At 46.3% G+C, this 71,009-nt stretch overlaps 1 protein-coding gene across 6 annotated transcripts; it reads left to right on the top strand.

Moving 5' to 3' along the window:
- Window positions 1–25,810: 25,810 nt before the first annotated feature.
- On the top strand, window positions 25,811–69,807 carry DISP3 (dispatched RND transporter family member 3). 6 transcript variants are annotated; one of them, XM_085558981.1, is made up of 21 exons: window positions 25,811–25,864; window positions 45,583–46,519; window positions 48,225–48,444; window positions 50,562–50,698; window positions 51,181–51,315; window positions 51,602–51,762; window positions 52,781–52,920; window positions 54,086–54,231; window positions 55,672–55,833; window positions 56,224–56,385; window positions 56,848–56,970; window positions 57,522–57,658; window positions 58,160–58,341; window positions 58,757–58,887; window positions 59,592–59,767; window positions 60,478–60,604; window positions 61,418–61,563; window positions 61,910–62,069; window positions 62,451–62,564; window positions 63,561–63,727; window positions 64,360–69,807. In XM_085558981.1, exons 2-21 carry the CDS (start codon window positions 45,592–45,594, stop codon window positions 64,723–64,725), a joined length of 4,020 nt encoding a protein of 1,339 aa, XP_085415107.1. In that variant the 5' UTR covers window positions 25,811–25,864; window positions 45,583–45,591; the 3' UTR covers window positions 64,726–69,807. The 6 variants fall into 6 exon arrangements, with proteins under 6 accessions (XP_085415107.1, XP_085415109.1, XP_085415108.1 ...); XM_085558983.1 differs by lacking the exon at window positions 25,811–25,864 and adding an exon at window positions 26,341–26,498 and having other exon boundaries at window positions 59,595–59,767; window positions 64,363–69,807; XM_085558982.1 differs by lacking the exon at window positions 25,811–25,864 and adding an exon at window positions 26,341–26,498 and having other exon boundaries at window positions 59,595–59,767.
- The last annotated feature ends 1,202 nt before the right edge of the window (window positions 69,808–71,009 follow it).

The raw sequence follows: 71,009 nt of genomic DNA, 5'->3' as shown, positions 1-71,009 counted from the left end.
GATTTTATGGAGGTAGGGCTGCTTGGCTCCTCCCTCTGGGTGGAGCATCTCACCATGGGCTGATGGAACTTTACCAGCCATGCAGTGAGCCATTAATGGCCATCAACAGAAGATATCTCCCCGAGGGAGACATTGTTCTTGGGAGAGGTAAGAAAATGCCCAACCTCCAACAGATGGCAAATAGAATCCATTCTTATCTTACAAGCCAGGATAAAGCACTAATAATAAAGTTAACTTTTCTGCTGGTGTAACTCCAGAAGCATCAAGAAACTGAACTGTGAAGGGAGCTAAACACCAGTGTTTTATTCTCAGTCAAAACCCCTGATCTGTTCAGTTACCCTCCTCTCTGAGGCAACAGCTGCACCCTGGGAGAGAGAACAGCGAGCTGGAGCAGGGAGGAAAATCCTCTGTGTGTCCCTACATTGACAGGAATCCCTGGCAGATACCACCCAGCAGTGGATGCCAACTCTTGTGGAGGAGCCAGGCTGCTGTTGCCAGGCTCATCACAGGGATGTGAGCTCAACCAAGCTGTGCCCTGAAAGTCAGAGAGTTTCAGAGGATTTTCTCCATCAACCATCAGGATTTCTTATCCTTAGCAGGTTTCAGACGAAGGCCCAAATCAGAGCCAAGTCAGGTGCAGATTAGAGGCTGCAATAAATGGGGTTTTCTGTTGTATTAAAGTACTTGCTGTGGTTATACTGGTTCATTGTGGTAAGAATTTTCATAGCTGGAGTGTATCAGGATCAGGCCATGTGTAGAGAGGTGACTCTCCAGTTTTCCTCCAGCCACACTTTGCTGAGGATCACCCAGTTTTTGAATGGAAGCAGCTAATCAGCAAAAATCACCAATTCCACCTGGTTTGACAACAGCTGTTGCAAAATGTCTTTCTTTCAGTCTTTTGTGTGACATTGGAGTCCCTGGGTTGATAGACAGGGCTCTTCACCTATCCTGGGCTTCAGAGACCTTGCTGGTCAGGACTGGGCTGTGTGGAGATCAGAAATCAGCAGGTGAAACCAGGGACCTTTGAACTCCCTAGAAAAGAAAGCTCCCAACAATTAAACATGTTTAATTGTTTGTCACATGGAGCTTTGGTGGGTGTGTGTTGTCCCTGCCTCCAACTACCAACCCTATGGAACACATGGACTTAGCATGAGTTCTGAAACTAAACATGATTTATTTCTAACACTAACATTATTTAGTTCTGAAACTAAATAATGGACTTACAAAAGTCTGATGAGAACTGTACATTTTTCTTTTTAAAGTCTATTTTTCTTCTCACTATTTGCAAAGAGACATTGACCATGACATAGAATAAGCATGGTAGTTTTACAAGTAGCCTGACATGGCCTGTTTATCCTTTTATTTCAAAAGCACCCCACATAGATCTATCTCACCCTCCTGTAATTCCCTCCTTTTCTTGTTTTTTTCCCCCCCTCTTCTTGAAATTTGTAATATCAAAATTGAATGGGAGCTGAGATCTTTTTGGCCAAATTGTAGCCCAGCAGTAAGCTTTCTGTGCAAAGGCTTGAAAAAGAAAACCTCAGAGGGAACGAAATGGGAGTTAAGATGGAAGTTCTAATATGACCTTAACTCGAGTGTCATCCACAGCAATGCTTTAATTTATTCAATCAACTGCAGGGCCCTTAGGCTGGGAAAGGATAACTCTGGGATATTAAATCTGTCCCTCTCTCCAATCTGTCACTGGTGTGTCAGAATGCATTGATTCTTCTAGTCCTGCTCTTATTAACTCTCTCCTAACGTGGCCTCTCAGTCTGTCACACACTCACCTGCAATTGCTTGCTGAGTGCAAGACCCCTGGAAAACCTCTGGATTCTCTGCTGACTCATATTTTATCACTGTCAGTGCAGATGTAATGACCTGCTATTACTGAATTTATTCATCCCTGCATGCCTGGGGATTGCCATGGCAGACTCGACTGGAATCCCATTTTGTCTTCTTGCCCTCTCACAGCCTGTGTGCATCACAAAGGATGCTGGAAATCCTCTGGCATGGTAAAGGGTGGCCTGAGGGATCCAGATCCTCCTGGATCCCTGCTGGTGATTGCCATTCCTGCAGATGGCATTTCCATTTCCAACTCAAAGCTGCCTCAGGCCCTGGGACAATCTCTGTCAGGCAAGCAGGTTTCATAGTTGGTCGCTGTGCAAACAGCTTAGAGCTGAAGGGCTGGCATTTCTCAGTTGGACTGAAGTGTCAAAGCACCTAAAGGCTGGCTTGATTCTCTCTAAATTAACTCTGGGCTTAACAGTATGAAAAGGGCTAAACTCAACCCTCCTACTGGATTCAACTCCTTTTTAAAGGCTAAGGTTATTTGTAAGCATCCTGTGCATCCAAAGTGGTTGGTGTCACTAGTTTGTGGATGTCTACCTTGGTGGCCAAAGCTGGTGCACATTTATGGTTCTGCACAGCTTTGCTTCAGTGATTACTGACTCAGAATAGCACAGTGAAGCACACAGATAAGAACATTAAAGCTGGAAGAAACATTTTGATCACCAGCTCTGGGCTTCTGCCTTACCCAAGCTCAAGACTCTAAGCCAGGCCACCTGTCTCCTCAGTTTGGACTGACTTATTAATTTTGGTTTTACAAACTGGCAAAACTGGGAAATCTGTGTCTTTTGTAAAAGTTGAAATGAACCTGATTATCAGAGAAATAAATTGCCCAGGATCTCAGCAGTGTGGGAGCTCCACGTGTTGCACACCCCTGGTCATAGCACGAGTGAGAGGCTGAGAAAATCCTGCCTGCAATCCACGGCCACAATCTTTCCTCTGGCTCCCATACCCCTGTAAGATTTGGAGAGAGGTTGTTTAAGGTTCCCATCATTGCCTTCCCAGCTGCAGCACACAAATCCTCCTGCAGCTTTGAAAATGTCAGCCTTTTGGCTATACCCTGATTACGTTATCTGCAGTCCCAGAGTTCCTTAAAAACTTCCCCAGTACTTTAACCACTGCAAAGCTGGGCACTGGCAGTGGGTGGCTTTGAAAACCAATGAATTTTTACCTTTACTTTACCTTTACTTTTTGCCTCTGTTGTAAAGAGAGGTACATTTCCCCTCTGTAGTCTGAGTAATTGAGAGACCTCTCTTTCCTGATTTATTTCCCTTTAAATTCCAGGTGGTTTGGCACTGCTTCTTTCCCTTGCATCATGAGCAAATATTGAGCAGCAAGTCCTCACCTTAATTTCATTAATTATCTGCTAGGGCTGGGAGCCTCTGAAATAATGTCTGATTTTAATAGAGAAATAAAAAGCAAAATAAGCTTACAGTCCCTCCACTCCTTTCAAAGCTCTTTTTCTCCTTTTTCTTTGAATCTGATTTTAATTCACCTTCACCTTCCAAAGACTTCCAGGCTTCTTTGTTCTCATCTGAGATGGAGAAGAATAGGTAATTGTGTTTCATTACCATGGACAATACATTTGCAGTAAGTTTCTCACTCCCACAAATATATAATGAAATAAAGTCCCTAATTCATCCCAGTGATTTTTCTTTTTAGTGCCTGCATGCATAGTTACTCACTGCATCTCCCAGGTTAGAAAGGAAGAAACCATCTTGCTGTTCTGGAGATATCCCAGCAGGAATAATACAGAGTATGAAAAGGAAGTGGAGAAGAAACAGCTGATGAAAATTTTCTGAAATGATCCTGTTCAGGATGCAGACTGCTGGGACCCTAAAGCAGTTGAGAAATCAAGATTTCTTTTTTTCTAGAGAGGTCTCTACTGCCTGGGTTTCTTCTGAAGCTGAATCTCACTTTGATAATCTGGGCTAGCCCTGATGTGTTCTGCTACCCCTTACTTCCCTCCTGCTGCTGCAGCAGCATAGGGGCTGAGGAGAATTGTCAAAATAAAAAGACTCCCAGTTGTTTCATTAAAAATTAAGTATTTGTGGCCTGGAGGAAGGTGCTGAGTGTCTAGATCTCCTGTAGCTTATTGACAGAAACACCCACATACCCAACTAACAGGCACAGAGGTGAGCTGAGGTTTCTGCTGCTTTATTCCCCAGGCTGAGGAGCAGTGCTCTGCATTTGCAGATATATTTTGGGCAGGTACATGAGGCTGTTCAAGGCTCTGCAGGTTTCCAGATGTGGAAGTTGGTGGCTATCATAGCAAATCGATCTCTTGCACATAAAATTTCACTGTGAACAGGAAACACATTTCTCATCTAGTCACTTTTTCTTCTGGGACAAGCTGGCTGCTCAGAAGTTCCAGAAAATTAAATATGTCTTGCAGAGGATAGATCAGTGTGCAGGTTTGTGGGGGAGAGCAGAGTGTGCAGGTGTAAGGGGCTGACAGCTGCTATCAAATGTTCTCCAAATCCTATTAAAGGATCCTGAGAAATGCTGTGTGAGAAGAGGGATGATGGAAGCAGAGAAAGGGAGGAAAATAGGTTTCATTGAGCAAATTTTTTATTATCACTCCTCAGAGCAGTGTGTGATATATAAGAAGATGCCATAGATTGGTGTGTTAGTGAATTTTAAGTGGGAAGAACCACTTTTGTAGGAAATATTTTAAGATACGATTTCAGTCACTGTGAACATGAAGAGCACAACCATTTGCAGAGCACTTGTAGCCAGCTAAATATGCAGAGGAAGGAAAACTGGTCAGGATGGTAATCCCAGAACTGGAAGCACTCAATTTAACATGCCATGGAAAAATCACTTTGAAGACCCCCAGGACAATTAGGTGCTGTCTCTCATCTTCATTCCTAAATATATTGGTTGGCTTGACTTTTTAATGTGAATTTCATTTCCCATACGTTTAAAAGGGGGAATCCACCAAGTCCACAAACATCCTGACAGGAAGGGCTGACAGCACTGGGTGCACAAACAGGTAAGTAGGTAACATTAAATATATGGGTAGATAAATAGAGACAAGCAGCCAGGCAAACAAATGACTCTGTGCTGCCTGGTTTGCTTCTATAGCTTATCTGAGACTCACTGTGGCAAGTAATTTCTTGATTTTTGCTCTCTTTGGGAAATGAGCCTGTGGTTTGGGACCAAGACATCATCACACTGACATTTAAAGGCAGCAGTGAAATTGGGTATTTGCCTGTTTGTGCTTCCTTCCAAACTCGGCAACTCTTCTCAAGAGGAGTATTGCAGCAATTGTTGCAATCAACTAATAGTAACATAGATTTCTGCAGAAGTTCATTGCAGAGGGGAGCAGCACACCTCAGGTGGAAAAATAAAGGCTAACATCTTTTTTTAGGCCCCAGATTGAATTCCTAGTTAGGTCATCTTTGTGTCTCCTAATCATGTATGACATTAAACACTTATTCAATGAAACTCTATTCTTTGCACTAATTATTAAGCATGAAAAATTGATATTGAGCGAGGCCACTGAGCCAAGACAGCTCAATAACTAGCAAGGAGGAGAGATTATTTCGATAAAATAAGTTTGCTTGAGCCAGATGGAGTTCCCAGGATGCACTGAGACAATGTGACACATTAAATTGTCCTCTGACTTGTGTGACAGCTCTAACTGTGCTATTAAAAAGCCATCAATAAGCTGGAGTGAGGTGATGGACAAGAAAAGACACAACGAGGGGGACTTGAGGGTGTTTTATTCAAAATGTAGGTAAATGGTGAATATAAAAGGTAGCAAGGCATGGCTGGGAGTCTTGGAATACCTCTGTGATCCTCAGTGACAGATCAAAGCAAACTGCTGTATTCTTGCAGGATTCCCAGGCAGATGTTATGTGACCTGCCCCTGCCCAGTGGGACAGGCTTGTCCCCACAGTGAATTTCTAGCTAAAAGACCTGTGCAGCCCATCTCACAATTTAAGAAGAAAGTGCTTTGTGTTTGCTGGGAAAAAAAAAAAAATCCCCAAATTAATCAGTTTTCCCTTCTTCTCCTCCTCCTTTTCTCTCCTCTTAGATTTGCTTCTTTCCCTTTTTATTTATTCAACTCATTCTTGTTCTAAATGCTCTTTCACCCTCTCCATTACTAACCTGACCCTGAGAGGTCCAGTTTGGAATGAGAACTTCTTGGATCCAGCTCCTCTGTGTCCTTACTTTTCCCTCTATGCTCCATGGAACCCATGCTTGTGCTGCCTGTCCTGGGGTGCAGCTAACAGCATCGTTATGGAAGGAAATTCCATCCCATAACAGGTTGGGTGGTATTTGACATCCAATTATCCAAACAGAATATAATGTAATTTCACCCATGGGCAGTGCTGAAAGGAATGAATTTCCTCTGAATGTGATGTATGAGGCTGCCTCTGCTATCTCTGTTTGCTGAGCCTCTTGCTTCATTCCCAGCTCCCCAGCAAATCTCTAAAGCTCAGAAAACATTGGAGCACAGCACGTTTCACAGCTGAGGAACCAAGATAAACCAGAGACACAGAGGCTTGTTGTTTAAACCCCAGAACAAACAGAGGCAAATTAATGGGTCTATCTATATCCATCCCTTTCATTCTTCTGTTTGTCTTTTCCTTTATTGTTTTCTCTTCTCTTTCCCTTTTCCTTTGTTCTCTTCTTTCTTTGTTTCGTATTATGATAAACATGATTCATGGCACAAGGGCATTCAGCCTTTGAAGCTTTGATTTACATCAGGGGAATGGCTAAAGGCAAGGCACCTCAGCTCAGGGGATTTAGCAACTTGTGTTTGACCTGTTTTTCCCAGGGAAAAGAAGGAGAGCTGTGCCAAGATGGGTTAGTTAAATCCCAAAGGGAAGGGCCAGTAAAGAGTAAAGATGCTGGGCTTGTTCCAATCTTACATCTCACAGGTTATTAATATATTATTAACTTAATAACTACCCTCAAGTGAGAAAGTCTGTAGCATTCCTGACTATCTCTGCTTTGGAACAATTGTTCAAAGGTATGGAGGTATCTGTAGAAAGAGAAACACATCCAGCAAAAAGTTCAAAGCACCCAAGCAGTTTGGGTGTTTGACTGTGAATAGGAAAGGTCCCTGAGCTCTTTGGATGCTTTTGGGGTCTTCCTGCCTGAGTGCCTGCATCATCAGGGACCCACAGCCCCCAGTAATTCTGGCATTTATTTCAGTTTTGGCACTGAATGCAGGAGCCTGTTGTGCTGCCTGAGTGCTTGTACCACATATCTGCCTGCATTGAGCACTACATTATTGCTCCCAAGTTTAAAAAACAGGATGTACATTCCCCCAGGCAGCTTTGGGAGGGTAAACAGAGTTCCTGGATGTTATTAACAGTACCCTGGCACTTAAAACTTCCCTCTTAGCAGAGAATGGTCCAGACGTGATCAGCAGATCATGCCATGTCATCATAACGGGTCCCCAGGCAGGTAATAATTAGTATTGACTCTATCATTCACAGAAGGTTGATTCATCTATTTATTACATTATTATTATTAAGAAACCCATTGTTTTTATAGATGGTTTTGATATAGTTGGACTTGATTGGTCCTTTAATTAAAACCCATCACCATTGGTCAATTAAGAAACCACCCATTGGTAAACAAATCTCCATGACACATTCCACATGTTCACAACAACAGGTGCAGCAAGTGGAGATAAGAATTGCTTATCATTATTTTCTCTGATTTTCTCAAGACTTTTCCCAGAAAGGCCTGGGAAATTGTGTGTTTCTCTCTGTGGCCAGAGAGCTGCTACCACAATGCCATCATTAATAAATCACAGGTGTGAGAAAAAGAAAACAGGAGCAAAGGAGAGGAGTTGGTGTGAAGGAGCATATTGGGTATTTGGCTGATTCCTGACCTCAACTCTGCTTCCCCTGGACAGCTGGGTGCTCCCCAGGGATTTCTGGGGGACTCCCCAGGCCAAAACCTGGCTGAGCTCTGATACAGATTTGATTTCCCTTATGAAATGCATTTTTTTCAGAATGGAATTAATGGACTAAGGGTTCATTGTATTAGTTTTGAGGCCTTGTGCTCTAGGATAAGCTTTAGGACTTTGTGAGCTGAATGTCACATGTCATTATTGAATTAGAACCTCTCCAATCCAAGCAGAGCAGCTTTGAATGTGCACTGAATGTCTGAGGTGAGCTCTGGGAATACCAGGATGTCACAGGGGGATGGTTTGTCCAGGATGGCTCCACTGGATGAGGATATGTTCTTCAATGGGAAACACAAACTGTGCACACTACACAGCATTCATCACGTGAAGACATAGAAGTAGAATGCTGAGGATGAAACGTAAATTTTAAGGAATTAGGGATTTTAGAGGAGCTAGGATTTTAGTTAGAGATAAGCCTTACTAGAGTTTATTCAAATAAATGAGTAGTCCTTGATGAAGTTAAGAGTTAGGAGTTAACTAATAATTGATTGCTTGTCAGCACAATGTTTAGTTAGCTGGGTTTATAATGAAGAATACACAAACTGACAAATAGCTTTTAGGAACATAAGACAATTGTGGCCTCCTCTGTTCTGAAACCAATTGAAGACAAGGAATGGGAGTTCTACCAAGAGTTCATTTGTCATATTGGCACTGAAAAGGTAGAAAGGTCAGAATGAGGAAGATTTCATTGACTTCCTCATTTTGGGACCCCTCCCCATGAAAGGAACCCCCGATCCATTTCAAGGAACAAACTTAATGCTTAATAGCTTTTGAAATAATTAGCATACAAAGCGAGGAATGGGATGTACCATGAATGTGTGTTTGTATTTTGGGTATTCAATACTTGCATGGATAAAAAGATTCTGTAATCACCTGGAAGTTGCAGTGTGGATTTGGGAGATCCCACACACAATCAACACACACTTTCTAACTTTAAACTGTTAGAGAGTTTTTGTCCCTCACAGTTGGATATTGGTGCTAGATCAATATCCATATTTTTGAATAAATCAAGGACTGTTTGCAGAACACTCTCAGTGTGAAATTGCTTTGACTAATTCCTGTGTCTCCCCTCAAGCATTTCCTAGACTGGCATGTCTCTGTGCATGCCACTAACTGGCTGATAAAGAGGCACAGATACATCTCTGCCCTGCATCAGATTATTGGTAGGGTTATTTAATTTTAAGGTTTGGAAGGAGGTGGGAGTCTTCTCTTTGAAATACTGGTGAGAGATTTAAGAAAGACTGTGCAGGAGTGAAAGGAGTACCCAGCATTACCTTGCACAGGCAGGAAACATGAAAGGAAAAGTTGTGTTAGCCCTTCTGGGCTGGACTGTGATGAGCCTTTAATTGCAGGACTGCACAGAACTTCTTGCATCATGTAATACAACAAACAGCATGTCTTCAAATTCCAGCAGTATTCTCATTAGTTACTGCCTTCATATTTATTTAAAATAGCTGTCTGTGAAGTTTGTTTAAAAGTACATCCAGTAGAAAATGGCAGCAAACGTGCTGAAAACAATTGTGCAGATCCCAAAGGTCTAAAATTAGGAAACCCCTTTCCTATGGGAGCAGCATGGAGAGGATTCAGGAGAGGCAGGTTTGCTGCCAGCCCTTCAGCTGTTTCCCTTTCCCTCTCCTCTGCCTTTCTCCTTGCTGTTTAAGGTAAACACACACGGGTTGCTGGAGGCATCCTTGGCCCTCTGAAGTGATTTGATCTCCATTTGGAAGTGCATTGTAGGGGTTTGGCATGCCAATGTCTTTCCTGCTTCCTTGCTGGGTCTTTGTCAGGGGTATAATTTGAGACTAATTAGCTCTCAGCTCTCAGGCCTCACATCACCACCTGGTAGACTCTATTTGCTGAAGCCTTTATGAAATGGGAACATTTTACTCTTTCTTCTTATTGTACAAATAATTAGAATAACTTAGCCAAAGTCCCCTGGGATGCAGTTTGTGTTAAAAACACTTCCCTGCAGTGACTGGCAGCCAGTATAGAAGAGTGGAGGAGCTGAGACCTCTTGACTGGACACTTCCAGCCTTTCATCTGTATCCCTGTGGACTCCAATCCTTCCTAATCCAATCCCTCTAATTCTTTCCTGTGTTTCAGAACTGTGTCTCTCCCAGAGATCAGCTGAAAAGAGGAGTGACATACAGGCCTGGAAGAGGTGAAATGGATGGCATATTGAGTATATGAATGCAGTAGATCCTCTAATGATTCTTCCAGCTTGCTGGTCTGGTTCATGGTGCATGGGGAACTGGTCTGGGGGACATGTCAGACCTTTCTCTGTGTGCTCCTGGGTCAGCCCAACTGCTCTGCACAACAGAGAAGCTCACACACACATGCCCAGGGCACTCTCTTGAGCCTTGACATCTTTAAAATCAGTGGAGTCCAACAATAAAGGTAACACCACCTCAGTAAAGTGATTCTGCATATTGCAAGGTTGAATTCCATTTATATCCAGAGAGATCACCACCTTTGAGAGAGCTTCTTTTTTTGTGTGTGACATCCTGTCACAAACAGACATGAAATGTTTCACATCTATGGGATTTCAACCAGTAGCATAATTCCCTCACACATATTCTGTTGCTGTGTTGGGTGTTAATTTCCCTGCCTCTAATGTATATGCATATTAAGGTTGAGTTACAGCTGCTGTGGGAACTCTAACTTCAAGTTTTATCATTCAAAATGAGAAAAAGAGTGTATTTTTATACTTTATTTTGCTTATGGATCAGAATGGTAATATTAATATAATGGGAGAAGAAGCATAACATGAAATACTGCTCTGTTTATTTTCCCTTCTGTAATGTTCCCCTAAAGGGCAAAATCCTCACTATGAAGAAAAATATGTAGCCTATGAAGCAGGCAAAAGAGAAAAAAGAAAGCAACAGATAACTGAGATGTTAAATGAAGCTGTTCAGAGAGAAAATGTTTGTACTTACCAGATCCAGATTGCCACGTGCCAGGAACCTTCGTGTAAAACCTGCAATAACTTGAAATACTGAGATTGGCAAGTCTAGGACTTCGAGTGAGCAATTCCAGTCACAGTGCTGCTTTTCAGGGGAGTTGTGGTGATACAGAAAACCAAATCAGACACTGAAAAGCACATGGGGGAGACCTAAAATCTGTTTATGGTGTTTATGGTGTCTCTCCCACTGCCTGGGAGAGCTTACAGCTTTGTGAATTTAAAGCAGAAAGGTTCACTCTTCACAGGAACTCAAGAGAATCGGAAAATATTTGTGGGAAACTTGAGCAGAAGACTGCATTTCACTCTCTTTTTCACTGTCTCAGAATGAGGAATCTGGTTTTGGTCTCATAGTGGTATTAAGTCAGAAGGAACCTTCTTCAAGTTAATGGTGTTAGGTGGCATAAATCAGGAGTAATGGGGGAGAAGCAGGCTGTGTAGTACACTACACAGGGAAACACTTCCAGCAGTGGCCAACACTGCTTTCTAGCCATGAGTTAATATGATGTAGGATCTAAAGTACAATTTGTGTTTACCCAGTGCCTTTCAACCATGGCTACTTCTGATGAAGCCACGAAGTTATCTCTTTTCAATTTATCTCTAATTTAAAAAAATACAAACCCTTTTCCTTCTCACAGCATAGGGCCGCTCTTCACTGGTCACACCACATACTGTGATTTAATTTGTTATTGATTTTTACTGAGGTGGTGCTCATAACAGAAATGAAGCAACCCAAATCACAAATCACTAATGAAAATTGTGACCAGCCTCTTACCAGCCTGCAAAGATGATGATTAAAAATGACTCAAAAGGCAAAATTAATCAGGCCCCTTCAAAAAGTTTTTTGTGAAGGGGCCTGATTGATATACAAAAACAAAAAGCAAAGATTAGTAATATTAAAACTAGATTCTTTCAAAAGCTTCAGATGGTCTTCTGTGTGACAGAAATAGTTTTGTTTCCTGAACACAGAACAGGGATTTATTTCCTCTGCAGTGGTGGCTGAGGAGGAGCCACTCTAGTGTGTCAGATAAATAATGTGAATTTCTAACATTATTTTGCATTCCAAAGTTCACAAAAATCTTAATGGCCTTCAGAACAATAAATGTAGAGAGCAGGTTATGGATTTAACATTTTAGATCCCAGATGGCTGCTGTAGGATGGGGTCTGTTGACTGAGCAAGTTGCTGCGGAAGAAGTCCAGCAAGATTTCTGCATCTTTTCTTTTAAGGCATGAGTGAGCTTTGGGAAGGACTTTTCTGTTCTTCCCTGTCAAATGTGCTAGTTCTGCATTTCCATTACATCAATTATGTAAACTGCAAATATTTGATTTCAGGGAAATGTGAAAAGAAAGGAAACTACTTCTCCCTGTCTCAGAGTGGACTGGATGTGCATCAGAGTAAAGGAGATGGGCAGAGAGCTGGGAAAGTGTGGGAATGCAGAGCTTCCCTCTGGCTGCCCTGGGACCCTGGCAGGGCTCAGGAACCCCCTGGACAGAGCCCCCAGAGACACTGGCTGTGATCTCTGGCCATGGAAAAGAGTTTTCAATCTTACAGGATGAATTACAAGCTCTGAGTGTTTGATATAAGTGATAATTAAGTGTGGCACAGGTGCAAAAGTAAAATTTTAGGATTCTAGATGAGGGGTCCAAAGGGGACAAGCTGGAGGAAATTGGGTGTGCCTTGTCCTTTTTCTCCTTCTTCATGCCCTCCATGTTTCACTGTGGTGTTGGCATTTTTCTGTGGGTTCAGGCTGGGGACACACTGTCCAACGTAGGTGACAGATATTGGCACGTTCTTGTAAATCCAGCCCAGGGAGTTTCTGGTATTGAATGTTTGTCACATCCCACTGAGGGCAGAGCCCCACACGCTGCCCTGCAGGACAGAGCTGGGCAGGGCAGCAGAACATGTGAGAGATAAACAGAATAAACAACCTGGAAACCAGCACAGACCAATTATGGCTTCTGCTTTGGCTGCGGGGCAGAAAGACAGAGACTTTTACAATCTGGGAATCATCAATACCACAGATTCCAACAGGAAAGCAGCTTTTCTGGCTTGTGGGTGAAATGACATGAATATGTAGGAGACTGTAATTGGCTCCCACAGAGCAACCAAGCTGCCACAAGACCCAGGTGTCCCAGCTAATTGTTATAGACAATTAATAACTCAGATTCTACTAATTCCATATTGAGCTGGGCAGCTCATTACAGGGCCAGAGAGTGAGATTCTCTGCTAAAGCTGCTGGAAGATGGGGAGCATTGGGGAATCCAGGCTTAGGGGCAGAGAAGGTCCCAGCTGGGCTGGCACTGCTGTTGGCTTGTGAGAACCCCGGGCTTGGTCTGGGGTCTCGTGTGGTGGAAAAGTCTCTCCTCCCACCCGTGCTTCCAAAAAAAGGCTCAGCAGTCTCTGTTCAGTCTCAAGGCAGTTTATTGCAAGTTATCTAAAAGATTTTCTTCTCTGCTGCTGTGGTTTGCTCACAGCTCAGGCAGAGGCACACACACACCCTGACATCCTCTCTGACCCCGACTGCTTCTTCTCTCCCCACCCAGGGCTGCTGCTGTCTTTTATATGATATATTACATATTACATGTTTATAGTTTTCCCCAATGCCTATTACCTATATTAAATGGTGCTTTTCTACTCTAAACCAATCTGTGAGTGCCAACATCACCAAGAACATGGAGGCAAGGAAGAAGAAGGAGGAAGAACAGGATCAGCCCACTTTCCTCCATCTTAGAACTTCTGACCCCCACGTACAAAGTAAAAACCCCCCTGTAGAGGTGCTAAAACCCCCCTGTACAATACTAAAAAAAAAAATCCCCTCTGTTTTGTAACTACTTTTACTATATTATCTAATCTTTTGTGACTGCTTGTTCCACTTTCAAAGCTGGTAACTCATTCCATGGCTCAAACCCAAAATCACAGCTGTTTCCAGCTGCCTGCCAGGGTCTAAAATGCTTCTGACCAAGGCCTGGAACCTCTAAAAATGTCTGAGAGACATTTTGAGTTCCAGCATTGGCTCAAACAGCACAGCAGGACACAGGGACAGTCTGCCAGCCTTTGGCTGAGATCTGGAGTCACATCAGGGAGAGTCTCACCCACTTGCTCCTCCCTGGAAACAGGAGCTGGGTTATGAGTCTGTGGGTTTAGTAAAGCCTAACAAAACCACATCTTTGTCCTGTGACCCAGCTGACAGACAGACTTTTCTTTGTGGTAACATGAATCCCATAAGTCAAAAGCATAATTTGACCCATTGTGTCCCATCCACAAACTGGACAATAGTGGTGGTGAGATGAGACTTCCTGAAGCCCATTTGAGGCTTTCATGATAACCTACCACTAACCAAAAGTCTCCTCAGAGAGGAAACACTAGTGATTTTAAGGAGGGGATGTGGCAGCTGCCCAGTTCTCTGTGTTGCTGGGCCTTGAATAGATAGGGAGAGACTTTGTGGGAGCTTGTGCTGCCATCAGCCATGCTCTGCATGCTGAGGCAGTGCTGGCATCTGTCTCAAGCCAGCCTGTTTTGTAAATGTTCTGAGAAGTGATGGGCTCTGCTTTTCAGAGCCTAATACAGGTCATTTTGCTGGGTTTAATGCACTTGTCACAGCAGCATTCATCAGAAGTGAACAGCACCTGAGAGAGTACAGCTCCCTGGTACTTGAGCACCCAAAAAATGGATGGTGCTCCAAGCAGAGATTTTGAAGGCAGCACACATCACATTTCATCTAGAAGCAACTGATTTTTTAATAGAGTCCCAACAAGCTCCTCTATCAGCTACCTGTCCCTTCCCCTTCCTGACTCCCTCCAGCATTCAGGTACTTGTGCTTTCAGGGGTTGCAGTTGCACAACTTCAGGACTGTTTCCTGTTATTATTTTAACTTTCTCCTTTTTCTTTATATTAATACTTTTCCTGGTGTTTAACATTAAATATAAGGAAGTTCCTTCTCTGCAACTTTTCTATCCATCTTGCAGAAGTTCTGTAGCAGAGATTATAGGTACCAGTCCTATGCTGTGGAATGGTTTTCTAAAACTTCTGTCAAAAATAGGTTAGAAACAGTTGTAAAATAGTTAATAATGGTTAAGCATGTACTGTTGAAAGGTTTGATTATTATATTGTAAAAGGGGTTAAAAAGGTAGTTATAAGAAATAAAATACTCAACTTACTGTATTACACCTAAGTGAAGTGCATCCCCAAGCAAAACGAGCCAGCCTGGATGGAACTGTAAGATTCAATCAGTACTTTAATCTTCATGCAAATGAAGGATCCCAACAGAAACCAATCCAAAGGAACAAAAAACTGTATAAAAGGGGGCATCCAACTCAGTGAGAGCATGCTGCTCCACCTGGAACATTGGGTGTAGTAAAAAAAAAATGCTGTGAACCCTGACTCAGGGAAGCAATGATGATGTCTGGCTCCAGATCAGAAGGCTGAAGGATCTGCTTTATTAAAACTATACTTTATTAGTTTAATATACTATTTAAAGAGATACTATACTATTCTACAAACTTACTTCTTACTTCCCTGACTAATAAACTTGTGACTCTGCTGAGAGTTCAAGACACAGCTGGACCTGATTGGTCACTGAACCCAAACAACCTTCACCAGAATCCAACCCAGCCATCACTGCAGGTGAACAATCTCACACCACATTCCACATGGGGAAAACAAAGGAACAGAGATAAAGATTGTTTTCTCTTCTTCTCTCTGTGCTTCTCCTGAGGGACAGAATTCTGTCTCTGTCCAGAGAATGTGAATGTTACAATGGGGAGCATCCCTGCTCAGAGGGAAGAAGATCCAGCACTGGAGCTGCAGCATCCTCGCTCATCATTGACCAGGAATGCTCCTGCTCAACCCCCAGACCCCCTGTGCCTTGGGCCTTATAAGAAAAACTGAAATCACTTTAGTCCTATTTGATCTGCCATTTGAAAGTGCATTGTAGGGGTTTGGCGTGTGAATGTCTTTCCTGCTTCCTTGCTGTGTCTTTGTCAGGGGTATAATTTGGCACTAATTAGCTCTCAGGCCTCACAAAGGAGCATCAGCACCTGGTGGTGCTGACGAGCACACCTGGGAGTGTGTTCCCATTTATGCCACTTCTGTTGTACTGCTTTTAATTCCCTCACCTGTCTCCTTCACACTTTTTCTCTTCTGAGTATTCTCCTTCCTATACCCACAAATTGCCTTTCTTTCTCACTTTCCCACCTGTTCTTTTAGACAGCCTGATCATGGCAGAAGAGGTTCTGCAATACCAAAGTTCTGTCCCAGTGTCCCAGAGCCTGATGCCTGGGCTTGGATTACAAGATCTGGAAGGGATCTTGAATGCCCTACTTTGAGTCAGGGTCATGTGAGCTACATTGGATTCTTACAGATATCTAAATCATGGCAATTCTAAAATATAAGTGCAGGGAAAAATAGGAAATAATTATAAATAAATGAATGTAGCAGGCTGCTGATGGGCACTTTAATCTCAGGGCCTATTAGAGTAAACAAATCCATGCCACCCACCAGCTCTGGCCATTCTCGCTGCTTTGCCATCTGTTGCAGGACGGCTGGATGAACAAAATTTACATAATTTGCACTATGTCCTCATATGAAGCACAGTAGGTAGGCTGCTGGTAGTTTCTCATCTTTCTTTGAGGCTTTGAGGAGACAAAGCTGGACTTGCACTATAGGAAAGAGGCCAGACCACTTCCCATATAACTCTTTTTCTTTGGATTTTCAGATCTTGAAGAAGTTTTCCAGAATTTTGTGAAATGGTCCTCATTTTTTCCCAGGGAAAATGAATTTCCAAAACATCCCATGGACTGCAACTTCAGCAAAACAATTCTCTGCCAGCACCTGAGGCAGTCAGGGAAGAAAAACAAACAAGTAAAACCCAAGCCACACACTGCTTGAGCTTAATGCAAATAAATCACAGAAGTATTAAGTTCAGCTCTTAATCTCTCTCCATCTTCCTGTCTGTCAGACTGTTTCTTACCTAAGAATATTTTATCAATCTGCCAGTCTAGCTACTGTTTAGATTTTCCTGGCTGTGTATTGTCTGTCTGCTTCCCTGCTTATACTTCTCACTTTACCTTTATTCTGATAACACTGTGCTGGTAAATAAGGGCACACCACTAAAATCAACTGCAAAAGATATTTCTCCAGCCTCATCTCTCAGAGGACACTTTTACCCATCCTGGGGCACCTGGGGCTCTTTTACAGATGTTTTTAATTCCCAGCTACAGCCTGCCACTGTAGGATTGGGGGATGCACTTCACTTGGGTGTAATACAGCAAGTTGAGTATCTGTTTGTAAAAACTACCCTTTTAACCCCTTTTACAATATAATAAGCAAAGTCTCCACTTCCACACTGGAGGCAGCAGAGCTGGGACTGTCTCCACCCTGCCTGCAGCTTTGCACATGAACACAAAGCCACGGACTGGCATGAAGGGCTCTGGTGAAGCAGTGGAGCCACAGCAGGAAGAGCTGCCTATTGTAAATGCAGGTGAACAAATGGGGAGAAATGATGATGTCTGACTCGATTCAGAAGGCTGAATTATTCCCTTATTATAATTATGCTAAAATACCTTAATATACTATATAAAAGAAGGATACCAAAACTACATACTACTTTCTCTGACTCTCTCTCCCACAACTCGTGACCCTCTCTGAGAGTCCAGCCCCAGGTGGGTTGGATTGGATTGGATTGGATTGGATTGAATTGGATTGGATTGGGTTGGGTTGGGTTCGATTGGCCATCAGGCTCAAACAATCCTCACCAGAATCCAACCAAGCCCTCACCTCAGGGAAACAATTCTCCAAACACGTTCCACATGGGAAAACAAGGAGCAGAAATAGAAATTCTTTTTATTGCTCCCTCAGAGAGAATCACACCTTTTGATGGCTTCCTCACACACAGGTAAATCAGCCTTTCTCCCACATCAGCAGTTCAAGCAGACTGATGTTCAGATGAGAAAGGCTGCACAAGGCAAAATACAGAGCCTGGGAATAGATGGAGGGTTTCCATTGTGCTCCATTTGCTCAGGGTGTGAAAATAGCTTTTATTCCGTTTCACCATCCAAGGCAGAATGCATTTCTGGGTTCAGTGGAAGGAGCTGGAGATTAAAGGAATATTTAGCTGCTTAGCTTCCCAATAGCTGTTTGGAGGTAACTCTGGGTGTGGAGGGACAAAAGACTAATTTGTCAAGTTTGTACCATGTAGGACTCCCTGCCACAGTGTGTTTGAAGAGACAGGTAACGAGTCATATGCTCATTGTAGGAACAGGCCAACCCTTCTGAGGTCAAAATGGAACAGGATTGATTTGTAGCAGCTACAAAATTTGCTTTTAATTATGCCATTTGGTTTTTGCCTTATTTTTCCCTTATATTCTCTGTAGTCTCCATGCATTTATTTGTAGTTTAGTAGCCTATTGTATTAGTATCCAGTTTTCCCAATACTTTTCCATGGTCTTTCCCTAGGCAGAAAGACAAAATAAATTCCAGCTCCAAACCCTGGGGTACACAGCCTCTGTGCTTGGTTCTTCCTTGGAACCAAGGCCAAGAACAATTCTTCAAGATGCATTTAATGGACAAAGTACAACTAATGCTGAAGGGGAGACTCCAGAGAAGGGGCTTGACCTGGGGGGAACTGCATCACCACTTGTCCTCCTAATTGGTGCTTTTAATCAATTATGCTAATTTTCTAAAACCTGTAAAAATGTATTTACCCCTGGAGGGGGTGGGCTTTTGTGGACGTCTTTCTATAAAGGCCTTCAAATAAAGATCTGCTCTTGTATTACCTCCTTACTAAAATTATCCTGATTTTCATTTCTAGGTTGGGGAAAAGGCAAAAATAATTTCTCCCCACAGTTAATTTTTTTTTTCCCCACAGAAATATCATCAACAAGAAAAATATCTGATATGAATGTGTGGAATTTGAAAGACAACTTCTCTTGCATTCATTATTAGGTTGTAATGTGCTCTTTGTTTGCTATATGCACACTGGAATATTTCCCACAAATTGTTCGGGGCCATCTACACCAGTGGAGGAAGGTGTGATTTTGAGGAATCTTTTTGCATGGAAGCACTTTCTGGCTTAGAACTTCCCTAGGAATTTTGGTTTTTATAGAAATTGTTTACTTTCTGGTAATTTTCTGACTTTGAATCACTTCTGCAAGCTCTCCTGGTTTGGTTCTGCAACAGTTCAAGAGATTGGTACCATTTCCAAAGTGGCAGTGGGTATGCACTCACCCTTCAGTGTGTGAATAGTTTACTTTGAGTTCTTGTCCTCCTCCTTATTTTCCTTATTCTGTTCTGCCTTCCTGGAGCAGGCATTTCTCCACCCTGATTTTCAGTAGCACTTTTTTACTGCTGCTACCAATATGCAAAATCTTCTGATTGTCTGCACTGCGTATCTGGTGGAGAAGGAGTCAGAAATGATGCTTTGCTTAAGTACATTTTAATTGCTTCAAAAAGGAATATGTAATCTCTAAATATTTCAGTTTAAATTAATATAATTTTGTTCCACTCAGTGCTTCTTAAAAATTTGTGTTTCCAGCAAAGAGCTGAAATGTTTTGCTGGTAATGTAGAACATTTTCTAAGAAGTTCTTTATGTAAATAGGATTGTTTTCATATCTGGAAATAAATGACCAAGTTTTCAAGGCCTTGAGTACACAGAAATTATGTTACATGTAAGGGGAGCTTTTGATGCTTAGAGGTTTAAATATTGATTTTAAAACCTACCTTTTCATTTCTGGATTTGAAGTTTTTGGGTTTTTATTATTGGAATGCCCTGACTTTCTGCCCCGCTGCCAAAGCAGAAGCCATAATTGGTCTGTGCTGGTTTCCAGGTTGTTTATTCTGTTGATCTCTCACATGTTCTGCTGCCCTGCCCAGCTCTGTCCTGCAGGGCAGCGTGTGGGGCTCTGCCCTCAGTGGGATGTGACAAACATTAAATACCAGAAACTCCCTGGGCTGGATTTACAAGAACGTGCCAATATCTGTCACCTACGTTGGACAGTGTGTCCCCAGCCTGAACCAACAGAAAAATGCCAACACCACAGTGAGACATGGAGGGCATGAAGAAGGAGAAAAAGGACAAGGCACACCCAATTTCCTCCATCTTGTCCCCTTTGGACCCTTCATCTAGAAACTTAAAATTTTACTTTTGCTCCTGTGCCACACTTAATTATTACTTATATCAAACACTCAGAGCTTGTAATTGATGCTGTAAGATTGAAAACTCTTTTCCTTGGACAGAGATCACAGCCAGTGTCTCTGGGGGCTCTGTCCAGGGGGGTTCCTGACCCCTGCCAGGGCAGCCAGAGGGAAGCCCTGGATTCCCACAGAGAACCTCACCAGGAGGTACAGAAATGGCCTCGTCTCCTCCTTTCCCCGTGTCCTCTGATGACCACAGAGGAAGGGATGTCTTGTTCAAGGGGTCAGTGGCAGAAGCTAGCTGAGCACTGGGGCTTCCCAAGTCCTGCATCCACTGTGCATCACTGGCACAGAAACAGCTCTGAAAATCTCACATTCATTACAACACAATCAAGCTTTGCTGCATGGCTTTGGTTTTTTGGGGTTTTTTTACAACGTCTCTCAAAAACCCAAGACTGATTTGCATTTTAAAAACCACCAGTTACAGCTCACAAAAAAGCTATGCAGTAACTCTGGGAGCTCAGGAGTAAAGATTATCTCTCAGTTTTTCTCTTCCAGGTTTTTTTTTGCCTGAAATCTATTTTTGTTTTAATAGCACAATACTTATTGCTAATGTTTGTGTTGTGAATATTCATTACATCCTGGGGCTTCAAGACCCCAGTGGGAAAGCAAGCACAGGGGGCACCACTGCCCTGGTACTCCTGCACTCCACAGACACAGGGCAGAGGCAGCAGGGTGGGAAGGTTTTTTTGGCTAGGGTTGAGCTGTGGGTTATTAATGCAGGCTGGAAGCCTTTGGGGAATGCTGGTGAAACTCCAGTAAATAGCACACTGAAGGCTTTTTCAGCAAATAACTTCCATAAAACTATTAGCTTCTCTTAATTGCCAGGAAAAAGCTCCACACACAGCAGGGGTTTAGGACACACTGTCACTCTTTACTTGTATTTCTTTCTCTATGGCAATCTGCAGAAGGACCTTTATCCCAGCGAGCTTCAGGGCTGGGGATACTCTTCCCACCCTCAAAATTACAGTGTTTTACCTGTCAGCAGTGGTAATTTTGGTTTCCACATGTGAATTTATGCAAAAAATTCAGCTGCAGCTGCTTGCAAGGCTGGGACATGCTCCCCTTCTCCTGATGAGGCTCCTGAGCTCACTGCTGTTCAGATGGTGCCATCTGGCTCTCATGAAATATATGAGAAATGCTATCCAATAAAAGAAGGGGCTGGCTGGCTGTGTGCCTTCACCTCTGCTCTTTGGGGAAGGGATTGTTTCTGCATCTGGGAAATGTTTAAGAGAATCTTTGAGTACTAATGTTGCTTGAGTAAGAAATAATAGGCTGGTAGTTAGAATTCAGGGCTGAATCAATGGTAACTAGAAGATATTTTGCTTGGTCACATCAGGGCTGAAGTTCATAAAAATACACAACACAGAAATATATAGTAACACGGCTTTGTTAGTTTTATGAACATAGGAAATGTCCCTGTCCTTAATGTTCTGTGTAGTAGGATGTCTGGGTTAGGAAAGACAAGAAGAAAAGGTCTCAGTTCTATAAAAGGAAGCCATAGGAAAAAACAGCTGAGGGAAGTTTCTAAAAAGAGCATTTTCCCCACTCATAATTTTTTTCATATGAAAAAAATGCTTTATCTGCAGCTCAGCATCCTTCAGGGATTGCCCTGAAGAGCTGATAGGGCTGATGGGGCTGTTGGATGCACCTGCAGATCCTCCTGGGGCACTTTGCTGGAAGCTGATGAAAATGAACCCCTCTGGCTTAGGGGCCCTTCCTTCCTGGGCTTGTCCATTACTTTATCTCTGCATTGTTAAACTTACTGGTGTTCTCAGTCTTCCTTTGAGACCATTTTCCATGTACCTACAGTCCCACATGCACGTCACCCTGTCGTGGTTTGGCACTGGTGAAACACCAAGCACTCACAAAAGCCACTCACCCTCTCCTGCCACAGCTGGGCAGAGGAGAGAAAAATTTAACAAAGTGTTTAGGAGTTAAGGACCAGGAGAAAACACATTGATGCTTTAGTAATGAGCACCTGGACAGGAAAGATTGCTGAAGTAATTTTATTCTGCATTGATGAGCAGTCAGAATTTCACAGAGGGGCCATAAATATAAATAAGTGGAGTGGCCAATGGTGCCTGACCTTGGTGTGGAGGGTGGTTGTGCTGAGGCTGTGAGACATGAATAAAGGGGAAGGGTTTTTCCTTCAGTTTCCCAACTCCAAAAGACATCCTTTAGCCAGGAATGGCTTTAGGGACAGCAGCAATCTCTTTCCTGCCTGTCTGTGCTTCTGTGGACAAGTGTTTGTGGGCTTGCAGCTGCTACAGTGCTGATGTCCCCTGGTGTCATGTGGGTGTTTCTACCTGTGTGCCTGATGACAGCAGTGTGTGGCACCTGGGCATGTGTGCCATTAATAAGAGCCACAGATAAAGCTAATTCTTTGTAGATGCATTTGCATTGCTAGTGGAGTCTGCAATGAGGCACTGACACCTTTGTGTACAGTTATGTGCAAGAAATGCATGTACAGCTGGATACACTTTTGTTTATGTGTTGCTCACACAGTTTCAACTTGTGTCTGAGTAAAACATACTCATTATTGCTGGTTGAAACAAGCAATGAACTATGTCTTCATCTTAGCAGCACATCCATGTTTGATTGAACACTTCTATGAGGCCTGAGGGAGGAAAGTGATAGCAGTTAGAAGCTGCTGCTCTGTGAACACAGAGGGACATGGAAGGAAATGTTCAACCAGCTATGAAAATTTCTCCTGGGCATTCTATTAGCTCTTTCATCCCCAAATATTTTAAATGCTTTATTTCTTTCCAATGCAGAATGAGATTGAAATCATAGAAGTTGCCATAGTGCAGGATTATCAGCCCCTTCAATCCGGGTGAGTATTCCATTCTGGGGCTTTTTGAGTGCTGTGCATTGCTGTTCATGTAGTGATGCTTAACCTTGAACGTGGCAGTTGGAGTGACAGGACGGGAATGAAGAGACTCTGATCAGAAGCTGTTGAGAGTAAACTCTGATTTATTCAAAATACACTGATCTTTTATACAGAGCTCTGTGAGGACCAACTCCACTGGTCCCAAAGTGAAAACAACTCACACCATTGGTGCAAAGTGCTTGACGCACAGTGATAGAACTTCACTATAAACAATGTGAGCAACAAGAGAGATAAAGAATTATTTACATTATTCTCCAGTTCTTTCCCAGCCTTCTGCCTGATTAGAAACTCTCAGTTTCTTTCTTTGACTGAGTCTGAGACCCACAGGGTTTGTCTTGGCACAGGTGTGCCAGCAGCACTCTGTCATTGTTCGCTGCTGTGTGCCCGTGTCACAATCCACTAGGACAAGCGGGGTGTCGTGATGCTTCATTTTACCAACCCCAAAAGTGCAAAAGGCAAACAGCAGGGGACCATCAGTTTAATCACAACAAATGCACCTTTATTGAGTGCCAACAGCAAATGCGATAGAGGGGTCAGAAAGGAAATAAAGGAGAAAAAGAGAAAGAAGGAGGGGGACTATAGCTACCAAACAGAGCGACAAAATCCTCGATGGTCCAGCCACATGGATTTGCCATCATCTGTGGGGGTTCACCAAAGTCTTGGTTAACTTAGGGATCTTTTATAGTTTTTGGAGAGCTATCTCACTTGTGCCAGGTGCTGACAATACATACCCACTTCATAACTACCCCAGGCTGTGGAGTCTATTTGTTTATTCTGTGTATCACTTCACTGGGTGCTTATGCCCAGAGGCGAGCAGGGCCAGCTCACGGGGTGTGTGTCTGTCTGTACCTGGAAGGCTGTCAGTCAGAAGCACTGCTGAGGAGGGTCATTTTACTGTCTGAATGCTCAGAAGCAGTGCTGGCTAATAACTCCTGCAGTCTGCTGGGCTCTGCTGGGTGATTGATTGAGCACTGTCCCTCACATCAGCGTCGGCTGCGCTTGCAACACCAGCAAAGTTAGAAAAAGCAATTTTTCCCTTTATTGTACACTTGCAGTTTTCAACAAAATTGCTCACCCCACACTGTCACCTTCTCTACAGACATCTTTATCACTGGCAGAAGTATATAAAGCTGGTGGAATGAATTTTTACTTCAGAAGCCTCATTAAATTTGCATTCCTTGGAGCCCCACAAAGAAGATGATGGTCTGGCTTTGTCTGCTTCACTTCCTGTCCACTTCGGGTGATACATCAGAGCTTTTGACACAGCCTGCTTGGAGACAGACTCAGGTGATGGGCTTGTTTTTTTGTGCTGCTTTCAATTTCTTATTGACTTAACAAATCTGTCTGAAAATAGATATTTTTCCCTAAGAACCATCAAATTCAAATAAGTGGGAATATAGGGCAAAACAAGCTTAGGGTACATAACCTATGTAATGTAGCCTGATTAAGGGCCATTAATATTGGGTAGTTGTTCAGCAATTTACTAACATAATCCTGCTCTTGCAGGAGTCCACATTACAGTAACAGGTCACTCCAGTAAACAGGCAAAGGATGGGGGGACCATTGTTCTCTCTGCCTCCGAAGCCAGAAGAGCACAAATTAAATAAATGCAAAACCACTGTATCCAGCACAGCAGTTAGAGACTGATCATCAGCACTAAGCAAAGCCCCTGTACTCAGAGATGTCTTTATCACAGATGGGAGTCAATCTCCTGAAAGCCAAGGCAAGGGCAGAGCAAGCTAGATGCCCAGCTGTGCAGAATGCCTTGCTCCATGAGAGGCAAATATGAATATATGAAAGATTTTCTCTACCACCTTAATTATTAAGTCTTGCTGGCTCACATTTACTGACTTCTATTTAATTCAGAGATTGTTGCTGCACATTTCTGCCACTTAACGCACATAACTATCTCCTGTATAGAGCAGTTATCGAGCAGCGAGGGCACCAGCGAGTACTCATGATGAATTCTTCCCAAAGCCCTGGCTTTAAGGCGGGCGGGACCTGCGGAAAGTTTCTGGTAGTTTCCGTCCCAAGAGGGGCCAGGTCTCGAGGTGGTGGCAGAGCCCACCCGACAGAGGCGGGCTCCCATCCCCAGTCTGCCACCACGCGAGGCATCACCATCCCTCTCCGAGCGCGCCCGTAAACCACGGGCTCCCTCTGCGGGCGGCCAGGGCAGCCCGGAGGGTCGCGCACGCCGGAGGGGACACGGGAGCGCCTCAGCTCCATCCCCTGCGCCCCATCCCCTGCTCTCCATCCCCTGCGCCCCATCCCCTGCGCCCCATCCCCTGCGCCCCATCCCCTGCGCCCCATCCCCTGCGCTCCATCACCTGCGTTCCATCCCCTGCGCCCCATCCCCTGCTCTCCATCCCCTGCGCCCCATCCCCTGCGCTCCATCCCCTGCGCCCCATCCCCTGCGCTCCATCCCCTGCGCTCCATCACCTGCGCCCCATCCCCTGCGCCCCATCCCCTGCGCTCCATCCCCTGCGCTCCATCCCCTGCGCCCCATCCCCTGCGCCCCATCCCCTGCGCTCCATCACCTGCGTTCCATCCCCTGCGCCCCATCCCCTGCTCTCCATCCCCTGCGCCCCATCCCCTGCGCTCCATCCCCTGCGCCCCATCCCCTGCGCTCCATCCCCTGCGCTCCATCCCCTGCGCTCCATCCCCTGCGCCCCATCCCCTGCGCCCCATCCCCTGCGCCCCATCCCCTGCGCCCCATCACCTGCGCTCCATCCCCTGCGCCCCATCCCCTGCGCCCCATCCCCTGCGCTCCATCCCCTGCGCTCCATCCCCTGCGCCCCATCCCCTGCGCCCCATCACCTGCACTCCATCACCGGCGCCCCATCACCGGCCCTCTGCGCTGCGGGGCTCGGCCGGCACCGGGGCACGCTCCCGAGCGCCGTGTCCCGGCGGTACCGGGCCCTGCCGTGCGGCCGCCTTCCTCCTTCCCGGGACTGCCTGCCCGGTGCCACCGGGGCGGGGCGGGGGCGGCGCACGGGGCACGGCTCAGATAACGCCGTGTATATATCCGGTTTATATACGCGGTTTGTATACCCGATTTATATACCCGGTTTGTATACGCGGTGTGTATACCCGGTTCATATACGGGGTTTGTATAGCCGGTGTATATACCCGGTTTATATACGCGGTGTGTATACCCGGTTTGTATACCCGGTGTATATACCCGGTTTATATACGCGGTTTGTATACCCGGTGTATATACCCGGTTTATATACGCGGTTTGTATACCCGGTGTATATACCCGGTTCATATACGCGGTTTGTATACCCGGTTTATATACGCGGTGTATATATCCGGTTTACATACGCAGTTTGTATACCCGGTGTATATACCCAGTTTATATACGCGGTGTGTATACCCGGTGTATATACCCGGTTTATATACGCGGTTTGCAGCGCGGCCACAGCGCCGCCCGCAGCCCGGCGGGGCGGCGGCAGCCCCGGAACTCCGCACGGCTCCGCACGGCTCGGCTCGGCTCGGCACGGCTCGGCTCCGCTCCGCGGCACGGCACCGGGCGCTGCCCGCCCTTCCCTCCGCCCACGGCGGCCGCGGCGCTCGGCGGAGCGGCACCGAGAGGCGGCGGCGGGGCCGGGCCGGGGCTGCGGGACCGGCACCGCCGCTGCAGCGAGCATCGGGAGAGCGGAGCCGCCGCCGCAGGTGAGCGATGCGTTCCGCGGCCCCGGGGCTCCGGGGCTTTGGCGGTCTGTCAGCCGGCCGTCTGTCGGGATGCTCTCTCCGCCGGCGGCCCTCAGCGTTCGGCTCTGCCCGGGGGTGGCCTGGGGTGTCGGTGCGGCTCCTGGGTCCCGCAATGCTTAGAGACAGCACCGCTTGCAATCGTGCCTTTTTTTTTTCTTATTCTCCCTCCCCCTCCATCCCCTTCCCTTTCCCCTTTTTTCTTCCCCCTGGGAATCCAGCAGCTGAAACCCTCAGTTGTGTTTTTAGCCAACTCTCCCTGGAAGCTCTGGCTAGTTCATGAATATGCATAGGGAGATCGTTTCCCGGGAGGCTGCCTCGATAATGAGCTGATTGAGCAGCGCCTGCAGCAGGGCTGCTCTCCTGGGGGAAAAGTTGGGTGCCAGAACTGAGGAGCTTTGTGTCCCTGGCTTCACAGAGGCTTGGCCGGTCTCTGAGGAGCAGAGTCGGCGGGGTATTGGCCGTGTTCAGGGATGTTAGCAGGTCCAGCCAGGCAAGATCCTCATCTGCTGTGTGCCCAAAAGATATAAAGAGCATCATGTAAGTAGTACTTGTAAGATAACCTTCCTGTTTTATACCAGCTTGTGTAGAAATTGACTTTTCCTGTCTAAAAACACCGCAACACTTAATAAGGACATTTCATTGCTTAGCAACAGTCCCAACTTAGCTTGGTCCTTATGGCTCTTGCCATTCAGGCGGTCTCCAAAGATGTGCCAGTAAAACAGCCACTGTCCTGGAGCAAAGAATCGCTTCTGTTTCTTCCTTGGTGATGTGATGACCGAGCCAAAAGAGCAGGGCTGGTTGCTACTGCCCAAGTATTTACAGGCACTTGAGAGACTGGGAGCTGAGTGTAAGTGAAAAATTCCAGGCCAGGCAGAGCAAGCTGGAAGTGGCCAGTCCCTCGGGCATGTGTGGGACCTTGCAGCTGCCTTGCTGATGCATCCTGTGCCACTTGCACCTTTGTTTTGTGCACAGGCATAGCAGCATGCTGGTTAACAGCCTTCACTTATGCCATTATGAGAATAGTATTTTGACACCTGTGCAGTCTGCTAGTGTTTAATACACAAACAAGTAAGTTCCTTTAAAACAAGGCTGCTGCATGTCCTCCTCTGCTGCAGCAAGACAGACTAGTTAAGTGAGGTGAGGACTTGTGCTTTGGAAGAGCAATTCAAATGGCAAATAAACACAGACTTTTTGCTCACAAAGCCACATCCTGATACACATAAAATTTGCTACCTTAGAAACTCAGGCTTTTAAGAACACTTTCCCCATGAAAATTTGTGTAAGCTTTTGAAACTAGCTGTCTGCTCTCGTCAGAACAACTTTGCTTGGGGACAATATTTTTTCCTCTTTCTCACCAGTAACCTTGTGAAGTGTTGATAAAGGTAGAATTCACAGCACCAGCTTGCTTTAATTGTTCTTTTAGACTGTGTATCTAGATGGAAACCTAGCAACACAACAACTGTATTGAAGGAAGATGTTTCACTTTTATACCCTGGATGCATCTTTAGAGGTTAGACTCATCAAGCTAGTCCCTTTACCCCTTGGAGCCTTATAGCTTGAGTCCCTAAGCCTGGAATAAAACAGAACTGAGCTAGTAAAAAAACCAACAAAGATGGAATGGAAATGCTTAATATGATAAAAGATCCATTCTTCCTTTCTTCCTGCTGCCCCTGTGAATACCTGCAGTATTCCCATGGGGAAGATGCTCCTCTACAGAAAGAGAATGCTTCTCTCTAATAGGAAAATGATTCAAGGGGAAACTACCCATCAGCATTTGTGTCCCTTTCACTTAGAGGCACAAGGGGAAGGGGCCAGTGGCCCAGAGCAGTGTGGAGCAGTGTAATATGTGAGAGCTGGACTGGCATTTGGGAAGAAGCATCAGCATCATCCAATCTCCAATTGCCCACAATGGTGATGACTCTGATTCAGTTTCTGCAAGGCACAGGGCAAATTCATCCTCAGGGGTAGGAAAAAACCCCAAACACAAGCTGAAGTCACTTATACTCTGTCCAGATTTCCCTCACTGGCTATGGTGTAATGTTTTCAGCTATATTGACAAACACCCTTGTTGTGTATGTTGTTCCTTACCATAGAATAGGGCATTTACAGGGAATCAAGATGGTAATATATGACTTGCTCTTTGTAATTTGGGGGCACATAAAAGAGGGATTTCACACAGTTGAAATTGCTGTTAGTTTTTAGATGTTTGTGGGAAATGTGTTTGCTAGTTGCTAAAAATTCTTCCAATATCTAGTGTGTCCTTGGCCGTGCCTCCCAAGATCTTGTATATTTTCAGCATTAATGAATTAAACATCACAAATGCCTTTGTCATGCCAACAGGAGAAGCAGTTAAGTTACAGGAAAACTCTGTCCCCTTCTGTATCTGTCATTTCTGAACTGCAAATGAAGTGTTGTTGACAAGCTGTATTTTGCAGGAGTTTATGGGGTGGCTGTGATGTGTGTGTATGTAATCAAATCACAGGAGAGTGATAGGGTGGGTGCATTTCAGTTTGGCACAGGGAGAGGGTATGCACATGGTGCATATATTTTGCATCCAAAAAAGCCACAGCACATCTGTAATCCTCTCGTGGTGCCAATGCTCCAAGATAAGTGCTGCTTATACAAAGACTTGCCTGTTGGTATGAGTACTTAATAAATAAGCTTGAGTGAAACCGGAGCGGGATAGAAGTTCATACCCTGGTGCATATGGAAAATCTGGATAAGCTGTGATTTTTATTTCTGAAGTTTGAACATGTCCTTCTGTGAGTCATGGGGTTTCTGTGGTTTCTGTGCATGCCAACATGCAGAAAATCCTGGCAGAAGCTCTCTTCAGCACAAAATACTTAGCATACAATTGGTTTAATCCTCTAATCTTATCAAGCACTAACATAAATGAGAACTGAACAAATTCGTTCATTCTAAAAAAACCAAACCCCATTATATTTCTCAGTGTAGTGCAAAATATTTCTCCTTTCACTTTCCTCATTGGCTTATTTTTTTAATCCATTGTTTGTTTAGAGGTATCAAACTATAAATTTGGGCTTAGTGGTGAAACTACAGGTAATCGGCTCTCCCGTGGTGCGAGTTTATCTGCGATTTGAGCAGCTGGAGGGGATTTCAGGATCAGAGCAAGCAGTGTGGCCCAAGGGCCCGGGAGCTGCGAGCTTGGCAGAGGAAGGAGTTTCTGCTGAGTGAGAGCTTCTTACCTCTTTGGTGACAGCAGTCCTGTGCCCTTTTTATTGCTTTTGTGCCAGTCAAGAAGAGCAGCAGATGGTCCTTTGCCCCTTGCCACACACCTCGCTGTTGCTGTCGAGGCAGGATGGGAATGAATAGACTTGACTCAGAAGGCTGTGAGAGTAAGACTTTTATTTATTTAAAATACATTGCTCTTTTATACAGAGCTTCGTGAGGACTAACTCCATTGGTTCTGAAGTGAAAACAACCTACTGCATTGGTGTAAAGTGCTTGACACACAGTGATAGAACTTAACTGTAAACCATGTGAACAACAAGAGAGATAAAGAATTTTTTAGATTTTTTTCCAGCTCTTTCCTAGGCTTTTTGCCTGGCTAGAAACTCTCAGTTTCTTTCTTTGACTGAATCTGAGACCCACACCTCGCTGCTTCTCTCTCTTCAGAGAGGTAAGCAATCCTCACGAGGTGGCTGTGAAAACTCTGTGAATGTGTGGCCAGCGGCCTGGGAATGTGTTTTCAGACCTCGTGATGAATTTGAGCAATGAAATATTAGTTTCTAGAACTCAATCTCACCCTATAATGCTGCAGAACAGGCTATCTCTTTAAATGATTGATTTAACACAGATTTACCTGAGTTCATTAATCTTGCTGTACTTTTACCAGGGTGAATTTTCTCGCACTCCTGCCTCTCGGGGTCAGCCTGTCAGGACCCCAAGGGTGTAAAAGTCCTTGTTTCCCAGCCCATGCAGCCAAAGAAGTCTGGAATACATAGGGTCGAGTTCTCCAGGTTATTTTTCCTTATCTGTAACATTCTTTCTCTGACCTGCTGAGGTCCATCTAGAAAGGAAGCCATGGCAATCTGCTGTGCCCTCTCGGGCAATGTTTACCTTTTATATCAAAAGTTACATATAGTCTGTTTACAATAATGTGCCTGTGAAAAACGCCAATCACTTGGTTTTTAAAATTTTAAAAGTTTAATAATAATAAAATGGTTATAAAAATAATAATACAATTAGAGTAATAAAGTTTAGAGTTAGGACAATTACAAGACAATAAAAAGCAAAGAATTATGGACTTCTGGATGCTCTCGGACACTAAGTCACAAAAAGCATAACTTGTGAACAAAGGAATAACCCTTAAAACATACACTTGTTGCATATTCATACATCCTTCATGGTTATGCATATATTCTATTTAAAACAAGAAACTCTGTCTCTTGTATGTCAACTGTTTCCTTTAATCCCCATGGTATCTTCAAGTCTGAGCAAGGCCTGAAGAAATTAGTTTCTTGTGATAAGAAGCCATAAATTCCTCTCCTTTGGAAGATTTAGGTGTTCCTCGAAGCGAGTATCTCATTGCTAAAAAAACTTCCCCCACATACATAGTCTCTATTTCAACATCATGTTGGAACCTAAAACTACATTTAACACACTACTTAAGAGAATTAATGCAGCATAACTTTCTAACATTACACATATAATATTCATTGTAATATTTGTGAAAAGCCAATCATAAAATATGCATTTTTCACATGCCAATACCTATCATCTGTGTCAGACAGTGTGGCTCTAACCTAAACCAATAGAAAAGTGTCACCACACACTAAGACATGGAGGACATGAGGGAGAAGGCTAGGGCACATCCAAATTCCTCCATCTTGACCCCCTGAACTACATTCTAAAAACCTCAAAATTCTACTTTTCCACCCTATGTTAACTCAAATATCACGCTACTCAAACCCTTATGGCTTGTAATTCCTCATACAAAGCTGTCAGTTTAAAATCAAAGCCACAGGTGTTTCTGACTTCTTGCCAAGGTCTCCGAGCCCCCTGCCAGGGTGGATGTCCTGGACTTCAGCCTGTCCTTACTGATGCTTTGCTAAGGGCTGGGTCCTCCTCTCCTCTTTCAGAGCATCACCTCATTTCCTGAATAGCTCTGCTGCCTTCAGTGAGACTGTTAAAGAGAGGCTGCGGTGCTTGTGACTCAGACTAATGCAAATCAATTTAAAGGACAGATTAAGTGCAGTGTGAGTATGGATTGCAGTGTCTGGCCCGTAATGAATAATTCAGGAGTATGGAGGAGACAGAGAAAGTGCTTAATCCAGCTCTAGTGAAGTCAGCAAAAGACTTTCTATTGACCCCCCATCCAGGATACATTCCAGCAAAGCTTAACTACGTGTGAGTTTGTAAATTGTCCCATAGATAGCAGTGAGCTACAGCACTGTCTGCATTAGCACCCAGCTGAAAGTTATTTATGACTCTCTGGTCTGCTGTGCTGTCATTGACCGTCCTCTGCAGCACCTAAGGGAAGCTCTGTGAGCTCTGAGCACTGCTATTGAGTCATGCTTTTATAGCATTGAAAACCAGAAAATATTAATAACTGGAGTACTACACCATTAACAGGAGAAAATACAGACACGAAAAGGTTGGAAAAACAAGCTTCAAAGGTTTAATTTTGGTTGCTTAGAGGAAGGAATGGTGCCCCCCTTCTGCAAGAAGAAGGCAGTTGTGTGTGACAGGGATCCACTGCAAGTGGATGCTGCCTTTCACAGCTCAGGAGTTCCATGCTCCCAGCGCTGTATTTTTCCTTGTTCAGTTCTTTTGTTGTATTTTATTAAGGTTTAATAAACCTTTGAAATGTTAAAAGTGAGTGTCGTTTCTCACAACAGATACCTCACCTTTTTTTTTCCTGTTTTTGAGTTCTCTCTGCTTGCTGGGAGAGGAGGTTTAGGAGGACAAGGCTGGGGTGCTTTCCCTGCCATCTGCCTTAAAGGCAGCAGGCTTGCAAGCTGGCACAGATACTTCCTAATCTTTGCCAAGCTCTGTTAATGCAGAACAGCTTCTCCTGAACAGAAGGCAGTTCAAAACTTCATGTTTTTTAAAGAGTGGAGGAAGGGGAGTGGCCAGTGTGTTAAAAGGGGTTGAGAGACACACTGGCAGTCATCTGATTCTTGAACTGATGCTGGCCTCAACTCTCTGCTGCTTTATTGAGGGAGATTTAGGGGTGAGCATCATTTTTTCTGCCTGGATTTGAAGGTGTGAATGCTTGTTGCTTTTGGGGCCTGGTTCTGCATCTGCATCTCACTTGCAGTCATGTCAGTGAAGTCACTTTGGATTTGTTACTGGGAGTGTTACCTGGGATCTCCCTGCTGAGCTAACCACATGGATCATCTTATTTGGGCTTCAGGGCATCCTGCCTGAGGTGCCACAGACTTTCTTCCTGTCTTACTTTTTCATAGCAGAAATCTCTTTGACTTGAACAAAGAGGAGTGTTCTGGGAGATCTCTAGTTTTACTCTGAGCTCACTGGGCTGATGTTGGGCTAGCAAGTCACAGGGTCTCTGTGTCACTGTTACATGGAGTTGTAAGTACCACTGCTGCTCCTCATTTGGCAATAAAGTTGAATGAAGTCAGCTGGGACTTGCTTGGTCTGTATTTGGCTTCTGTAAAAGTCAGCAAAAGTAATAGATTAATTCCATCAGAGATGAAGCTCGACTGTGGAACCTTGCTTAATTCATTTGTGAACTTGCATATAATCCCATCTATTTCCCTAGAGGAATAAGGAATTGAATCTGAGAGGTGTTTGTAAAGGGTTTATGCAGTCTCTGATATATGATGCACAAATACTCTTTGCTCCTACAGGGATGTTGACTTGTTTCTTGGCTCTGTGTTGCACCTAGGAGCTGAGAATGAACTACTTTTGAGCTGTATTAAAGTCTTTGGAGGCAATTTGGGAAAAAAAATCAAAACCCAAAAAACCCACAAAACAACAGCTAACTCTTCTCCTGCTTTGGATACTGCTGCACATGTAGCACACTTAATTCCCTGAATTCAACAAGTTCTCTCTGTTCCTCCTTTTAACAAGGGAAATGAATTACTGAAGAAGAGGGGGCTGCAGACTCAGGTTTGAACTAGAGCCCAACAGGGCATTTTAAACATGTTTGAGAAATGCCCAAAGCAACCCTGATTATAAATCAAACCCAGCCAAATCCTCTGTCTTCTTATTTCCACTGCCACCACTTGCCCTCCACCTCCCCCCTTGCTCACCCTCCCATTTGCTCTCCAGCTAAAACTCAGGCACTAGGTTTAATCTCCAAACCAGGTTTTATAGCTGGGTTGAAATGGGAAGGTGGACAGGCCCACAAGTGCATGAAAATGACTCAGTAACACAATGGGCTCTAGTTCACCCGGGACTCTGGACAATACAGACATCAGCTTGTTTTTAAAGCTCCATTTATTTTGCCTGAAAGCTCAGACTAGTTCTTGGGCCATGCTGAAAGCTGCTCCTTCCAGGGCTTCCTGCCAACAGCTGCAGTTTCCAACCTCTGGGCATGGCAGGCTGGGCTTCTTGAGGACCCACAGAGCACCTCTCAGTGCCTTGGACTTGCATCCAGCCTAGACTGGACACCCTGAGTGTCCATCTCTGGATGGTTCTCAGTGGAGTGTCTCACAGTCTGATGTACGAGTTCCCTATGAGGAACGTTTGAGGGAGCTGGGGTTGTTCAGCCTGGAGAAGAGGAGGCTCAGAGGTGACCTCATTGCTCTCTACAGCTCCTGAAGGAGCTTGTAGACAGGTGGGGTCAGTCTCTTCCACCTGCAGCACTGGCAGAATAAGAGGACACAGCCTCAGCTACGTCAGGGAAGGTTCAGGTTGGATATTAAGAAAAAAAATTTCACTGAAAGAATAATAAAATACTGGAATTGTCTTCCTAGGGAGGTGGTGGAATCACCATCTCTGGATATGTTTAAAAAAAGACTGGACTTGGCACTTGGTGCTATAGTCTAGTTGTGGTGTTAGGGCATAGGTTGGACTTGATGATCTTAGAGGTCTTTTCCAACCTCATTATTCTGTGATTCTGTGATTCTGTATATGCTGCAAGCTATTTCTTTCCACATCCAAACTGAATTTTATTTCCAAGGTCATCCTTTTTTTTCTCTCCCCATCCTAACCCTTGTATCTCAGCTCTGCCCCTTCACAGGGCTCAGAGATGGGCAGCTGAGCTGTGGTCTGGGGTGGTCTTTGGTCCATTGCTTGTTTATCTCTGGTTTCAATGTGTTTGTACACAGAGCACAGCAGAAGAGCTGCAGCATCATAGGGAGTTATAAAACACCAGTCTACGACAACTGGAAACAAGATATATCAGCAGGTAAATGTTTTGTCCCCTGTGGCAGTGCTTATGCCAAAGAAGCAAAGCTTCATTCCTGTAAATCTGCTGTCTGGAACCAATTCCTTGATGCACGTTTCCTCACAGCAACTGCAGAGTTCCTAGCATGGGTTTGTGTATAAGTGGCACAGAAAAGCATCTGGCCTTGTTTAGGTTCCAATAACAGAGAGCTCTGCTGCAAGTAGCAGACAAATGAGTTTTTTTATATTTCCTTTCCAGACCTCTTGCAGTCCCTTGTATTTCTGATGTGTTGTAAGGGAGATAATTCCTTCTGGAACTAAATCTTGGCTTCTATGCAGCTAAATTAGTTCCTGCATGTACACCAACCTGCCTACATGCTCATTGATTTGGTTATGTTGCAGATCCTGGTAGTTTGCATTTCCATTTCTTTGGCTGATTCGGGAAGTGCCTTCAGATACTTTCCTCTTGTACTCAGCCAACAGCCTGGTTTCCAGAGGACTGCCAAGTGTGTCCCTTTGAAAATCAATTTACAAATGTCTTTTCAAAAGTAGTCTGTGTTTCCTTGTGAAGGGGAATCCCGGGAGTCTTTTGAACAGGGCATGTTGTGAAAGGATAGAAGTCTCAAACTCCAAAATATGAGAGCAATTCAGAGCAGATGATGTGCTTTGCCTCAGGAAAGCTGGAAAAACTAACAGTAGAGCCACAAATATATCTTTCATTTTTGTGTTTTAAGTGCGGGACTTAGCCCTTAGAGATAGTGCAAGTAGCATCTCAGCCTGTGAGCATCTGTCTGAAGGTGTGGGATGCAGTGAGAAACTGGGAACAAGTGGCTGAAATGCTTTGATCCTTCCAGGTGGCACTCCTTGTCCCTTTGTGTCTTGGTTTGAAAAGACAGGAGTCTGTGAAGGAAGGCAGGAGCCTCCTGTGAAATGGAAAAGGTAAACCCCCTCTCTCTGAATTACCACAATTTCAAAATTGAAAGGCTCCCAGGCAAAGATATGTGAATGGGAATAACAGTTCTTTACTAGGAGAAAAACTAAATAAAAAATAATAATAATGTAATTAGTACAAACAAAACTAGTGATGGAGTCAGAAACCTGACACCCTGAGGAGTCAGGGTGTTGGGAATAGTCCAGTTAAATGGTGGCTGCTCCTCCTGGAGTGGCAGATGAAATGCTGCTGGAGCAGGGATCTGGAGAAGGGTGGAGTTTTCTCTGAAGGTCTGGGGATGGAGGAGTTGGGCCTGGTCTTCCTCTGGGGATCCAGTAGAGAAGAAACTGCTCCTCTGGGAATCCAGCAAAGGGCTGCTCTGGTGTCCCAAAAATGCTGATTTTATGGAGGTAGGGCTGCTTGGCTCCTCCCTCTGGGTGGAGCATCTCACCATGGGCTGATGGAACTTTACCAGCCATGCAGTGAGTCATTAATGGCCATTAACAGAAGATATCTCCCCGAGGGAGACATTGTTCTTGGGAGAGGTAAGAAAATGCCCAACCTCCAACAGATGGCAAATAGAATCCATGCTTATCTTACAAGCCAGGACACACTGGGTTGCCACTCCCGAGCAGCTCCTGTGGCCGTGAATCTCTGCATCTCTGGTAGAAGAAGGGGAATAGGGACAGTGGTGATGTTTGTCTCTTCCTGAACTGCTTCAGATCACAGAGTTCCAGGTGTGTGCTGGGAGGGAGGTGAAGAGAGCAGAGAGAAAGGACATTCCTGCTGTCTCAGCTCAGTTCTGGTGGCCTAAATCTGTATCCTAGAGACGTGGCTTCACTGGCAGCTTCTGGGAGCTGTTGCAAGCAACATTTCCCTCCCTTGCACAGTGACTAAAAGGAACTGGCTCGTGGTGTCTCTTGTTTGTATTAGGAAGCATCCTGGACTTTCTCTGAGGTGAATGTGTCATTAAAACCTGTTTGCTTATTCTGAATTTCTGCCCCCTCCTCTGCTAATGGTCTGCAGGACTGTGCTTATTGAGCTGTAGTAATATTTAATGTGAGTTTCTGCATGGCTGGTGCAGCTGGCAGTAAGCTTTAACTCATTGTGCTGGCAGGGGATCTGCTGACCTGCTGCTCAGGCACTGAGGCAGCTTGTCTCGTCTCCACATCTTCCCCTTAAGAAGTTTTCCTTCTGTTCTGAAAAACCTTGTGCTTGCCCAGGTCCTGCTCTGGACCAGTGAGCTGTGTGGCACTAGAGGCTCTTCAGCCTCTGGATGTTGCACATCTGCTTCCAGATTTCTCACTGATCCTTGGAAGATGAAATAGCAGTGCAAATTCATGGAATTCCACAAGCTCTGGGTTTTAATGGGAGGAGAGCAGGTAGCTGCATCTGTCTGGGAGGGAGAAGTGTGGGAGGTAAGAAATACATACCTGCTCAGATCCCACTTTTCAGGCTGCTGAAAGCCAGCCAGCTACAAGCTGCTTCGTGAGTCCCTCCTGATCCAGTAGTAAATTTTCCATGGGTCACTGTAACACATGGTTTGCTGCATTTATTCTCACTCTGTTGTAGTGACTGTCAGGATAAATTCCCCCCAGAATCCACCCTCACAGTCTGAGAAATAGGAGGCTGTTTCTGTGCCACAGATGAGATCAGCTCAGTGCTTGGAGCTGGAATGGTGCACAAGTATTTCAGTGCTCCTGCTGCTCCCTCCTTTGGGAGCTGTAGATCCCCCAGTCCCATCGTGCTGGTGTGTGGAAAGCCCTGCAGGAAAAGTGAATGCAGCTAAAATACCATGGGAGCTGTGTCCTCACTACAGATTGCAGCCTTACAGCCTCCTTCTTCCAAATCTGGTATTTTCTGATGTCAGTAAATTGTAGCAGTGAAAAATAAGCCCTTTAGCTACATTAGATCAAAATGGGTGGCACCTGGAGTGAGACACCGTGACCTGCCTGACACGACACATGCAAGTGGGACTTTGTGCCTGTTCCTCCTCTTCCTGAAAGGTCAGAGCACAATCAGCAGAGCTGGCTAAGTACACCCTTCAGGTGGAGCAGTTGTAACATCTTCTTTTAACCTCGCTGTACTTTTTAAACTGGAGTGGCAAGAACTGGAGCTGAAATAGTTGCCTGTGCTGTGGCTGGCAAGAAGGTCTGGCAGGACAGGTTGGAATTCCTGCCTTGCCTCTTGTATTGCTGCCCACAGAACCACAACCAGCAAAGCCTCTTCTGCACAAGCTGCTGCTTGAGCTGCTGAGAGAAGCAGCTCAGATGGAGGGTGAGGAAGTTTTCCTGCTCCTCCTCAGTGATGAACTAGCAGCTTATGTGAATGATGTGGAAAGGAGCCTTTAGGAGAGGGTGTTTTGATCAGTCCCAGAATTAGTGTGAACATGTTGGGGCTTAGGTTTCTTTTTGTTCTTTTTTACTTATATAGGATTTTTTCCCTTAGGTTGCTAGGAAATATTAACAACTGGGTACTGTGAAAAATACATATTTCATTATTGGCTTTTCGCAAATATTACAATGAATGTTATATGTGTAATGTTAGAAAGTTATGCTGTATTAATTCTCTTACGTAGTGTGTTAAATACAGTTTTAGGTTCCAACATGATGTTGAAATAGAGACTATGTAATTGGGGGGAGGTTTTTTTTAGGAATGAGATACTCACTTTGAGGAACACCTAAATCTTCCAAAGGAGAGGAATTTATGGCTTCTAATTTCTTCAGGCCTTGCTCAGACTTGAAGATACCATGGGGATTAAAGGAAACAGTTGACATACAAGAGACAGAGTTTCTTGTTTTAAATAGAATATATGCATAACCATGAAGGATGTATGAATATGCAACAAGTGTATTGGTTTAAGGGTTCACAAGTTATGCTTTTTGTGACTTAGTGTCCGAGAGCATCCAGAAGTCCGTAATTCTTTGCTTTTTATTGTCTTGTAATTGTCCTAACTCTAAACTTTATTACTCTAATTGTATTATTATTTTTATAACCATTTTATTATTATTAAACTTTTAAAATTTTAAAAGCCAAGCGATTGGCATTTTTCACAGTACTTAAAACAAAAAGTGGCCAAGCCTCAGGAGAGGAGGGCATCTGACTGCACTTCTCTTATCTGGGGCAGCTGCTAGCTGAGTTGGATTTATTTTACGTTTTCCATTCCAAGGGAGGCTCCTGCCTTCCCTAGCAGACACCTGTCTTTCAAACCAAGCCAGCACAGCAGCAGGGTGCTGCTGGAGAGCTGCACATGGATGAGGCTGCAGCCCAAGCCTTGTCTGCATCCCTCCTCCCACTGCAAGGGCTGGGTGTGGGGAGAGGGGCCAGAGTCTGCATGGGAATCTGAGCACACAGTGGTACCAGTCCCTGTGGTTAGCATGAACTGGGGAGGCTGAGCACTGGCTAGAATAAAAAATGACAGCAGGATCTGGCTTTCCTTTTCAGGGTGACAGTGGTGTGTAAAGCTGGAGTGTATCTGTAAAACAGCACCACACGAGTTTTGGGGTTGGCAGTTTATTCCATTGGCTTGGGAACTGATGATTCCCTTCTGTGGTCTGACGTTCCTTCCTGGAGTGATGCTTGGTGGGATAGAAATGCAAGGCTCTGGTTTGTGGCAGCCATCTGTATTTAATGATCTCTCAAGGCTTTGCTCTGAGCACAGGTGCCATGGGGTGGGTGCTGGAGTGTGGGAATCCACTTACCTTTGTCAAGCTTGTTCCTTTGGGCCCTGGCAGGTGGGATCCAGGGTGCTTTTGATATCTGCCAAGGCACCCAAAGGCACCTAGCTGAGCCAGAAGTGATCTCTTTACTTAGCAGCAGCAGCTTGTTGGGGTTCAGCCAAAATCAAAGTAATTTTTGTAGTGTTTAGGCGAGTCATATCTGAAGCATATCAGAGCCTCAGCTTACTTGGTACCTGGTTCAGAAACCTGGAAGTGCCACATACCTGAGTGACAGCAGAGTTTATCACCAGCACAAGCAAGTAACTTAAATAGTAAACATGGCACAGGGCTGTGAGGCATGTTGTGTGAGATTATAACCAAGACACTGCTTCTGACACCTACAATCATTAGTTACAATAACCAGAAGCAAATTATTTTATCAGGAAATTAATTTACTTTGGCAGCGACAAGCATGTTAGCTGAAGTGCTCATGCAGGTATACCTCTGCAGCAATCCCAGGATGTCAGGGCACTAAACATGCATGATTTGATGAGCAAATCTTGGTCACCTTTGTCTTTGAAAAGTGCCAGTTCCAGTACTTTAAAGCATATGTTTTGGGGCAATTTATTGGGTTATTTTTGGTTGTGTATGTGGTGTGAACTTGGCTCTTATTGTGGAGGTCAGATATCCCTCACCAGCATAAAGGTTATGTTGCACAGTGATGGTTATCTTTGATGATACAGCTCAAATGATCCTTGCAGAACACAGCAGAGTTTGTGGTTTGTTGCACACAGCTCCTATTTTTGCCCTCAAAAAGATGTGTTATCTTGTGTGTCAAACTAGGCACCCAAAATAAATGTCTGCTTCTTCTTCCTTCGTCTCCTGAGCTCCAGCATCTGTCAGATGCAGACTACACCACCCCCTCCTTCTCTGAGATGCTGAAGAAGATTCAGCTCAGCCCCGTTTCTTCAGCCCTCAGACTCTGTCGTGACAGGCAGTGTTAAAAAGCTCACGAGGAAATTAATAATTCTGCCTGTGAGCCAGGCATGAGCGGCATGCAGGAAATGAGGCATGAGACCACACGCTGAATGATGAGGAGAGAACAGGGCAGTGAAAAACTGCTGGGTTTGGGGAGCATCATCCATCTCATGCACTGGTGGAAGCTGGAATCCTTGCCTCGGACACCGAGCTTGGAAGCAAAACTACACTGCAGGGCATTTACAAAAGAGGGACAAATTAAGGACAAAGTATTGGGCCTGAATTTGGCATTTCCTGACTGGTGAGTGCTTGACTTTGCAGCTAATCTTTGCACACTGTTTTTGGCATGCAATTATGAGTAGATCTAATCAGTGTATGAGTAATCTAATCAGTGCCTGGAATAGCAGGTGGGTGCATGCAGAAGATCCTCGACACAGTAGGCTGAGAGTGCTGTAAGCAGCCTTTGTCCAGTCTGAAAGCTGGTTGAGAGAGGGTAGAATCATTTAGGTTGGAAAAAATCGTTGAACCTCATCACTTTAGATCATTGATCCTTCTGTTTCCAGCTGCTCTTATCTTAGCCAGGGTGTAAAAGTTCCTGTAAGGTGGAAGAGGGGTGGAACTGTCAGCACTGGAAGGAAACACCTCAGTAAGAGATGAGGGTGCATGTGCCTGTGCTTGATTTCATAAAAGCTTGAGATCAGATAATCCTCTTTCCTATATATAGCTCTGCCTGTTGTCTTGCTTTTTGTGGGCAAATGGAATTATAGACTGTAGAGCTTTTATATATATGTGTATATTTAAAATAATTTTGTTGAACTTTCTTCTCGGCAAACACATATTCATATAATTACACTGTAAGTCCAACAGCTCTGTGCTGCTGGAGCATTCTGATATCATTCTGATCTGCAAAGTGCCTGGGGTTTGGCAGTGTTTTTCTGCATCTTACTAAAGGATTTAAAGCAAGTGGAAAGGGAAATACAAGGCACATAGAAAGAAAATAGATTAAAGCCCTGTTGTTGTGCTGTGCTTGCAGCTGGGAAAGTGAACCTGCTTAACTAATAATGGTGGAGGCAGCTCAGGCAGCAGATCAAACCAGTGCTTCTGAGCAGCATGGGCATCTCTGGGCTCAAATCCCACTGAAACAGATTCTCTCTGTGTTGTGTCCTCAGGCACAGCTTCTGCTCTGTGACTGAATTAAGTCAGTGTTTTGAGTATTATAGGAGATTCAGGGTGAGGTGTCCATGGCCTGGTTGACTTTTCCAGGAGTGAAAGACTTACAAAAGTCAGACCTCCAACTGGACAAAAATCATATCTAATTCTCCCTATTTTTTTTGTTTAACAATTCATTTTAGCAGCCTCCACTGGGAAAGGGACTCCATGCACTCGGTGATAGCTGTGTTGATAAGGGAGAACAGGGACCTGAGAGAGCCCTTCTTGGCTGCATTTTAAAATCAGACTTCTGGATTAGTCTCAGTGATTGAAGAGTGGAGCAGGACTGTGGTGCTGTGTCCCTGTGGAGTGCTGCTTTAGTGTGGTACATTAATGATGCCCCTCCAGTTGTTCCACATGGCCAGAGCTGTGTGCAGCTCTGTGTCACAGAGATGTGGCTTTCACCAGGACTTGGATGCTCTTAGGACAATTTGGAAGCACAAAGGCTATTTCTCTCCCTCTTACAGCAACTTCATGTAGCTATCAAAGTGGCCTAAATCTGCCTTTGGTAGAAACTCCAGGAGATTTCAGGAGCACAGAACTGCTAGCTCTGCTGTGAAAGCTCTGCACATGGGAGAAACCAGTGTGAAGTTTGATTATTTTGTCAATGAGAATCTCTTATAATTGTCTTTCTAGTCCTCCCTTCTAGTCTTGAGCTTACTTTTATCTTTCTAGCTTGGTGTTGCACAAGGCTTCCTTATTCCTGTAGGAAGGAACAACTGGGTAATTTAAATGGAACTCTAGTGAGGATTTTTTAATGTGAAAGTCAGCATTAATTAGTCAGGTCGGGTGTAATTAGCTTCCTCATCTGTCACTGCTTCTCTCCAACTTGCCAATGACTTTCTTCTAGATGTCCCTGGAAAAGAACTGTCTTGTGGGAGCTGCATGGGTGTTTTCCCTGGTTGAGGTGCAAGTGAATGACAATCCCTGTGGGGCTGTTGGGGCTTGAGCTGGATCTCACTTGCAAGAAGCCTGTTTGCTTTGGAAATAGCAGAGGGAAGCCCAAGAAATCTATATGCCTACCCAAACCAGCTGAATCAGTGCCTCTTCTCCAAAGAAACAGACCCAGGGCTCCAAGGAGTACTCTAATCCTCTGCCTCTTTCAACCTGGAGCAGGCTAAGCTTGTGCAGGAGCAAGGCAGAGCTTTAATGAAGGCTGCAGGATTAAGTTCTCTGTGTATATCCTGGAGCTGAAAAAGTAATTGGGCCATGATTCAGTGCTGAGAGTCTCTGGATAGCATGAGAAGTGATGAAGGGAAAACAGGCCAGCCCCCAAGTAAAATTCAAACAGAAAAAAAAATGCATTTCAATCCCCTTCTGGTTGATTTGAGGGTTTATCTCCCCTACCAATTCAGTTTGTCATGTTTTGGGTTGGATAGGCTTTCATCCTGACCCAGGCAGGATCTGAGGAAGGTGGCAAAGCCAGATGAGCCCCAAGGGCAATGCTAAGTGTGCCATGTCTGGCTTTGGAGCTGAATCAGCTCTCCTGAAGGGGTTCAGAGCTGTGGGTGCAGGCATACGTGTCCCTGTGTGCTGGGCACAGTGCAGGTGCCACCCACCCTGCCCTTGCCTCTGCCCCTTGATCTTTCCCTGACTCAGTTCTCATGTGAGTGTATGCAGGGGCTTCTCCAGAAATTTCTTTGCTGGAATTCCAACCAGTGCTAGAATTTAGTCTGCAGCTACACTGTTGGTCACCAGACATTATAGGTGCCCATGTGTTACAAATTGGGATTTGCAGTCCAGACCATGACAATTGATGGATAAGGCAGAGGGAGATGCCTTAGAACTGATCCCATCCTTGAGTTGAGCATTTAGCTCTTGGTTAAGAAAGAAGATTGTGTGATCCCTTTCCTGCTGCCTTATTATGATGTTGCTCTCTCTCATTTTCCTTTCTTGTCACATGCAGGCTCTTCTGTCTCAGGATAAGAATCTTTTCCCTCCTTCTCCTCAGTAACTCAATAAAATGGGAAATTATCGTGGCTCTTTACCTCTCTTTCTGAAGAGAGAATACACATACTTTTTCAGATCTCACAGTAACTCTAATCTGTTGAAGGAGAGCCCAGGCCAGTGGGAGAAAAATCAGGGGTGGAGGGGAGGTGACTGCAGGTACACACCAACCTGCCTAAGTGTGATGAGTGAGGTTTACTCCTGAGTTCCTGCAGCATCAATCTACACTAATGTGAGCTGGGGCTGTAGCTTGGCTGTCCCTTAGAGGCCGAAGGGTGACAGTCCCTGGCAGCTGAGTGATGGACAGGGGTCACAACCAGCCAAGGGGGTGCTGAGGATGCCTGGCAAAGGTGAGCAGTGTGGAGTGACATGAGCTGGGGCTGACAAGGTGCTGAGTTTGGGGGGGCTGGTATGCCAGCAGGATTTGGACACATATTTTGTCATCTTGGGATGGGATTATAAAAGCCAGGGACCTCATAAAACAGGAGAGCTGGACTGGACAGAGCGCACATACAACCAATATGATCAATGCAACGTTCTCCGTTTATTCCAGGGAAGATGGCATTTTTTATACACTTCTATATAATTTACACTTTATAAAGGCACTCTCATTAGCAAGCTAACATTGTTTGTCTTAAGGTGGCCTAAACCTCACACTATAAACCTGTACTACTTCACACCCAGCAGCCCAGTGCTCCCCATCACACCTTAATACAATTTCCAACTGTGCCACAAACTCTGAATTTCTAACTGTGCCACAAACTCTGAATTTCTAACTGTGCCACAAATTCTGAATTTCTAACTGTGCCACAAACTCTTAATTTCTAACTGTCCCATTGTTTTTCCTCTTGGTTCAAGTCCATGAAGCCCCTAGGCCTTCTGAGAACATAGAGTTAAGAGGTACAGGTCAATTTATCTTCTTGATGATATAAGGCCTGATAAAATAGAAGCACTGGTTAGGAGCAAAGCTCATAAGCTTTTTCTGGCCTGTGTGTAAATTGTTTTCTACTCCCAGGGTCAGATAACAAATGGAACCTCTTGGTTCATTCATTCAGTGACAGGAGCTACTGGCTTTGGTGCCTGGACCAGAAAAGGGAGTGACGCAGGGTCAGGGCTTTGCTCTGAGGGACCACCACTAGTGGATCCCTGGCTTGGGAGGCCACTATGAGACACCAGGGTAAGTCTGGGAACCTGGGAAGCTCCAGCTAAGGAGAACACCTACCAGGGATTATCCTTTTCTTTCCTGGCAAAGCCTGGGCCGATCAGGAAGGGTTTTCTCCTTCATTTCATAAAAGCAGGAACTGCTTCTTCTTCATGATTGTTCTGTAGGAATGGGGAAAATGCACTCCACTAGCAATATTCTGCAGGAGTGGAAGGAAGGCAGGTTGTTCATCCCTTTCCCTTCCCATCCTGTCAGTGGACATCCCATCAGGAGCTAGAGCACGGTCACAGTGAGTTCCCAGAGGGGTTGATGTGTGCAGGGTGTGGGTGTGTGAGCTTCTGGCTCTGTGTGCACACACATGCACACTCCCTGAGAAAGATGAATACTGCTATAAATAGCTGGGGAAATCTATTGTCAGTTCGAAGGAGAGGAAGATAATGCTCCCCTGCATTTTGTATCTGGTAGCATGAGCCATGCCTGGATGTGAGAGCCAGGTTAGCTAATTTAGTGCTCATGCTGCTGCAGTGTGAGCAGCATGCTGTGAATCCCTGCAGCCTCCTTGCCTGGTGCTCCTGGGGCCATGCAGAGCTTCCTCTGCCACAGCACTGGGCTCTGGGACTGCCACTTGCACTTCTCCCTCTCTGGTTCCTCTGCCAGGCAGTGTGGGTATGATAAGGCTGTTGTTTCAGTGGCTGTAGCAGATCTGTGGGGTTAGGAAGGAGTGATGCTTTCCTCCTGAGGGAACTGCAGTGTGCCTCTGTTGCTGCGAGTCTGTGGATTCACGGCTGTGCCTGTGACACCACTGCTGGGTCTTGCTGACTGCTCTTCTCTACGCGTGTGCAGGTGCTGGACATGGACACAGAGGATGACCCATTGTTACAGGATGCCTGGCTGGAGGAGGAAGATGAAGAAGTAGCCTTCAGCTCCTGGAAGAGGCGAGAGGGTGCTCTGTTGTGTGGGAAAAGCCCGTGCAGAGTCAGGCCCCTGTGTGTCACACTGCCCATGTCTGGCTTCTGGAACATTGTTGGCTGGGTGTTTACCAACCCGTACTGTGCTGGCTTCATACTTTTCCTGGGCTGTGCCATCCCCGCCGTGCTTGCTGTTGTCATGTTCCTCCACTACCCTGCCCTGGATATCGACATCTCCTACAACGCCTTCGAGATCCGCAACCACGAGTCCTCGCAGCGCTTCGACGCCCTCGCCTTGGCCCTCAAATCCCAGTTTGGGTCGTGGGGGAGGAACCGCCGGGACCTGGCTGACTTCACCTCGGAGGCCCTGCAGAGGCTCATCTTCAAGCAGCTGCAGCAGCTTCACCTCAACGCCTCCCACCTGGGGGTCGGTGCACGGGTGAAGCGCAGCCCCGCGGAGGGCAGGGTGAGCTCCCCGCAGCCCCGGGCCCGCCTGGGTGCAGCAAACCAGACATCCCGAGTCGGGAGGGGAGCCCCACGCTGGGACTACTCCAGCGCTTTCGTCAGTGCTAACACACAGACTCACGCGCACTGGCGCATTGAGCTCGTTTTTCTGGCTCGGGGGGACTCTGAGAACAACATCTTCACCACCGAGCGCCTGGTCACCATCCACGAGGTTGAGCGCAAGATCATGGACCACCCTCGCTTCAGGGAGTTCTGCTGGAAGCCCCATGAGGTCTTGAAGGACCTGCCCCTGGGTTCTTACTCCTACTGCTCCCCTCCCAGCTCCCTCATGACCTACTTCTTCCCCACTGAGAGAGGAGGGAAGATTTACTATGATGGCATGGGACAAGACCTTGCTGACATCCAAGGTGAGCTGAGGGCCGTGGGCAAGGGCTGGCATGCTCCAGGAATGCCTCTCCTCAGGTTCAGGCAGTCAGGGGGGTGCAGCTAAAAGGAGTGACTGCCTTGTATGGAGAGGAAGATGCTGCTGGGCTGTGCCTTGAGGAATTGTCTTTTCTGCCCCAGGGCCCCTTTTCTAACCCTGCAACTCAGGGTCACACAGACCCCCACAGACAAGTGAGAGGGGGTGTCCTGCATGGCACAGATGTTTTCTGCTGACCCTTGTCCCCTGGAGGGTGGTTCACTAGAGCAATGCCAGGGGCTTGAAAAGACAAATAGGGATGAGCTTCCCTGCACTACAGAGCAGATTAAAGAGGTCCGTGGGCTGCTCTGGCAGCGTGTGAGTCACCAGCTGGAAAGATTGCTATAAGGAGAGGAGGAAAAAGGCCCTGCCTCCTCCTCCCAGCTCTGTACCCTGTACTGTGCACCTCTAGTAGAACAGAGGCTCTGGGTGGTGACAAAGAGGTGACTCATGAGGAATGTGTGGGTGTGATGTGGCTGTGGGAGGTACCCCCCATCTGTCTCCCAAGCCAGGCTGCAGAGGGTACCTGTCCAGGAGCCATGCAGGGAATAAACAAAGGATTAAGTCCATCTGCTCCAATAACAGTTCTGCTACCAAAACAGGAAAGAGTATAGTTTCTGGTCTTTCTGGTACGAACTCTAGGGAACTGGATTTTGGAATAGATAGGCAGCGTCTCTTAGTCAGAACTAGCTGAGTGCCTCCATCTCTGCATCCCTCACACAATCAGGTGGCAGAAGTACCAGGTCACAGCAGAGCCAGGATTCCTCTTCCATGGGCATGGTTTAGTTCTTGTGCTTCCAAGTGTAATGGAGAAAATATTGTTCCAGAGTAAGAGAAGGAAGAGCGTCCAGCAGTGGGAGCATTGCTCAGGATGTTGCTGGCTGGGTGTCCTGGTTTGAAAAGCAAAACCAGAGGCTCTAAGTCAGAAATACAATTTATTAGGAAAAAGGGAACAAAGAACGAAATACATACAAATAGCACAAAAGAAGAACCACTGACAGAGTTAGAGATATAACCTGACACTTGCTGGCTGGGGCGGTGGTGGCAGTTATGGGTCTGTCCAAGCAGTGGTCCTGTAGACTGATGTAGTTTCCCTCTGGAGGTCCAGTGTAGAAAAGGTCTCAGCTGTTCCTCTTGGAAACGGGGATTTAATTGCTGTTTGTACAACCCTGCTTATATTCTTGATGGCATCGTTTGGCTCCTCCCTCTGGGTGGAGCATCTCACAACAGAGTGCTGTGATCTTATCAGCCATGTGGCTAAAAGAGCAGGTCCTCCTGGAAGGACTTATCTCTGAATCATGAGATAAGGAAAGAAAGGGATTGCAGCTCGAGGTGGTAATGGAATACAGCCCAATATTATAACCTAGGACACTGGGGATGCTGTGGTTCAGGTCAGTCAGGTGGAAGATGTGTCCCTGATGAGGAAATGCATGGGGGCAGCAACACAAGCAGTCACAGAAGAGAAGTGGGATGTGAGTCTTTGCAATCCAGGTTTCCCTGGCCCTCCTTGCTCTCTGGAAGGCAGCAGCAGTCAGCATTGCTCTGATGAAGGCCAGGATGATTCCCAGTTTCCCCATGGCTGACTAGATCCTGTGCCCTTGCCAAGACAATCAAGCAGGACCTAACGAGAGTGGCACTGCTTTCTCCTGCAGGGTCCCTGGAGCTGGCCATGACCCACCCCGAGTTCTACTGGTACGTAGATGAGGGTTTGTCTGCTGAGAACATGAAGAGCTCCCTGCTGCGGAGTGAGATCCTCTTCGGGGCACCCCTGCCCAACTACTACTCGGTGGAGGATCGCTGGGAGGAGCAGCGCCACAAGTTCCAGAACTTCGTCATCACCTACGTGGCCATGCTGGCCAAGCAGTCCACAAGGTGAGGGTGTGTGCAGGGAGTGCATAAGAGCAGGGAAGGGTGACAGAGCTCAGCCCTGGTTCGGGTCTCCGTGTGGTGGAAAAGTCTCTCCTCCCACCCGTGCTTCCAAAGAAAGGCTCAGCAGTCTCTGTTGTTTGGTCTCAAGGCAGTTTATTGCAAGTTATCTAAAAGATTTTCTTCTCTGGCTGCTGTGGTTTGCTCACAGCTCAGGCAGAGGCACACACACACCCTGACATCCTCTCTGACCCCGACTGCTTCTTCTCTCCCCGCCAGGGCTGCTGCTGTCTTTTATATGGGACATTACAAGTTACATGGTTACAGTTTTTCCCCAATGCCTATTACCTATATTAAATGGTGTCTTTCTACTCTAAACCAATCCATGAGTGCCAACATCACCAAGAACATGGAGGTAAGGAAGAAGAAAGAGGGAGGATAGGACTGGCCAAAATCCCTCCATCTTAAAACCTCTGACCCCCATTACAAAACTAAAACCCCCTGTACAGGACTTAAAACCCCCCTGTACAGCACTCAAAAATTCTTCCCTTTACTTTGTGACTACTTCTACTATAATATCTAAAGTTTTGTGACTTCTTGTTCTTCCTGCAAGGTTGGTAAATCATTCCATGGCTCAAACCCAAAATCACAGCTGTTTCCAGCTGCCTGCCAGGGTCTCAAATGCTTCTGACCAGGGCCTGGAACCTCCAAAAATGTCTGAGGGACATTTTAAGTTCTGACAGAAGGGCTCAGGGCTTTCAGGGCAAAAGCTCTGCCTTAAAGTTCACACCAGGGCAGAAGTACCTGTTCTACTCTGACAGCCACGTTCCATTTGGTTTCACTGGGAAGGCAGCAGGCACAGAAGGCTTGACATGCTAGCTTGGGCTGCTGGTCAGGCTTGAGCAGTGGCCAGGGCATAATGTTCCAGATGAAAAAGCATCTTCACTGAAACTGGGCTCAGCTGTGAATGATGGTGGGGAGTATATAGCAGAAAACTACTCACATTCTCCCCTTTACTGCCACTTCCACATGCCAGAGACACCAACAGAGACAATGAAAAGTGGACAAAGTTTGAATCTTCTGCCTGTCTTTCCACTGAGCTCTTGTCTGGCATAGGATCTTTTTGCTTCTGTCTTTCAAATCCAGTTCCACTAGCTCAAACAGAACTGCCTTCCTGCTCTGAATTTGGCCACTACTGGTCTGATGCAGGGGAATGAGTCTTTACTCAAGGCTGCTTAACCTGTGGATCCAATTCTGCTTTTTGTACAGAGAGGTGGGGAAGGGAGTTTCAGGGCAGGATAAGTTTCAGGAAGTGCAGGCTTTTTTCACTAACAGGTCTGTGTGACTTGTTTGAACAGAGCTTTGCTCAGTGCTTGTGTGAGAGAGAGATGATAAAATAGATCTAAGAGAGCATCCCAGTACTCAGGCAGACAGAAGGCTGTGCTTCCCAGTCCCTGTACCTTCTTAGACTCTAGCTTTCTACTGCCCTGAGTCTTAGTACTCCCCAGAAGGAAGGATGCTGACCTTCAAAAGCAGGTTGGAATGCAGGCAGCCACGGAGAATTCTCAGCAATGGGCTGGGAAAGCAGATTGTGATTCTGACAAGCCAAAAGGGAATTAAGGCCAAGGCTCAGTTCCAAAGCTCAGATCCCTGATAGCCTCCTATGGTGCAGCATTATTGTAGTTCTGGTTAAATTATGTTGGATTATTTTTTGCTCTGAGCCTGCTTCCAGAGGCAGAACCTGGTAAATCATATAGTTTCTGATTAAGCTCTCCCTCTGCCTGCATCCACAGTGCTAATATAATAAGCAATGATTAGTATTCCAGATGGAATTGGCTTTGAAGGCTCCAGGAACTGTCTATTAGTGCCTAAGACCCACCATGCAGTGAAGGAATTTAAAAAATATTAGACATGCTCTTTATTTTTCTCCTTCCCTGTGTGAATCTCACCTCCAGCAACAGCTTTGTTCAACCTGCTCTCACCACTCTGTTTCCTCAGAGAACTGCCAGGTTATTAGAGCATTGACCTCCTTTGGCTGTGGAGGAGATATTGTGCTTTAAACCACCTGGTTCTGCTCCTTTTGTGCTCAACTATTCCTCTTCTTTCATATCTCCCCACCCTAGCAAAGTCCAGGTGCTGTATGGAGGGACAGATTTGTTTGACTATGAAGTGAGGAGGACTTTCAACAATGACATGTTGCTGGCCTTCATCAGCAGTAGCTGCATAGCTGTCTTGGTCTACATCCTCACCTCCTGCTCAGGTATGCTGGAGTCACAGCTACCCTGTTGTGACACCAATCCAGATGTGCCCTGTTCTAACACAAATCCAGATGTGCCCTGTTCTAACACAAATCCAAATGAGCCCTGTCTCTCTGTGTCAAGGCTAAGGAGAGACTCTGATGCCCTGGCACCAGTGGGGCTGTGTGGCACAGCAGCATGCAGAAGGGCAAGCCAGTCTGATTCTCCAGAGCAAAGATTTATGGGCAGGGTGAGGGAAAGACTCACAGGAGGTCAGGAATAAGATGCAAATGCCCATCTTGGTAACACTGGCATAAATTTGATGTAATTTTTTTTCATGAGCCTCATGGGAAGGAGTCTGCAAGCAGTATTCCTGCAGCCCTGAACTGTTCTCTGTCACCAACACACTCATGGGATCCACTATCCCAACAGAGCAGGTGGGAGGTGTCTGTTCTGCTGGGGGTGGCCAGAAATACTATTTTTACATGTTTCTTTTCTGCTGCAGTGTTTCTGTCATTCTTTGGCATTGCCAGCATTGGACTAAGCTGCCTGGTGGCTCTGTTCCTGTACCATGTCGTGTTTGGGATCCAGTACCTGGGTATACTCAATGGTGTGGCTGCCTTTGTCATCGTGGGGATTGGTAAGCTCATCTTTACTCCAAGCCTGTGCTTTACCTGTGCTGCCTTGCCCTGCCTTCTGTCTGCAGGAGGTGGCAAATGCAGATTGAATTCTCAGGCCCTTTTCCATTACCTAGCAGTTTAATATTTGCAGGTCAAATGTCAAGGGGGCAATCAGATTTTTAGCAGGTGTCACTTCTGTGAGCAGAGTATCAATCTCACTGCTTTTCTTTTTATTTTTATTTATATTTTCTTTTTCTTTTTATTTATATTTTCTTTTTATCAATATCTCTGCTTGTCTTTGTCCAGGAGTTGATGATGTCTTTGTTTTCATCAACACCTACCGCCAAGCCACCCACCTCAAGGACCTGCGACTGCGCATGATCCACACGATCCAGACAGCAGGGAAAGCCACCTTCTTCACCTCCCTGACCACAGCTGCAGCCTATGCTGCCAACATCTTCTCTCAGGTACCCTGGACCTTTGCAATTTGGGGTTTCCATTTCTGCCAACGGGCCTAATAGATCAGGAACCTGCCAACACCATCTGTCCTCTCAGTGGGCTGCCAGATCTGCTCCTTACAGGGCTGTCTCTTTCTTCTGTAAGGTGGTGGGTTATCCAAGGGAATACTTCTGTGCTGTCACAGTACAGCTGGGCTGTAGCTGGGCAAGGTAAATCTGGCCATAACAGAAATCCAGTTCTGTTAGCCTGGTTCATTCTAGAAAATAAGTAAAACAAGTCCCTGAGAGAGCAATCATTGGTTAGATTTGAACTCAATCATGTTCCTTCTAGACTGCAGACATACCACTGGTCAAGGAGCTGGGGTGGTGTTAAGACCCAAACCAATCAGTTGTCTAACCCCAGATGTTTTAAACCCCCTATGTAAGGAGGCTTCCATTATCAACCATTGCTGTTGTCACATGGATCTCTGAGGGTTTGTGTTGCCTCCGTCTCCAACCAACAACCCCACTGTGCCACTGATCAAACAGACTCTGTTTCAGTGCTTTACCGAAAAGATTTGCTGATTTTCGTGACTGAAGTCAGCATGTACTATTCTCAGGTTCCTCCAGACATCTCTTCCTTGCCTGCTATCTCTTCAGCAATCCTGCCTCAGTCAATTCCTGTTGCTGGTGGTGGAGACAGGAATGTGACATACACACACACCAGAGTTCGTGTGGCGACAGTCAACCTCTGTTGAAGCACATTCTCTTTTATAGGGGCCTTGAATTTCCTGTGCTTTGAGGGAGGGTTGGACAAAGGTCTTAACTCTGCCCAGCTAACTGGCCAATGATACAGGGATTGGATGGGGTCCACTTGTTTGAACTTAAATTTAGCCTGTCAGTATTGTATCCAGAGGCTCGTTTGCTTCAATTCTCTAACAAGCTAAGCTGGTCAAGTAAGTGTCTGTCATGGCCAAATTATTTGTGCAGCTATAGACCAGCTATAGCCTTCACAGATCCCAATCCCATGTTGTCTCTCTTCATGTAGATCCCAGCTGTGCATGACTTTGGACTCTTCATGTCGCTGATTGTGTCCTGCTGCTGGGTAGCTGTGCTCTTCACCATGCCAGCTGCTCTTGGAATATGGACCCTTTATGTGTCCCCATTAGAGAGCTCCTGCCAAGCCAGGTGAGCCCTGCAGCCTGTGGGTGGGAAGTTGTGGAATTTGCAGTCAAGGAGGTTTGCAAATTCCTTCCCTTTTGTCTCAGTTTATCCTCATTCCCCTTAAGGAGTTTGACTTTGGCTCTGAGAGAAGGGAAATTTTAAGTTCTGCCATTCCAGATTCAAGCAAAACGGAAGGGTCAAGTCCCAGTCTCATTCTCTCTCAGTCAATCCTCTTGGTTGAATCCCATGGAGTATTGGACAATTTGTTTCCTCAGAGCACTTAATGCACAGCTAAACCTTCAAGCAGTGGAGATGCAAGCCCTGCAAGGCAGACAGATCCCCACTGCTCCTGCCTGTGAGCACAAGCAGGACGTGGAGATTTGTGTTTGAAAGTCAGCACGTTTCCTTTTCCCCTGCTCCTTAGCACTGCAGGTGACCTGGAATGATTTTATTCATTAGCAGGGAGATGAACTGCTGAAACTCCTATCACTCAGCACCCAGTGTCCACAGCTCAGCCCTGCTCTATGTGTCCAGCCCAGCCCTTGCCCTCTCAGCACTTAGCAATGGAATTTGCTGCTGGTGATGGTAAAAGGGTTTTTAAATCATGAGGATTTATGGTTAAAAGGAAAATTAAACATAGTAGGCCCTGAAAAAATAAATACCCTAGGTACATGAAGGCCTTGTACCTTGCTAGAACTGCACCTTGTGTAGCTAGTACATGATAAATGATGTAATTGTTAGATGTGATGATTGTTTAGTAATTAAATATAATTACTGTTTAATCATAAGAATAATCTTGAGAAACTGTGGTCAGGGGCCTAAGAAAGATCACGAGAAACTCATGGTTGAATAAAGTCAATGTATACAATAGAACAAAATAAGTTTAATAATTAATATGTAAGTTATATAAGGATAGAATATAAAATACGTTCAGCTCAAAAGCCATATCGGAGTCAGGTTTGGGTCTGTACCCCTGATTCCCAGAGCTCTCAATAAAAGCACCTGCAGATAATCATATCCTGTTTATGTGTGTTCCTGAATGCTGACACTGGCAGTTCCTGTTGTCTTTCCAAGCAATTGCAGCAGGTTGTTCCTGTGCTCCTTGCCACTGAAGGAGCCCACTGGTGACTCTTCACGGGGTATGTGGCTTAAAACTCTTGCCTTTGTCTCCTTTCCTGCTTCAACCCAGCTGCAGTCAGAAGTGCACCAAAAAGAGTGCCTTGCACCTGGCTGAAGATCTCTTCATTGCCTCAGCAGCCACCTCCAGAGCAGGCAGAGAGACCCTTCCCTACCTTGATGATGATATCCCACTGCTCAGCGTGGAGGAGGAGCCTGGTATGTGTCTGCTGTTTGGTGCCTTTAGGGATATCACACTGCCCACTTCATCCTCCCTACCCCTGACACTGGTCCTTGCCTCTGTTCCCTGAATTGGAAGCTGGAGATGGTGTCATCATGGGAAGTTATAGGAGTCAGGACTCAATATTCTTTGTAAGTTTGCTTTGAGATCTTCAGTGGGTGTGAATGCATGCTTTCTTAACTAGTTTGTTAATTCTCTTGGGTGCACTGTGGTCTGCTTTCTGTCTGGACTCAGTGATTGTGACATGGAAGTAGCCATGAAACATCTAATCCATACCACCAGGACAGCTCACCATGGAGTAAAGTTTTCCCCTCTTCCCTGCCATGTGGAGCACTGTATTTGGGAAGCAGGAGAAAGAACACTGTTGTTGTCCAGCATCAGCCCCCTAGAGCAGTTCCTACTTCATGGTATGAAGAGAGCAGTGACTTGCCTGAGCTCACATAAGCAATCTAGAAAAAAAAAAACCCAGAAATTCCCTATCTGTTGTTAGCAGGAGATAATCCTTCCAGTCCTGATTCCAAGAAAACGATGCTTACAGGGTCGTGCTCTCTTGTACTTTGCTTTTAAAACTTGCTGGAATCTCTTTTAAACCACCCAACAGCAATGGTCAGGGCAGTGAGTAACTTTCAGGCCCACAGACAAGCTGGAACTGGAGAAAATCAATTCCGTGGCATGTGCAGAGCCCTTGCTGCAGAGTAGGCTCTGAGATGCCTTTGACAGGCAGGCAGAGAAGCTCTGGCTCTGTGCTGCGAGAATTCTCCTTAGCATGCCAGAGCCACATGCAATGGTGATGTATGGAAATAATCCCTCTCTTCCCTGCAAACAGCAGAATGTTTTCCTCAGGGCCCCTGGGCATGAGGGAGCTGTGAGGAAGCAAAGCAGCTTGTTCCAGTGGCTGCCCAAGCGTGGTTTGTAGGTTGGCTGCACAGTGTGCCAGGCATGCTTCATCCCTCTGCAGCAAGTGCCCACTTCTCACACATAGAGAAGGGGGCATTTCCCTTGGCATCCCTGATAAGAGAATCAAGGAGGAGTCAGGAAGAGGTCAGCTGTGTATAATTAGCAGTAAGACATATTTCGTGGGGACAAATTCTGCTTGGCCCAAAAGCATGCAGTGTCCCTGTGACCTTATGGACAGTGTTTGTGGGGTTTGCTGGAGCAAGGAATAGCCTGAAGCATAGATTTGGACTGAGCTATGGATTTACATGTATAGCTGTTGCATGGCAGTGACTTGACAAAGATGCTTCTTAAAACATGCTGGAGTTAAAACTTAAACTTAAAACTGCCTCTGCTGGGGTCTTACTCCATCTCCTTATCTTGAGTGAGTTGTACAGCACCTTGTAGAACATTTGATAAAGGAGAGCAGAGAGCTCTGAGACACTCATGACACTGAGGCTACTTTTGATTTTTCTCTATTCTAGTCTCCCTGGAAATGGGGGATGTCCCCTTGGTGTCTGTGATGCCAGAAAATCTGCAGCTCTCTGCAGAGAAGAGCAGCCAGGGTCACTTGATAACTCATCTGCAAGAGCTGCTGGAACACTGGGTGCTGTGGTCTGCAGTGAAGAGCAGATGGGTGATTGTGGGTAAGCAAGGAGGAGGGTTACATCTACATGGATTTTAGAGGGTTTGACATTTCAGACAGTCTCCAAGCCTTGATTAGTAGTTACAAGAGCTGGGAAAAGGGACATGGTAAATGTCTTCTAACACAGTGGGAGAATGCTCCCTGAACAGTCAGTCCCTAAGGGACTTTTCCATCCCTTTCTTCTCACTCAGATCTAAAGTGGCAATTCCTGATGGAGTTTTTTTTCCAGGCATGGGGCTTATTACAAGAAAGCCCAGCTGCCAGTGTGCTTTAGTGGCTGTTCTTTTTCCAGCTGAAAATACCATCTTTCTACCACATGCCTGCTCTCTGAGCGTGTCTGAAGTGTGAAGTGCACGTAGGGTCCCAGGCTTACCCAGGTTTCTCCTTGCAGGGCTCTTTCTCCTCGTTTTGCTCCTGTCCATATTCTTTGCTAGCCGCCTCCATCCAGCTAGCCGTGCTCCAGTCTTGTTCCGGCCAGACACCAACATCCAGGTGCTGCTGGATCTGAAATACAACCTGAGTGCTGAAGGCATCTCCTGCATCACCTGCTCAGGTGAGAACACTGGTTCCCAAACCATGGTGGGTGCAATCCATCCTGGCCTAAGCCCTGGACTGGAGGAGCTGAAATGTGAGCAGACACCTACAATGTTCAAATATCTCGTTGGGCATTGGATGGACCCTGTGGAAAGGAGGCACACGTTGGGAATAGGATGGTTGAGTTGCCTGTAGGAGTGGAGTATTTAGAAAAGTATTTCCTGCTTTAGCCATGAACTGCCTGAGTATTTCTTCAGGAGCAATCCCTTCACAGACCATGAAAACTGACTATTTTTACTCATAAGTGCTGGTCTCATGTCAGTGCCCAGCAGAGAGACTGTGGCACTGTGTTGCCTGCTCAGGGTTTGGTAATTCAGCAGCAGAGGTGTCTGTGTCTGTCTGTGAGCAGCCTGTACACATGCCTGGTATGTCTTTTCTCATCCTGTTCACTCTTTCCTCCCTGACTAACCTTGTGGGACAGGTTTGTTTCAGGAAAAGCCCCACAGTTTGCAGAACAACATCCGAACTTCCTTGGAAAAAAAGAAGAGGGGCTCAGGTTCACCTTGGGGAAGCAAAGGCAGCGTGAGTGATGCAGGGCAGCAAGGTGAGCGAGGCATGATGACTCTGGCCACATTTGCAGCCAGGGCCCAAGGATCCACTGGGGTGCAAACAAAACCACATGCTCTCTGAATAACTGATGGGGAACAAGTCTCTTCAGAGCCTGCCCCACTGAGCCCTAGGTTGGTGCTGGATATATGGGCATCTTTAGAATGCCCCTTTCCCTGAATACCTACTGCTCTCTAGGACATGGTCCTGTGACCCTGGTGGCAGTATCATCTCGTGTCATATCCCTCTGATCTGAGAACAAGGTTAGGAACTCCAAGCTTTCACATCCCAGTAAATTCAGTTTGCAGGGGATTTTGAGGATAAAAGAGTCATGAAGACATGAATCAATAGGCCATCAGGAATTACTGCAGCTCAGGGTGTATTTGTGATGGCCTTTGAAAGATGTGCTGTGCTGCCAGAAGGCAGAGGCTGTGCCTGGTGTCTCTGAGCAGACAGCAGACTACAAGAATCCTCCTTTGCTCTGGCTCTGTCTGTAGGATTTGATGATTGAGAAGTACCACCAAACCTCATGCCCTTTGTTTTCCTCAGAGCTCCAGGGGACTGTGTACATCTCCAAGTCCAGGAGCAAGGGAAGACCAGCCATCTACAGATTCTCACTCAATGCCAGTGTCCCTGCGCCCTGGCAGATGGTGTCACCAGGAGATGGGGAGGTGCCTTCATTCCAGGTAAGTCAGTCCAGGATGCTGGACCCCTCTAGCAAGAGGGCAACACTCAGCAGGTGAGCACAAGAGCCTCCTCCTGTCTCTCCATGGGGTCCTGGGTAGCTTTGGGTGACATTTTCAGAGCACTGCAGTAGGGTGGTTAACACAGAAGGCATTGTGCTTGGCAGCATCCAAGATGATACTTTGGAGTGCCACAAGACTTCACCTGTTGCTGTTGTGAGGTGACTGTCAGTGATGGGAGCAAAACTGGGTGTCAGTAGAGGAGATGTCCCTCACCCTGGGCAGAGCAGCCACCATTCAGCCTCAGCCACGGGGAATGAGGGTATTAAGGGGCCTGTCACACACTGGTCAGCACTGGGAAGGGGCAGGCTGGGGGCTGACTGTGCCTGGCAGTGCTCATTCTGTGTGAATGTGCTCAGGGAGGAAGGGAGAGTGTGATGCTAACGTGCAACAGGCTGCAACCCTGTGGAGTTAAGTGTCTGTTTTCATTAATCCATTGCTTAGGTGTATAGAGTGCCTTTCGGTAACTTCACCAGGAAGCTGACAGCTTGTGTGTCCACAGTAGGGCTGCTTAAGCAGATGAGCCCCAGGAAGTGGATGATGACCACCTTGTCCTGTGACACCAAGAAGGGCTGGAAGTTCGATTTCAGTTTCTACGTGGCCTCCAAGGAGCAGCAGCGAACACGGTAACCTTCCAAAACCCCCCTTGGGACAAGGCAACAGAAACAGCACAGCTGGGAGGCTGATATGAGATGCCTAATGGCCAGTGCTAGTCCTGCCCTTAATCTGTGACACCCATGGTTCTAGAATTTGCTTTGCTACATATATGCCCCATCTCTGCAGTCACTTTGCAGGCCCCATAGCATCATCAACAGGCAAAAGGCTTGAGAGACTGTGACTGGGGGGCTTCTTTGAGTGGCAAAAAGATGTTGGTGATTTGGTTCTTGCCCTTACTCACCTGAACTCTTGGGCTGAATAGTCTGCAGATGTTCACCTTTCCCATCACTTCTGTCCATGAGAATGTCTATTTCCATGTAATATTTTGGACGCTTCATCTTCTCTACCTCTGTTCCCCCATAACAAACTTTCTTTGCTGCACAGGAAGCTGTATTTTGCTCAGTCACACAAGCCCCCTTACCATGGCCGAGTGTGTGTGGCACCTCCGGGCTGTCTGCTCAGCTCCAGCCCAGATGGACCCACCAAAGGCATCCTGTACGTTCCCAGCGAGAAAGGTAAGCTGATACCTGCCTGTGGGAATCCAGGGCATCCCTCTGGCTGCCCTGGCAGGTCTGGGATCCTGGCAGGGGTCAGGAACCCCCTGGACAGAGCCCCCAGAGACACTGGCTGTGATCTCTGGCCATGGAAAAGAGTTTTCAGTCTTACAGCATCAATTACAAGCTCTGAGTGTCTGATATCAGTAATAATTAAGTGTGGCATGGATGCAAAAGTAAAATTTTAGGATTCTAGATAAGGGGTTCAAAGGGGACAAGATGGAGGAAATTGGGTGTGTTTTGTCCTTTTTCTCCTTCTTCACGCCCTCCATGTTTCACTGTGGTGTTGGCATTTTTCTGTTGGTTCAGGCTGGGGACACACTGTCCAACGTAGGTGACAGATATTGGCACGTTATTGTAAATCCAGCCCAGGGAGTTTCTGGTATTTAATGTTTGTCACATCCCACTGAGGGCAGAGCCCCACACGCTGCCCTGCAGGACAGAGCTGGGCAGGGCAGCAGAACAGTTAGAGATAAACAGAATAAACAACCTGGAAACCAGCACAGACCAATTATGGCTTCTGCTTTGGCAGCAGGGCAGAAAGACAGAGACCTTTTACAATCTGGGAATCATCAATAGCTCAGATTTCAACACATGCCAAGATCCAGAGAATCAGACCTTTTTTTGCCATCTAATATAACCGACTTTCATTGTGTATTTGACAGCAGCACCCAAAGCAAAGCTGTCAGCCACGTCTGGATTTAACCCCTGCATGAACACGGGCTGCGGGAAGCCGGCGGTGCGGCCGCTGGTGGACACGGGAGCGATGGTGTTTGTGGTTTTTGGGATCCGAGGCGTGAACCGCACGCGGCGCCGGGACAACCACGTCCTCGGGGACATGGTACACATGGTTTGGCATGCTCGGGGCTGGCAAGAGAGGGGCAGGCTCTCTGCATGGTGTTTAGTTCATACCCACAGCCCAGGGTGGTCCAGCGCTCTGGACAGATGCTAGGGCAGGGGTTGTAGCATTGTGATAAGCCAGTAGAGTTCTGCTTTAGCAAATTGACAAAATAATGGAGATCAGGAAGTCCTTACTGAAAAAACCACTTCAGACTTTTCGGAAAATCCCTCTGAGTGCAATATGTAACCTTCTAATTTTGAGTCTAAACCTGGCTTTCTTGAGGATTTTTGAAACAAACCCATCTTGATCGTGGTATAAAATCTCACTACACATTAAAGACTGAGGGAGCTGATATTTTTCCATAATATATATATTTTTATGAAGTCTTAACAAAAAATAAAAATCAATTACTCTAGGGAAACTCACTAAATGTGACTTTTCTAGAAGCAGCTTATCTGTGAGATCTCATACCTTGACACACGACAGTCTTTCCCTAGAAAAATTATGCTTAGCTTGGCTGCTGCACTTCAGCTTTCTGCTGTTCTTCCTGCTCTGTGATTTGGGGGTACTGTGCAGGACCAGCCTTTGCCTGTTTCCTCCGAAGGGGCAGTGAGAAATGCAGGCAGTGGAGCGGGCAGGAAGCTGGAGTGCCAGTTGCTGTGTGTATGTCTCACGTGTGGTGCTCTTGTCATTGTGTCTCCTTGTGAAAGGGCAGTGTTATCTACGATGACAGCTTTGACCTCTTCAAAGAGATTGGCAACCTGTGCCGCCTCTGCAAAGCCATTGCCAGCAACTCTGAGCTGGTGAAGCCCGGAGGGGCTCAGTGCCTGCCCTCGGGTAGGTTAGACTAACTCCTCTGCAGCCCTACCTGTGCTTGCTTGAGCTGGGGTCCTCAACAGCAAACCAGAAAGGGGGACTGCTTCCTGCTGTCTCCTTTTCTTCCCAAGGCAGCTTGACCCTTCTAGAACATGCCATTAGTTGTGCTTTTTGGGACAGAAAGAAAGGAAGATTGTCTCTTTAATGCCAAAGACACTGGGTATATTCTTTGGGATTTAATCCAGAAAGATGAGGACAGAATTGCATTTTTTCTTTTTAGTCATGGGTATTGCTTGAGATATAATCTTTTGATTCAGTAAATATCCTTTTAGTAGCTCCTGCATAACAATGAGCTCACACCTGATCTCATTGCAGAGAGGCTACTCACTGTCTCTGTGGCTTTGCATACCTGACCAGTGACCATCTCTCCCACCTTCAGAGGTCACAAGCTTCTGGTGCTGAGCCTAGGAAGTGTACATTGGCTTCAGGCAAAAAGCCAGTTTCATGTCTGGAGCAAATCCCTTGCCAGGCCAGGCAGACTTGCTCTTTGTGCTGCTTCCTGACAGCTGGGGGCAAACAGCAGTGGCACTGTCCTGTCCCATGCTGATGACAGAGTGTCCTTTGAAGCTACAGCAGCTGAGAGCTGTGATGCCGAGACCTCAAGGGTTTTGGCAGACCAGAGTGGCAAGGGGAAGCAGCTGTGGACAAATGGGTCCTATGATTCTCTTGGGGCTCTCATTTTGGGTTGTTGGTTGGGTTTTCTTCATCTCTTTGCTCCAATGTGCTTCCTTTCCCTGTTCTGTCCTCCATCTCTTGCTCTTTCTTTCTCCACAGGTTACAGCATCTCCTCCTTTCTGCAGATGTTGCACCCAGAGTGCAAGAACATCCCTGAGCCAAACCTGCTGCCTGGACAGCTCTCTCATGGGGCAGTGGGGGTGAAGGATGGGAAGGTGCAGTGGATCTCCATGGCATTTGAATCGGTGAGCACATGGCATCACCTGGTGACATTCTCATTCTGGTGACAGTTTCATCTTGTGACTTCTGGGGGTTTAGCTCTGCTCTTTCTGCACTGGCCACTTCCATTTGCAGAAATAAATTAGTGTTTATTAGCATTTGTTGCAGACAGATGCCTGCACTCACAAGTTGGTAGGAGGGGCTGCTTACACCACAATTAGCTCAGGCAAAAAGCTGGTGGCAGATTTGCCCAAATGCCACTGCCAGTTCTGCCTGGTGCTGCCACTTGGGCTAGGTTGCTGTGCCCTTTCCCTTGCCATGCATACCCTGCCCAAAGAGCAGGACACGAGTGATGTGTTTATTTTGTTACAGACAACCTACAAGGGGAAATCATCCTTCCAGACATATGCTGACTATCTGAAATGGGAGACATTCCTGCAGCAGCAACTCCAGCTCTTCCCAGAGGGCTCTGCTCTCAGGCATGGTTTCCAGACCTGTGAGCACTGGAAGCAGATTTTCATGGAGATTATAGGCAAGTGACTGCCACGTTTCTCTCCCTGGGGAACCCATGTTCTCTGATACATCTTCACAGCACACTCCATCCCATATGGTGGGCATGGGTTATATCTGCAGTCCTTTGCCATTGCTGTGCAAACTCTTAAAGCTTGTTCCTGCCCTAAACAATGTGTGTTGTCAAAATTAGGCAAAGCCCAAGGAAGTAGGTAAGGGAAGGGAGTCAGCCCTGCTGATGTGAGATTCAAGAAACCAATCACCTTCTTTCCACTTTCATTCTCCCCCTCCTGTCTTCCCCAGTGTGAGTCCCTGCCTGCCTTGTTGCCAGCAGGAACATGGTGCCTTTCTCATCGCAGCTGTCACCTTCCAGGATTCATATCAGCTGGCTGTTTCCTTCCAGGAGTGCAGAGTGCCCTGTATGGCCTTGTCCTCTCGCTGGTCATCTGTGTGGCTGCTGTGGCAGTGTTCACCACACACATCCTCCTCCTGCTGCCAGTGCTGCTCAGCATCTTAGGTAAAAGCACCCATTCCAACGTGTCAGGCTTTCACTTTTCCTGAAATTGATGGATTGTGGCACTGCTGATTCTCTGGTGATTTGAAGTGAATTGCTTGTATTCTTTGCAAACTCTTCTGGCTTTCCAGGAGCCAATCCTAGAGAACAGGCAGGCTAAGTGAACAGAAGGAACTCTCAAAAAATACACAGAAACCTCACTGGGAAAGTAGATTTGTGTGTCTACTTCCTAGTGTGTTTTATCTACACAATCCCTTCTATTTGTTTAAATAAGGGTTTTAGCTATACAAATGCCATCCCTACCTGTTATGTATAATAATGTGATTAAGTCCTACAAGCTCTGAATAACAATTGCACTGCTTTCCAAGAGCCTGTACCATGGCTGCTGTTTCCAAGCACTGGAAGATGGTAAAAGCTGATATTACATTTTAGCAATGTTTTAGTATTTGAAGCAAAATTGTAAATTGTTTCCTCTCCCGGGCTGGTGATTTGATAATATTGTGGTCTAAATATGTTGCTAAAACTCATAGTTTAAAAATCAAATCTAACATTTTGAAACCACATTGTCTCCCACGTATGACTCACAAAGGAAAAGCACACTTTGCCTTCAAGTGTGCTCAGCCTAAGTGCAAATATGGCAAGCAAAACAACAGGCTCACTTCCCTGTGGTCCTTGTGTGCACACATGGACACTTGTCTGGGCTTGGATTAATTTTTCAAGAGTTAGTTTAGACTGGCATCAGTCTATCAGTTTGCCTGATATTTAGCTCGGTGTTCCACTAGGCCCAGCAGGTCTGGTCACCTTACAAAATGGTCCCTGTGCTAAGGGAGGGTGAGGGAAGTGTTTGTGGCAGGGGGACTGTGTACCAGATTCAGACTGGGTGGCACACACACCTATGGGGTATGATCCCAAACTCCCCAGGGACTGACTTGTGTCAGTAGGCTTGTGCAGCATCCCCAGAGTCCTTTACATTTGCCTAACAACACCTTTCTCACACAGGGGTTGTCTGCCTCGTGGTGACCATCATGTACTGGTCTGGCTGGGAGATGGGAGCTGTGGAAGCCATTTCCCTCTCCATCCTCGTTGGCTCCTCTGTTGATTACTGCGTGCACTTGGTGGAGGGTTACCTGCTGGCAGGGGAGAACCTGCCACTCCACCAGGCAGAGGTGAGCTCTGTTCTTCCTACAGCCTTGCATTCCTTCCTCTTGTGCCCTCCGTGCACTCAGCTGTGATGTAGGACACGTGATGGGCAAGGGGGACTGTGTTCTGGCAGCCTCAGAGCATCCCTGGGGTGTGGTGTTTGCTGCTTGCAAATCTGACTGCTCCAGACTGTGAGCTGGTGTACCTGAGTACAGTAAACTCAGATGAGGGTTTTCAGCCCACATGGTTGTCCCTTTGTTGCTGGTCACAGCTGTTTCCAAAGCAACCTGTTTTCATATCCAAGTGAAGTCAGTCTGTGCTGAAACAGCTCTACACTAATTCTGTAACCTCTGAAAATTGCTTTGCTGGACTGACCGCCAGCTCACCTCTGGCCTTGTTAACATCTTTTGTCTCACTGGGAAGATGGAGACTAAAAAAACCTGGGATCTTTGATGCCAGTGTAGTGTCTGTGTGGTGTAGGCCCAGCAATCAGTCTGATGTGGTGCAAAGGAGGCACAAAATCCATCAGCCTTTGCCTCTGCTGGGTTCTAAGCCTATGGCTCTTTGCACAGCATGCTTTTGGGGATATCTGAGCTGCACTCGAGCGCATCAGTGCAGCCCCATGTTCCTGTCACCCTGACACTGCTGTCCCCTGCAGCAGGACCCCACGGCGTGCCGGCAGTGGAGGACCATGGAAGCCGTGCGGCACGTGGGGGTGGCCATCGTCTCCAGCGCCATCACCACCCTGATCGCCACCGTGCCCCTGTTCTTCTGCATCATCGCCCCCTTCGCCAAGTTTGGGAAGATCGTGGCCCTCAACACGGGGGTGTCCATCCTGTACACCTTAACTGTGAGCACAGCCCTGCTGAGCACCATGGCGCCCGGCACCTTCACCCGCAGCAGGACTTCCTGCCTCAAGGCTGTGCTGGGGGTGCTCCTGGCTGCCCTGCTGGGTCTCTGCATCTGCCTTGTCCTGCTGAAGAGCGGATTTAAGATCCCCCTCCCCAATGGGACAGCCCTGTAGACCCCAGGCCAAGGGCCACGTGGTCTGTCCTCTTGCTGCTTTTCTTTTTTCTTTTCTTTTTAAAGAATATTTTTGGTAAGAAAACAAAGAGGAAAAAAAGTCCCTTTTTTCATGAAGTTTTTCAATTCCAGATGCACTTTATTTTCTAATGAGTTTTGCTCTAAACTTGTATTTATTTTAGGTAGTGATGGATGGATGATGGAAAGTGAGGGCTGCCCAAGTGAGGGAATACCTCAGCCTGTGAATAGGAGAGGAGGAAGTTTCCTTCTCTCAGTTTTCTTTCTTCTTTCTTTTTTTTCTTCTCTTGTTCTTTTAATTTATTTTTAACAAATAACATCTTTCCGGACCCATAAGGCTAACACGGGAGAATTTGGGAAGGTTATCTGATCCTTTCAAAAATCCTTCCCTCTGTCCTATCCCTTCACTTGTCCAGGGTCAGAATTGCAATGATGACTCTTAGGTGATGTCCTACTCCCACAGCAAGCCTGTGCCTCATTCCTTGAGCCTTCAAAAACAGCAGTGAGCTGTTGGATAGGCCTGGGGAGCAGCATTGTCTGGATCCCTTTGCCAAGCCCTGACCCCAAGCCAGAGCAGCAGTGAACCTGCTGCACAGGAGCTCTTATGAGTGTCCCTTTAGGGTCCAAACTAGAGCTGCTGCATGGCACCACCTGCAGAGAGGGTGTTGGGACACAAGGCATTCCCCTTCCTTCTGGAGGGACAGTGCACTTTGTACTGGGATCTCATGTGTCTGTGAAGAGCCATCAGGAACCAGACGGTGCCCTCGGCAGCCTGCCCTCCTCTCCCTCATCTCAGTAGTGAGGTCAAGGCAGTTTCAATGCCCAATCCCCCCATGTCACTTCACCAGTCACTGCCTCTGCTCTTCCTGGTGGAGGGAAAAGAGAGCCCCGAGGTGCCTGCAGAGCTCTTTGGTCATAGCAGTCAGCTTTAGCCTGAGGACAAGGTAACCCCTGGGGCCAGGTAGAGCCCATACCTGGTGGTATGCACAGCATCCTCTGTGGAGCTCAGAGACACCCTCCATCCTGGAGACCTGAGGGCACCAGAGCTGCAGCTATGTCTGCTCTGAGCAGATGGTTTATATTAAAGTAAAATGAAATCCCAAACTGGTGCCATTAACAAGGACATTTGAAGCATCACCGAGTCTGTCGTATTTTTAAAATTGAAATAGCTGAGTGTGCATTGATATACAGCACATCTGATCCTTGGCAGAAGGGGAGGGTCAGGCCCACTGGGAGATGCATTAACCAGTATTTACAAGGATGCCAACAAAGTAATGTGGCCAGGAAGCAACCTGACCCAATTTCTTTGCAGATTTCATGTCCTGGTGGCTTTGTGTTCTCTTTCTGGATCAACCCCTCTTTTTAAGATGAAATTTCCAGGAAATCCAACCCCATTGCCAGCCATTTTGTGGGGCCTGCACTGCTGAGAGACTGAGCTGCTTCTACTTGGCTCAGTGTATCCCTGCTTTGATCCCTGCCAGTCTAACACCTTCACATTGTGTCATCCCTGTGAAAATGGATCAAATACTTGTTCCTCAAGGTGTCCCCAAAGTTCCCCAAGCTGAAGAGAGGAGTTCCTATTGTTTCCAGGTGCACTCCAGAGTAATCCTGCTGCAGGCAGTGAGGGCCATGAGAACATGAGTCGAGCAGAACGTGAGTAGCCTGGTTTGTCCTTGCTATCCCATGGTGCTTCTGAGTTACCCCTTTCTGCAAAGTGTTAAATGTTTCCTGGCACCCACCTCTGATCTGCACCAGCTCCTTCATAACGAACCCTGTGCCCGTGAATAAATGGTTCTGGAGAGGGTTTTTGACTATCCTTAAGCTGTGCTGCTTTGATGTGCACAGTTTAGCCCCATCCTTGATCTGTAAGCCGTGCTTTGCCTGTGTCTGTGCTCCAGATTTAACTCTTGGTGGTGTCCTGAGCACTCCTAAGTGCAGTGACTGGAGAGGGCAGGAGTGCTTGTGATATGCATACAGCCCCACGGGACCTGTGTGGCTGTGCAGGTGCTGCAGGGTGTCCCTGGCACTGTGGCCAAGGATTCTCTGGCTGGTGGCTTGACTTGAACTTAGCAAACACTTCCAACCTCTTTTGGGTGATTGATATTTATATAATATATTGATATTAAAGCTGATGGATATTTCCAGGTCAACAGGCAAGAGGGTAAGGTGCTGAGGGCACCCTTAGAGGAAGTTCATCCTTCTATAAGTATGGAGAAACCTTTAAAGGCCTTTAAGAAAAGGCACAGATGTGCTTTGAATTCTGTGAAGCTGAAAGCCTATGTAAGCCCTTGGTATCTATGTTTGTGCTCACTGTAAAGAGGCTACATAAATGCCCCACCTCCAGTGTGATTCTGGATATGCCATGCTGGGAACATTCATTCAGCCACTGTGGGGAAGCAAAAATTAATTTTAAAGTAAAGGGAAGCCTTGTATGTTTTTTGAGTCTGATCTGGCAGTGTCTCTGACCTGCAGACAAAAATAACAAGAGTTCTTGGCACCTGACAGGATCCATCCTGATTTCTGAAGCAGGTAGGGAAAAGGACAAGCTCTCATTTTCGCTCCTCCTCCTCTCCTGCCAGCCCAGGCTCCCTCTGTGCAGAAGGGCTGGCAGGCACTAGCAGGAACAGGGCATCACCTTGTTTTTTGTTGCCCAAAGTGCTACTAGGAATGCAATGGCTAGAACAATTCAGAAGGAACAGGGGAGACCAAGATAAGTGCAAACTATTCACAAAGGCATGCTCAGGAGATTGTGCCCCTCCAGAAGGAAAACTGAGGCAAGGAGAGGAGGAGGAACTTACCCCAGATGTAGCAGGATGGCAGAAGAGGCAGTAGAGGATCCTAGGTGGTGTTTTATGTTGTCACCTGAGACCCTGATTAAACACAGTCATGACGCTTAAGATCTAACTAGACATTTGCCCCATCACTGCCTCACCCTGCACAGCTCTGTGGTCAGGGTGGCTGGTGCTTTCTCCACATGCAGTGGAGTGACAGAGACTTAAAATTGGAGCCCAGCCTTCTGCAAAGCATTTAAAACATCCTGATCTCCCCAGGCATCTGTGGAGACAGCAAATGAATAGCAGATGGATACATGTCCACGTAGGCAGTGTCATCCTTGTGATTACAGAATACTCATAAAATTATAGAGGTAAGAAAAGGGATGGCTTTATCTGAGCTACTGTGGAGGTGTAGCTGACAGCCCTGCTGGGAATTGGTGCTCCAAGGCAGATGCTCATAGCAATAAAAAGCAAGGCTTCACCTATCTGGTGCTGTTCCAGGAGCAGATGTTCACCTTAAACGATTCCTCCCACATCTTTGCCTATCTTCTTTTCCCTGATGACTCTTCTGTTTCACAGGCCACCTCCTGGGCCCTGTTGTCTTGGTAAACAAGATTCAGCCTTCTTATTCAGCCTTCTTCATGGTAGGTGTTTGTGCCTGAGGTGCTCACAGTCTGGACTGAAAGTGGCTGGAAAAGTCTTGAGAATTTCCTTAGGCAAATGAAGCCAGGGAGTAAAACAGCTTTGCACAAAGCTTTCAGTTTTGATGTTTCTAAACAGAACACATCAGATCAGCCTTACTTGGAAGAAAATGCTCTGATTTCCATTTCAAAATTATCTTTGTGCAATTAAAAAGCATACAGGAATTTTCAGTCAGCACATGGCAATGGAATGTGCCTGTAAACTGCTCACTCCTTTATTTCTAGTAAATCCTGGTTTGAGGCTTAACCTCTGAAATGTTAAGTTAGTGTTTCAGGAGGGGGGTCATTCTGGAACTATGCAGTCTCCTACAAAGCAGAGTGGTCTTGTCCTGCCCAGAAGTTCTCTCCCTTCCAGTGCAGGGCACAGAAGGACACTGCTCCTTGCTGCTGAAGCTCTGAGATTCATGCACAGAGCTGGTGTGGCTGCTCTCTGCCTTCAGTGGAGCTACTGAGTGAGTCCAGGGCTCCCCATCACTGTGAACACTCAGAGAAAGAGTCCCTACTCAAAACAGCCCTGTGCACATCAGCTTTGGAGTAGGGAGGAAGAGAGTTGATGTGCTGTGCAGAGATCAGCGTAAGAGGAAGGAAAAGATCAATGATTTGTTGCTCTGTTTGTTTCTTTATGTTGTGGTGCCTCTTGCGGTGCTGGGTTTGGGCAACTGGGGCATCAGATTTGGCTGCTGACCTCAGCAATTGCCAGGGCTGCACATTCTGAAAGGAATCAGTGGCTGAGCTGGACTGTTTTTCTCAATTCCTGCTGGATCTGAAAATATGGTAGCCTGAGAAATATCCCCAAGGAGAAGGATATGTTGACACTTGGAGAGCTGCTGGGACCATTAACACAGTAGTCTGGAGGCAATGGTCTCCAGAGACCCTGGCTTTGCCTCCACTGGAGCAAACTGAGATGTGGCAGTGTCCCAAGTCTTTCAGCTTGTCCTGCACTGAATTTCTGTAGCAGAGCAGCCTGCCCTTCTGGCAGGTTATAAAAGGCTTTTTGTTTAAACCCATGACACCTATTTATCCTCCACACTATCCACCAAGGAAGCTGTGCAGACTGATTTGCAGCCAGGCAGGACAAATTCAATGTCTTGGTTACTTCTTCCAAAATCACTCCTCACCCTAGATAACGTTTAAGCCATAGTTTACATATATTTTGGATTTGTACCCAGGCTCCCAGAGCTAGACATCTTTCAATGCTGTCTCCATCCTGAGGACAGAGGTTTTTGGCTTTTTCCTCTCTTCTCGTCCTTTGGGCAGTTGCTGAAGGGAGGTGGGGGGCAGTGACCATGGCCAGAGGCAGAGCAACAGGCAGATGAGCAGAAAGGTTTGGAGGCAGAAGCAGAACAAATGGGAGGGGGGATGGCTCAAAATGCAAGGGGGAAGAGGTTTGAGCACCCCAAGGGCAGTGAGGGAGGGCACTGCCATTCCACCACGTTGTGTGCAGACCTTAAGAGTGTCAGTTCTCAGAGTGATGTAGCACAATTCCTGATGTATGCGTGTCACTTTTGTAAGTTGTCTCCTACCCTCACTATTTTCAGTGTTCCTTGATTTTTGGAGACTGTTGTAAATAAAAAGATTTTGACATTGGCACATTTGGATCCCTCACTCATCATCACATGGCTGTTCATGCACACATACTGACAGCCAGAGTGGCACTGCCAGGATCTGTGTTGTGTGAGGAATGCAGGGGGGATGAAGCCACAGAGCCAGTTCCTAAGATGCACAGGATTGTCTGCTCCTACTACTGAAGCCGAGCCTCTTGAATCCAACTTACCACATCCAGGAGAGCTGACAATCTGGAAAAGGCAGTGCAGGAACCCACACAGGTCTGCAAGAGGACTGACTAGAACAAGAGCTTTAGCCATGGATTGTGGAAGCTTTTTACTCCTCCATTTTGTGCTGTGCTTCTCCCAGTGTATGAAGATTGCCCTGTGCTGACTCCACGAGGATGGGGCTCACCTGCCTGCTCCTGCAGCCCTGCAGTTTCCCACATCACACAGTGTCTGGCATGGACTTCTGGTGGAGGTTTTGTCTGTCTGTCCTGTGCTGCAGCACCAAAGGGTTGTTCTGCACCTCCCAGGACCCCACTGAAGAGCCCTCAGTCCCTCATCTGGGGGTGCTCACACTGCACCCAGGTACAACACTGCAGCACTGACAGCACATGGCAGAGAACCTTCTGTGATCTCCAGCCCTCATTTATATGGTGATATCAAAGTTTCTAGTGAAACCTCTTGTTAATAAATACCAGAAGGCTCTGGGTCACAGCCTGACACATACAAAAAATGCTGTGTCCACAGGAAGGAGGAATGTGTTTCCTTTAATGAGGAGTTGGGGATTGCAGGTAGGGGAGGGTTTATGCTTGACCTTGCTGCTGGAAATGGGTTGTTTTTGGTTACAAACTCAGTCCCTTGCCCCAAAAGCAGGCGTGAGGGGCATTCCCTGACACAGGCAGGGAGCTGTGCACCACTGAGGAGACACAGGGTGCCCTTGGTGGACTGTGGGACCACCTGGCAGTGGTGAGTGCCCAGGGCTGCCAAACATGAGGATGAGGGCACAGGAATGGGGTAGGACAGACATGGCCAGAGATGGACAGGGTTTCTCCACAGCTCTTCAGAAAACAGCTGCTGGACTGAGGAAGGGTTTGGGACAGGGGAGGGGGCTTGGAGGAGGGATTACACAGGGTGGTAGCTGCTTGGTATTCATTTCAAGCTCACAGAGGAGGGAAGAAATTGTGTTTCCATCTGGGAGAGCCTGTCCACACAGGCTACTGGCTCAGCCTGAGCTCGTGCTGA

This window comes from Lonchura striata, chromosome 21 (genome assembly GCF_050655825.1).
Source record: "Lonchura striata isolate lonStrDom1 chromosome 21, ASM5065582v1, whole genome shotgun sequence".
NCBI classification, from domain to species: Eukaryota; Metazoa; Chordata; class Aves; order Passeriformes; family Estrildidae; genus Lonchura; species Lonchura striata.
This window is presented reverse-complemented; position numbering and strand designations above follow the sequence as displayed.

Bases quoted from the DNA above. Each gene is read 5' to 3' on its own strand.
- DISP3 (XM_085558981.1), top strand. From the start codon at position 45,592: ATGGACACAGAGGATGACCCATTGTTACAGGATGCCTGGCTGGAGGAG. The intron at 54,232-55,671 runs GTATGTGTCTGC...TCTCTATTCTAG, and splicing joins CAGCGTGGAGGAGGAGCCTG to TCTCCCTGGAAATGGGGGAT. The intron at 58,342-58,756 runs GTAACCTTCCAA...TTTGCTGCACAG, and splicing joins AAGGAGCAGCAGCGAACACG to GAAGCTGTATTTTGCTCAGT.